The sequence below is a fragment of the Hypanus sabinus genome, chromosome 19 (genome assembly GCF_030144855.1).
Source record: "Hypanus sabinus isolate sHypSab1 chromosome 19, sHypSab1.hap1, whole genome shotgun sequence".
Lineage (NCBI taxonomy): Eukaryota > Metazoa > Chordata > Chondrichthyes > Myliobatiformes > Dasyatidae > Hypanus > Hypanus sabinus.
Genome location: NC_082724.1, coordinates 79,622,703 through 79,694,791, shown reverse-complemented (window position 1 = coordinate 79,694,791; position 72,089 = coordinate 79,622,703).

The window sequence follows — 72,089 nt, the reverse complement described above, 5'->3', positions numbered from 1 at the left end:
ATTAACCTTTAGGGTATCCTACACAAGGACTCCCAAGTCCCTTTACATCTCTGCATTTTGAATTCTCTCCCCATCTAAATAATAGTATGCCTGTTTATTTCGTCCACCACTTGTGCGAATGGATCCTCGATTTCCTCACTTGCAGACCCCAGTCAGTTCGGATTGGCAAAAACACAGTCTCCAACAACACAGGTGCACCACAGGGCCTTGCACTTAGCCACCCGCTCTACTCTCTTTCCACCTGTGAGTCTAAGATTAGCTCCAACACCATATTCAAGTTTGATGATGACACCATTGTTGTGGACTGAATCAAAGGTGGTGATGAATCAGTGTACATGAGGGAGGTTGAAAATTCGACTGAGTGGTGTCGTAACAACAACCTTTTACTCAATGTCCACAAGACCAAAGAGGTGACTGTAGACTTCAGGAGAGGGAAACCAGAGGCCCATGAGCCAGTCCTGACTGGAGGATTGGAGGTGTAGAAGGTTAGTAAATTTAAACATCTGGGTGTCACTATGTCAGAAGACTGGTCCTGGGCCAATGGAACTGCAAAGAAAGCAATGCAGTGACACGACTTCTTTTCTTGCTGTTGCCATCAGGTGGAAGGTAAAAGTGCTTCAGGATTCATACTCCCAGGTTCAAGAACAGTTACTACTCCTCAAATATCAGGCTCTTAAACAAAAGAGGATAATTACTCTCATCTATTGAGATGTTCCCACAACCAATGATCTCACTTTAAGGACTCTTTATCTTGCTATTTCATGCTTTTGTTATTTATTGCTTTTTATTCATAGTTGTACTTTAACAGTTCGATGCCTTCTATGCTCTTGCTCTTTCATTGATCCTGTTTACAGTTACTGTTCTATAGATTTGCTGAGTATGCCCACAGGAAAAAGAATCTCAGGGGCTTATGTGGTGACATGTATGCACTCTGATAATAAATTTTACTTTGGACTTTGAGTAGTAATTCACATACTTCAACAGTGGTATGCAAAAGAGCATCTCAGAACGCACAACACATCAAACCTTGATGTGCATGTGCTATGCCGGTAGAAGACCATGAACATAAACTCAGTGGCCACTTTATTGGGTATAAGAGCTTGCAGGTGTCGCTCCTCCAACCTGAGTATGGCCTCATCACGGCAGTAGAGGAAGCTGTAGATTGGCATTTCGGAATGGGAATGGGAAGTGGAATTAGAATGGGTGGTCACCGGGTGATGACCACCGCTTCTGCTCTTCCAAACTGAGTATGGTCTCATCGCCACATGGCCTTCTGTCCTCTCCTATTAGATCCCCCTTCTCCAGCCCTGTATCTCTCTCCCCATCAACTTCCCAGCTCTTTACTTCACTCCACACACCCCCACCCCATCCTCCAGGTCCCAGCATTTTGTGTGTGTTGTTTGAATTTCCAGCATCTGCAGAGTTTCTCCTTTTGGTGTAACGAAGGACAAAGGATTGTGTAAGTATTGGGTACAAATGCAGACAGAGCAAAGAGTTACATTGTACCGCAGAGGCAAAATTCAAAAAGACGGAGAATGCAGGACTGAAGGTGCTGTACTTAAACGAGGGTAGCATTCGGAATAAGGCAGAAGAACTCATGGTGCAGTTAGAGTTTGGTGGGCATCACTGAGTCGTGGCTGACAGAAAGTCATAGTGAGGAGTTTAATGTCAAAGCATATACTTTGTATTGAAAGGACAGCTAGGAAGGTATAGGTGATGGTGTGACTCTGTTGGTAAGAGAAAGAATTATATCTTTAGAAAGAGGTGACATCGGGTCAAAGAATGTTGAATTTTTGTGGGTTGAGTTAAGAAACTGCAAGGGTGGGGAAAACCATTATGGATATCATATATAGGCCTCCAAATAGCAGCCAAGCTGTGGAGTTGAGATTGCAAAGGGAGCTGGAAAGGGCATGTAATAAGGGAAATGTTACAATTGTAATGGGGGATTCAATATGGAAGGAGAATGGGAAAAATAGGTTGGTATCGAATCACAAGAGAGGGAATTTGTTGAATATCTACAAGATAGCTTTTTAGAGCAGTTTGTGCTTGAGCCTACTTGAGGAAAGGGTATCTTAGATTTTGTGCAGTGTAATAAGCCAGATCTTATCAGGGAGCTTAATGTAAAGGAACACTTAGGAGACATTGATTGTAATATGATTGAATTCATACTGCAATTTGAGAGGGAGAAGCGTATGTCACATATATCAGTATCACAATGGAGTAAAAGGAATTACAGAGGAGTTTGACTGGGTGGATTGGAGGAGGATACTGGCGGGGATGACTGCAGAGCAGAGATGGCTGAAGTTTCTGGCGATCGATCACAAGGAGCAGGATAGGTGTGTTCCACAGAGGAAGAAGTGCTCATATGGCAGGTGTAGGCAACTGTGGCTGACAACGGAATATACGGATTTCATAAAAGCCAAGGAAAGGGCATATAAGGTAGCAAAAGTGAGTGGGAATTTGGATGATTGGGAAGTTTTTAAAATCCAACAAAAAACAATTGAAAAACTATAAGAAGGGAAAAGACGAAATAAGAGGGCAAACTAGCCAATAATATAAAGCAGGATACTAAAAGCTTTTTCAGTTATATAAAGAATAAAAGGGAGGTGAGAGTTGATATTGGAAAATGATGCTAGTGAGGTAGTAATGGGGGACAAAGAAATGGCAGGTGAACTTAATAGGTACTTTGTATCAGTTTTCAATGTGGAAGGCACTAGCAGTGTGCCAGAGGTCCATGAGAGTCAGGGAGCGGGTGTGTGGGCCATTGCTATTACAAAGGAAAAAGCAAACTCAAAGGTCTTCAGGTCAATAGGTCACCTGGACCATTTGTACATCCTAGAGTCCTGAGAGAGGTTGCTGAAGAGATAACAAATGCATCGGTCATGATCTTTCAAGAACCACTTGATTCTGACAAAGTCCCAGAGTACTAGAAAATCGCAAATGCCCCTCAGCTTTTTAAGAGGGGAGGAAGGCAAAAGAAAGGAAATTATAGGCCAGTTAGTCTAATATCAGTGGCTGGGAAAGTGTTGGAGTCTATTTTTAAGGATGACGTTTTGGAATACTTGGAGACTAATAATAAAATAAGTAAAAGTCTGCATGGTTTCTGTGAGGGAAATCTTGCCTGACTAATCCATTAGAGCTCTTCGAGGAATTAACAAGTCGGGTGGACAAAGGAGAAAGTGGATGTCATTTACATGGATTTTCAAAAGGCATTTGATAAAGAGCCACACATGAGGCTGCTTAACAAGATAAAATCTTATGGCATTACAGGAAAGATACTGGCATGGATAGAGGAATGGCCGACAGGCAGGAGGCAGCGAGTGGGAATAAAGTGAACCTCTTCTGGTGGGCTGCCAGTGACCAGTGGTGTGCCTCAGGAGTCACTATTAGGACAGTTACTTTTCATATTATATGTCAATGATTTGGATAATGGAATTTACGGCTTTGTGGTCAAGTTTGCAGATGGTACGAAAGTAGGTGGAGGGGTAGGTAGTACTGAAGAATCAATGTGATATTTTAGCAGGGCTTAGACAAATTGTTAGAATGGGAAAAAAGTGGCAGATGGTACACAATAATAGGAAATGTATGATAATGCATTTTGGTAAAAGGTACAATGGTGCAGACTATCATCTAAATGGGGAGAAGGTCCAAACATCAGAGCTGCAGAGGGACTCAGGAATCCTCGTGCAAGACTCCCAGAAGGTTAATTTACAGGTTGAGTCTATGGTAAAGAAGGCAAATGCAATGTTGGCATTTACTTCTAGGGAATAGAATATAAAAGCAAGGAGATAATGCTGAGGCTTTATAAGACACTAGTCAGGCTGCACTTAGAGTACTGACAACAGTTTTGGGCCCCATATCTCAGAAAGGATGTCTTGTCATTGGAGAAAGTTCAGAGGAGGATCACAAGGATGGTTCAGGGAATGAAGGGGTTAACCTATAAACAGCATTTGGCAGTTTTGGGTCTGTACTCACTGAAATTCAGAAGAATGTGAGTAGATCTCATTGAAACCTATTGAATGTGGAAAGGACTAGATAGGGTGGATGTGGAGAGGATGTTTCCTGTGGCGGGGTATCCAGAGCTAGAGGACACATCCCCAAAATTGAGGGGCGACCTTTTAGAAGGAGGATTTTGTTTTTAGCCAGAGACAAGTGAATCTGTGGAATGCTCTGCCACAGACTGTGTTGGAGGCCAAGTCCATGGGTATGTTTAAGTCCAAAGTTGATCATTTCCTGATCGGTCAGGGCTTCAAAAGACATGGCAAGCAGGTGTATGGGGTTGAGTGAGATCCAGGATCAGCCATGATGGAATGGTGGAGCAGACTTGATGGGCTGAATGGCCTAATTCTGCTCCTATGTTTTATGATCTTATGGGGAGAGAGCAAGAAGCTAGAATTAAGGGAGAGTAGCTATCTCTGAGGGCAGTAGAGGTGGGCAGAAGAGCATCTCTGAATGCAACATGTCAAACCTTGAAGCATACAGTCTACAGCATCAGGAGACTATGAACATACACTCAGTAGACATTTTGTTAGGTACTGGAGGTGTCTAATCAAGTGGCCAGCATCTTTTCTGCCTTATCATACTTGACCAACCTATTCCCTCTATGGTGTTAAATGTATTTCTGTAGCAGAAACTCTCTTTGTTCCTTGTTACTTTGAGGCCTGACTATTCCAATGTATACTTGTCTGGCATTCCATTTTTTCCACATTTCATAATCTTGAGTTGTCTATATCTGTGTATAGTTTGTGTATGAGCTCTTGGTTTGGTTGTTCGTGTGCGGGAGATTTGTGGAAATGATGTTTGGTAATTACTCACAGGATGGTGTTGTCGGTAGCCCCTGTCTGTCATATTGGGAAGTGAGGGGCGTGGGTCGATGGATCTCCAGTGTCAATGACAATGAGCTTTCATTCCAGGTTTGAAGACTTGATCTTTATAACCTCTTTTCCTCAGTGCCCAAAGGGCAATCACCAGCAGGCATCCCAAAGCTTTGGAGAAGAACATTGTTTCCACAATATCCTCATAGTCCATTTCAGTATAGGCAAACGAATGCCAGTGTCTACTTCCAGGTCATCATCAAAGTTCTAGTGATAGTGATAGTTCATTAGCCAATGCTCGAACTGTGGTCTCCATCATAGAAAGTGTTACAGTACAGACATCGTACAGTACAGCTAAACCATAAGGTGCAAGATCATAACGAGGTAGATTGTGAGACCAAGATCCATCTTATTCTACTTGGAGAACTATCATTCAATAGTCTTAAAAGAATGGGATGGAAACTACCCTTGAGCTTGGCAATGCGCACTTTTATGGTTTGTGTCTCCTGCCTGATGGGCGAGAGGAGAAGAAGGAAAGTTCAGGGATGGTAGGGGTCTTTGATTATGCTGGCTGTTTTACAGAGGCAGCAAAGAGTTGGGACAAGAGCCCATGGAGCTGTGTCCACACTCTCTGTACAGAAAGAACATGATTCCTGCAGGCATTGTTTTTCACCTGCTTCTGATCTTTCTATGTTCACCTCCTTCCCATCATTCATTCAGTAGAACTTCCCCCAGCAGATAGACATGTATCACTTCTATTGTGTAATATCCCTTTAAGAGCTGTCAGCAATGGCTGCACTTGCTAGACATCGAGAACTGTGAAAACTTACACAGGGAAACACCACGCAGAAGGTCTGCAACAGATGCAATCTCACTCAGGCTCACTCTCTACTCAGCCTTGGACCACCTGCTCAACAGCAATACCTACATCAGGCCGCTATTTATTGACTATAGCTCAAAGTTCAGCACCATCATCCTGCAGTACTAATCGACAAGCTTCAAACCCAGGCCTCTGTACTTCCCTCTCCATCCGTGACTTTCTTATTAGGAGACCACGTTCAGTGCAGATCGGAAGTAACTTCTCCTTGCTCACAATCAACACAGGTGCACTTCAAGGACGTATGCTTAATCTGTTGCTCTACACACTTGACAGTGTGGCTAACCATAGCTCACATAACATCTATAAACTCATTAATGAGAATATCTAAACAGCCAATCATGTGGCAACTCAATGCATGCAGGCATAGTAAAAAGGTTCAGTTGTTGTTCAGACCAAACTTCAGAATGGGTAAGAAATGTGATCTAAGTAACTTTGTCTGCAGAATGTTTGTTGGTGTCAGACAGGGTGGTTTAAGTATCTCAAAAACTGCCAATCTCATGTTTTTTTTCCCATTCACAACAGTCTCTGGAGTTTACAGAGAATGGTGCAAAAATCACAGAAATACCCAGTGAGCGGCAGTTCTGTGGGTGAAAATGTCTTGCCAATGAAAGAGAAGAATGGCCAGACTGGGTCAAAGAGACAAGAAAGTGACAGTAACTCAAATCATCATGTATTGTAACAGTGGTATGCAAAACAGCATCTCTGAACAGAGAGCACATCAAACCTTGGAGTGGATGGGCTACAGCAGCAGAAGACCACACTGGGGTCCACTCCTGTACTTAATGAAGTGGCCACTGAGTGTAAATAGGTATAGCAGGGTCCTGGGGCTCTGTGGATAAATTGCTCAAAGAGCTAGCACAAGAACAATGAGGTGAATTTCCAGAGACACAAGGGGTTTCTGGAAATCTTGAGCAGCACACACAGAGTACTGGAGGAACTTAGAAGGTCAAGCAGTATCCATAGAAGGAAATGAACAGTTGATGTTCTGGGCCAAAAGCCTTCCTCTACATTTTTTATTCTGATTTCTGTCCTCTTCCTTTCCATTCCTAATAAAGTGCCTCAGCCAAAAACATTTCCCTCCTAAGATGTTAACCTGCTCAGTTCCTCTGACATTGTGTGTTTGGGACTGAATCTCTCCTTTCGATTCTGTGGTGAAGCTTATGGTCTTTGATGATGGTGCATCGGGGGCTATAGATATGAAAAAACCCCTTTCTCACAGCTGTATTTTGCATTTCCAACCATCAACATCATAGACAGAGCTTGTTGTTCCCCAAAGGGTTAATGTTTAAATATTCACCATGAAGTCATTCTTTAACCAAAAGCACATTTCTTGTTTTATAGCCATTGGTTGGGCAGATTGGAATGGTGCTTGTAAGCATTCAGCTGGAATTGGTTGTGGGAAGAAAAATTGCAGTTTGTGAGGAGTTGAGAGCTTCTTGCATCTTTATATCCCTGTGCTTGTCAGAACTGAGCATCAAGAATAAGATGAATGAAATATATTAAGGTTCTTCCATGAAGTAACCATTGTGTTTTAATGATACTCTGGCAGATAAAAGTAAATCTATTGTAGGTTAGTAACTGGTTCCTGGGTAAATTGTGCAAAGTCAGAGAAAAAAAATGTTAGCAGTTAGTAAGTCAGACAGCATCTATGGAGGGAATACACTGATGAAGCTTTAGGCCACAACTCTTCAAGTTCCAGATCAAATTCAACTCATTGTCATTTGGCCATATACATGTGTATTGCCAAATAAAAAAAATATTCCTCTGGACCAAGATGCACAACACAGTATATGTAACTCACATACAACACATAAAGTAAATTAACAAATAATAAGGTGTATTACAGCAAAGTAAAAAAGTAAACAGAGTAACACTTCTGGCATTTCAGATGTGATGAGACTTCAGTAGTGTTATGGCTGGGAAGAAGAAGCTGTTTCCCGTCCTAACAGTCGCTTGTCCTGCTATGGTACATCCTACCTGATGGTAAGGGGTCGAACAGATTGTGGGATGGATGGGAGGGAAGATTCTGATTTCTACCCCTTCCTTTTCAGTCCTGATGAAGAGCAACAACCCAAAATGTCAATTGCTTATTCTCCTCCATGGATGCTGACTGACCTGCTGAGTTCCTCCAGCATTTTGTATGTTTCTCAAGATTTCCAGCATCTGCAGACTCTCTTGTGTTTATCCTGGCACTTCTTGGTTTAGTGCTTTTCACAAACTCCCACAACATCTGCTCATTCAATGCTCATCGAACATGTCAAAAAAAAACGAGGCAAATACAGGAACTGTTAAATAACACTCAGTCGGCAACGGAAAAGGAAGGTGAGCGTGCCTTTATATAGTGCCTTTCACAGTCTCATGTAATCCCAAAGTGTTTGGCAGACAATTAAACACTTATGAGTTGTGAGATATTGCATTGTATGAAATTTGTGCACAGCAAGTTCCATCAATGGAAATAAGACAATGACCACATGAATTATTTTTAAAACAAGTTAACTGGAAAATAAGCTTTATCCTGAGATAACCTCCTGATTTTTCTTTCACATACATTGTCAAATCTTTTATAGCTACCTGAAAGGGCTTGGGGAGTTCCTGCTCAGTTTAACACTTTATCAGAAAGATCCTGCTTATGGACTATCTGTTCCATTCCCTTCAGGGAGGAGGTTACATAGCATCTATGCTAAGACCATCAGACTCAAAGATGGTATTTATTCCAAGCAGTAAGGCTCACTAACATCTTCACTCACTAACTCCACCACTACTTTATTATTTCCTGTCAGTCACCCTATATACAGCCTAGTATCACCTTATGGACATACAATCATTCTATGTAATGTATATTCTCTATCTTGTGCATTCATATTTATTATGTGTTATTATTATTATTATTATTGTGTTCTTTATCTTTTGTGTTTTTTGTGCTGCCTCACACTTGTGTACAGAAAATAACATTAAATTTTGAAAGACCAGCTCCTCTGATGTGCAGCATTACAGATGCATCAGTACAGGGGGCTTGAGCTTTAAATTCCAATCTTCTGGAGCAGTGTTTGTTTTGCTAGGGGCAGGTCTGCAGCATGTCTTCATACATTTGGTATCAGGGTGAATGCAAATACAAAATGTGTTTTGTACAGTTTCTGACGTTTTCCATTAAATTACCAAGAGGAGGAATTGCTCAGCACCTTCCTTTTCTAGCCCTTGTTGTAATGCCTTATACTTTTTATGGAGTAACATACCCAAGCCAGTGTAATATGACCACCTTTGGGACATTTTTTTGGGTGGTCCTTAGAAGTGGGTGGTCTTTTTCTTAGAGGGTTAAGTCATTTAGTCTATTGGCTGAGATAAAAAGGTCAGTTAATGGGCCTCTCTGCACAGGTGGAAAGTGAGACTTGCCTCCTTGCTTTGTCTCACATCAGCAATCAGAACTTCCCGTGAAAAGGTTTTAGCAAAATAAATGCAACAAAAGGCTCCCCGTGTCATGCTATTGTGGATATCCAACCACTTCATCAGTGGTTTCATTAGCCTCAGAATTTTTAGGTTGCAATACAAAATTATGTCAGCATTAATGGGCACACTTCACCATTATATCCATTGGAATCTACTACTTTATAAAGGTCAGACGAATGCATTACAAAGTTTTGAAAATCAATTTCTCCTTCTGGTATATCCACCCCACCCCCCCATTTTATTTCCCACTCTGGCCTCGTACCTCTTCTCCTTACCTGGCCTATTACTTCCACCTGGTTCCCCTCCTTCTTCCCTTTCTCCCAGGGTCCACTCACCTCTCCTATCAAATTCCTTCTTCTCCAACCCTTTATCTTTCCCACCCACATGGCTTCAGCTATCACCTTCTAGGAAGTAAACCATCTCACCCCTCCATCTATTTATTCTGGCATTTTCCCCCTTCCTTTCCAGTCTTGTTGAAGGGTCTCAATATGAAATATCAACTGTTTATTCATTTCCATAGACCTGCTGAGATCCTTCAGGATTTTGTGTGTATTGCTCTGGGTTTCCAGCATCTGCAGAATCTCTTGTATTTATTGTGGAATTATAGAGTGATACAACACAGAACTAGGCTCTACAATCCAATGAATCCATGTTGACCACCAAGCATCTATTTATGCAAATCCCACATTAACAGAATCAGAATCAGAATTAGAATCAGGTTTATTATCACTGATATATATCATGAAATCTGTTGTTTTGTGGCAACATTAAAGTGCAATACATACAAAATGCTATAAATGATTATAAGAAATGTATATTGAAAATTAAATTGAATAAGTGATACAAAAAGATGCTGGGTCAATGGTGCACTAATGGTGCCAATGCTTTGGAAGGGTTGTACAGTGGGTCTGTCAGAATACCGTCAGGGAAATGGGGAGAAGGCAAAAAATTTTTTAAATCCATAGCAGTTCACAGCACAGAATGAGGGCATTTGAACCAACATTCTGTGCTGCTCTTGCGGGATTTAGTTACCTACTTACTTAAGTCCATCACCCATTCTGGGGCATAAGGGGTCAACAGCAGCTCACCAGAGTCCTCTGTCTTGGGCCGGTAGTTCAAGTTTTTCCAGGTGTAGAACATTTTTTTGGATCCTTCCTTTCCCAGGGATGGGATCTCTGGAGTTTCTGCTGGCATTTCTATAGCTCTGGGTTTTTACAGAATGGGGTTGCTGCCCTATGCCCAACACTCCTCCTTTTACAACTGGGAATTGGATCATCCATGGCGGAGTTGCAGGCTACAGTGCTTACTCCATACTTTCCAAAACATAAGAGGCTATTTGGCCCTTTGAGTTGAATCTCAACTGATGCTATTTCTCACTTCTCTGAGAAGAAGCATATCATAATGCAAAGATATAAAATTATAATAAATTAGAATTAGATAGCCCAAACCAGTCCTTTATCTACATGGGCAGGAGTAGACTATATGATCAGGGTGGATGTCAAAATGATCAGAAACCAAATCAGGACCAGATTCAGGTTTAATATCATAATGTACTGTATGTTGTGAAATTTGTTGTTTTACAATAGCAGAACAGTGCAATACATAAAAACACTGTAATTTCATGTTCAAATTCAGTTTGTTGTTAATCAGCTGTACACATGTATACCATCAAATGGAACAACATTCCTCCAGACCAGGGTGCACAACACAGTACAAGTAACTCATACACAAAACACAGAGAAGTAATATTACGAATAATAAGGTACATAGATAATAAAAGTTAAAAAGTAAACAGCATAATGTAATTGGTATTTCTAATGTGATGAGATCTGGGAGGTGGCAGGGAGTTCAGTGGTCTTACAGCCTGGGGGAAGAAGCTGTTCCCATCTTAACAGTTATTTTACAAATGCTACTGTACCTCCTGCCTGATGGTAGGGGATGGCAAATAAGAAATATATATTATAAAAATAAGTAAGTGATGCAAAAACTAGATGTGATGTACCAACTACAGAAGGGGCAGTGTTGGATCTCCTGTTAGGGAATGAGATATGTCAGGTGACGGAGGTATGTGTAGGGGAGCACTTCGGGTCCAGTGATCACAATGCTATTAGTTGCAATATAATTATGGAGAAGGATAGGACTGGACCCAGGGTTGAGATTTTAGATTGGAGAAAAACTAACTTTGAGGAGATGCAAAAGGTTTTAGAAGGGGTGGATTGGGACAATTTGTTTTATGGGAAGGATGTAATAGAGAAATGGAGCTCATTTAAAGGTGAAATTTTGAGTGTACAGAATGTTTATGTTCCTGTTAGGTTGAAAGGAAAGGTTAAAAGTTTGAGAGAGCCATGGTTTTCAAGGGATATTGGAAACTTGGTTCAGGAAAAGAGAGGTATCCACAATAAATACAGGCAGCATGGAATAAATGAGGTGCTCGAGGAATATAAAGAATGTAAAAAGAATCTTAAGAAAGAAATTAGAAAAGCTAAAAGAAGACATGAGGTTGCTTTGGCAAGTAAGGTGAAAATAAATCCAAAGGGTTTCTACAGTTATATTAATAGCAAAAGGATAGTGAGGGATAAAATTGGTCCCTTAGAGAATCAGAGTGGACAGCTATGCGTGGAACCAAAAGAGATGGGGGAGATTTTGAACAATTTCTTTTCTTCGGTATTCACTAAGGAGAAGGATATTGAATTCTGTAAGGTAAGGGGAACAAGTAGAGAAGTTATGGAAACTATGATGATTAAAGAGGAGGAAGTACTGGCGCTTTTAAGGAATGTAAAAGTCGATAAATCTCCAGATCCTGACAGGATATTCCGTAGGACCTTGAGGGAGGTTAGTGTAGAAATAGCAGGGACTCTGACAGAAATATTTCAAATGTTATTAGAAATGAGGATGGTGCTGGAGGATTGATGTATTGCTCATGTGGTTCCATTGTTTAAAAAGGGTTCTAAGAGTAAACCTAACAATCATCGGCCTGTAAGTTTGACGTCAGTGGTGGGTAAATTAATGGAAAGTATTCTTAGAGATGGTATATATAAATATCTGGATAGACAGGGTCTGATTAGGAACAGTCAACATGGATTTGTGCGAGGAAGGTCATGTTTGACAAATCTTATTGAATTTTTTGAAGAGGTTACTAGGAAAGTTGATGAGGGTAAAGCAGTGGATGTTGTCTATATAGACTTCAGTAAGGCCTTTGACAAGGTTCCGCATGGAAGGTTAGTTAGGAAGGTTCAATCATTAGGTATTAATATTGAAGTAGTAAAAGGGATTCAACAGTGGTTGGATGGGAGATGCCAGAGAGTAGTAGTGGATAACTGTTTGTCAGGTTGGAGGCCGGTGACTAGTGGTGTGCCTCAGGATCTGTACTGGGTCCAATGTTGTTTGTCATATACATTAATGATCTGGATGATGGGGTAGTAAATTGGATTAGTAAGTATGCAGATGATACTAAGGTAGGAGGTGTTGTAGTTGTTCAAAGCTTGCAGAGAGATTTAGGCCAGCTAGAAGAGTGGGCTGAACAATGGCAGATGGAGTTTAATGCTGATAAGTGTGAGGTGCTACATTTTGGTAGGAATAATCCAAATAGGACATACATGGTAAATGGTAGGGCATTGAAGAATGCAGTAGAACAGAGTGATCTAGGAGTAATGTTGCATAGTTCTCTGAAGGTGGAATCTCATGTGGATAGGGTGGTGAAGAAAGCTTTTGGTATGCTGGCCTTTATAAATCAGAGCATTGAGTATAGGAGTTGGGATGTAATGTTAAAATTGTACAAGGCATTGGTAAGGCCGAATTTGGAGTATTGTGTACAGTTCTGGTCACCGAATTATATGAAAGATGTCAATAGACAATAGACAATAGACAATAGGTGCAGAAGTAGACCATTCGGCCCCTCAAGTCTGCACCGCCATTCTGAGATCATGGCTGATCATTCACTATCAATACCCAGTCCCTGCTTTGTCCCCATATCCCTTGATTCCCCTATCCATCAGATATCTATCTAGCTCCTTCTTGAAAGCATCCAGAGAATTGGCCTCCACCGTCTTCCGAGGCAGTGCATTCCACACCTCCACAACTCTCTGGGAGAAGAAGCTCTTCCTCAACTCTGTTTTAAATAACTGACCTCTTATTCTCAATCCATGCCCTCTGGTACTGGACTCTCCCAACATCTGGAACATATTTCCTGCCTCAATCCTATCAAATCCTTTAATTATCTTAAACGTTTCAATCAGATCCCCTCTCAATCTCCTCAATTCCAGAGTGTACAAGCCCAATCTCTTCAATCTCTCTGCGTAAGACAGCCCTGCCATCCCAGGAATCAACCTAGTGAATCTACGCTGCACTTCCTCAATTGCCAGAATGTCCTTCCTTAAACCTGGAGACCAAAACTGTACACAATATTCCAGGTGTGGTCTCACCAGGGCCCTGTACAAGTGCAAAAGGACATCCTTGCTCTTGTATTCAATTCCCCTTGTAACAAAGGCCAACATTCCATTTGCCCTCTTCACTGCCTGTTGCACTTGCTCATTCACCTTCATTGACTGGTGAACTAGGACTCAACAAAATAGAGAGAGCACAGAGGAGATTTACTAGAATGTTACCTGGGTTTCAGCACCTAAGTTACAGAGAAAGGTTGAACAAGTTAGGTCTTTATTCTTTGGAGCATAGAAGGTCGAGGGGAGACGATAGAGGTATTTAAAATTATGAAGGGGATAGATCGAGTTGATGTGGATAGGCTTTTTCCATTGAGAGTAGGGGAGATTCAAACAAGAGGATATGAGTTGAGAGTTAGGGGGCAAAAGTTTAGGGGTAACACGAGGGGGAATTTCTTTACTCAGAGAGTGGTAGCTGTGTGGAAAGAGCTTCCAGTAGAAGTGGTAGAGGCAGGTTCGGTATTGTCATTTAAAGTAAAATTGGATAGGTATATGGACAGGAAATGAATGGAGGGTTATGGGCTGAGTGCGGGTCGGTGGGACTAGGTGAGAGTAAGTGTTCGGCACAGACTAGAAGGGCCAAGATAGCCTGTTTCCGTGCTGTAATTGTTATATTGTTATACAGTTATAGACGAGTGCAAAATAATGAACTAGTGTTCAAGGGCTGGTTCATTGACTGTTCAAAAATCTGATGACAGAGAGGAAGAAGCTTTTCCTAAAACATCCATTACTTTCCTCAAGTGAGGGAACTGCTCATAGGCTCTTTGCCCCACTCCCACCAGGGAGAAGCCTACGTAGCATCCAGGTCAGGACTACCAGATTCAAAAACAGTTATGTTTTCCCCAGGCAGCAAGGCTGAAAACACCTCCACCCACTAACTCCACCATATCTTATTATTTCCTGTCTGTCACCTTGCATACAGTCTAGAGACATTTTATGGACGTACTGTCAATCTATGTATATAAGCTATCTTATGTCTTTATATTTATTGTGTGCTTTTAAATATTGTTGTATTTTTTATCTTTTGTGCTTTTTTGTGCTGCATCGGATCTGGAGTAACAATTATTTTGTTCTCCTTACACTTGTGTACAGGAAATGGCATTAAACAATCTTGAACCTTGATGATCATCCTTCAGAACAGGGCATAGAAAAACTATCACGTACAGAAACGTTGTCACATTCCCTTTCCTTAAATGAGGAATGCAGAAGCCAACCATCTTATCATAAACTGGCTGAGACTAAACCTGATAAAGCAATTAAAGCTGAGAATGTTGATAACTAGATCCATCAAATCAGCTCGTATGATCATGGGAACTTTTCAACAACAGATAATTACTAGTGTTTTGATATGTTATGTTTTAATATGCTTCTCTCGAGGCACCGGTTCAAACAAATATTAGGAAGGCTTCATTTCAAAATTAACATGTACAGAGATAAATATAGCCAGGCCCAGGGTATTTATGTGACTCGTGCTGAAGTGTGCTTAGTCTAATTGTAACTGTATGCTGGTTGGATACCATCCCAGTATGAATTCTCCCATAATTCATCTGTAACATGAGCTTGAATGGTGGGGGGAGCAGAGGAGTTAGAAATAGGTAATCTCAACAGAGAGAATATAAAGAATACAAAGTGACAGATTTTATGTGATTTTGCCGACTGGCTGGTCCACTCAAATCCAAAGCAGCTGTGCGGCCTGTTGTGAGCCAACTCATCTTATATTGCTTGATATGCCTCCAACGCTCTTTGCACCCTCCAATATGACAGTGGACATTTGATCACTGTGTCTTCAGACAGAGGTTGTAAACTCATCTACAAAATCTTCATTTGCCTGGCGCCATAAGATCATCATCCCCGTTGTAACAATGGAGATCACGTTCCGTGTTATGAGTTTCCTGTTTTACTTAGTAATACAATGTGGAATCAGCCCTCCCAGAACTTTGAAACACACTACCCAGTAACCCCCGATTTAACCCTAACCTATTCATGGGACAATTTACAATGACCAGTTGTAACTGGTAACTAACTAGTACATCTTTAGACTGTGGGAGGAAACCAGAGAACCCAGAGAATACCCACCTATTCCACAGAGAGGATATACCCTACAGATGACATCAGAGTTGAACTCTGAACTCTGACACCCTGAGTTGTGCTAAGTACTACAATACCGTGGAGCCCATGACTTGAGTAAAATGTGTAAAAAAGTGACTCTTCCTTTGTTTTTTTCCTTCACTCTCCCTACCCCCATCACCTCCCCACACAGACCACTTTCCACAAGCATTCTTAGTATCTTTCTCTCATTCAAGTACTGAATGGGGATAAGGCTGTTTTCAGGCTTTGTCATCCAAAGAGCAAGGCCGATCACTTGTGTGCAACACTGTCATTTTATTTCTGGCCTAACATTTTCCAGTAATGAAGCTGCATAATCACTGCTAATGTTCCAGCTCATTTCCATCAATACCCTGCCCATATGAAATGGAACTACTTAATTCCTGAAAAGTAACCAAATATAAGAAAATGTCCAAGAAGAGATAAGAAGATTTGGTCAATTAGGCTTAGCTGTCCAGCTTTGCATCTCGTCAATCCCAAAATCCAATAGAATTGCAAAGTTCCCTCGTGTTTTATGTTCATCTAACATAATGGATCATTCCAAGCATTCCTCTCCTTTGAGCAAAGATGATTTTTTTTTTTTGCTTGGAGCTATTTTGAATTTACTTGAAGATGGGAACATACTAAGAGAAACTTGTCCAGTCAGTTTTGTCTCCAGTGTGTGAGATGGGGGAATGTTCTAATGAGCTTCTCTAAATCCTGACAAAGGGTCTTGGCCCGAAACGTCGACAATGCTTCTCCCTATAGATGCTGCCTGTCCTGACGAAGGGTCTCGGCCCAAAACGTTGACAGTGCTCCTTATAGATGCTGCCTGGCCTGCTGTGTTCCACCAGCATTTTGTGTGTTTCTCTAAATCCTTCCCATTCTGGAATTTTATAAACACAAGAAATTCTGGTTTAAGGAGGATGTTGTGCAGGGTGGCTTGAGGTTGTTATAGCTGGGAGTGGTAATGGAGACAAGCTCCTACTACCTATTAAATGCTCCTAGTGATGTGCACCTTACTTCCATGCCCTCACTCTGGGAAGTCTGATCACCTGGCTGTACTCCTACTTCCTGAGTACAGGCAGAGACTGAGGACTGCAGCACCTGCAGTGAGAACCAAGAAGATGTGGACAAGGGAAGCACAGGAGGGCCTACAGGACTGCTTTGAATCAGTGACTGGACTGTATTCAGGGATTCATCTTCAAATCTGGATGAGTATGCTGCAGTTGTTACCAACTTCATTAAAACCTGTGTGGATGAGTGTGTGCCTACAAACCAAACCAAAAGCCGTGGATGAACCAAGAGGTACGTCATCTGCTGTGGCCTTCAACTCTGGCAGCCCAGGCCTGTACCAGAAAACCAGGTATGATTTGTGGAGGGCTATTTCAAGGGTGGAGAGACAATTCCGAAAGAGGTTGGAGGCAACATCGGATGTACAGCGACTCTGGCAGTGTTTGCAAGACAATACTTCCTACAAAGCGAAACCCAGCAGTAAGAATGGCAACGATGCTTCACTACCAGATGAATTCAATGCTTTTTGTGCCGCTTTGAAAGGGTTAATATAACTACAGCTGTGAAAATCCCTGCTGTACCTGATAACCCTATGATTGCTGTCTCAGAGGCCGATGTTAGACTGTGTTTAAAGAGAGTGAACCCTCGCAAGGCAGAAGGTCCCGATGCAGTACCTGGTAAGACTCTGAAAACCTGTGCCAACCAACTGGTGGGAGTACTCAAGGACATTTTCAACCTCTCACTGCTACGGGCAGAAGTTCCCACTTGCTTCAAAAAGGCAACAATTATACCAGTGCCTAAGAAGAATAACATGAGCTGCCTTGATGACTATTGCCCGGTAGCACTCACACCGACAGTGATGAAATGCTTTGAGAGGTTGGTCATGACTAGACTGAACTCCTGCCTCAGCAAGAACCTGCACCCATTGCAATTTGCCTATCGCCACAATAGGTCAACAGCAGATGCAATATCAATGGCTCTCCACACGGCTTTAGACCACCTGGACAACACAAACACCTATGTCAGGATGCTTTCATCAACTATGGCTCAGCATTTAATACTGTCATTCCCACAATCCTGATTGAGAAGTTGCAGAACATAGGCCTCTGTACCCTCCTCTGAAATTGGACCCTCAACTTCCTAATTGGAAGACCACAATCTGTGTGAATTGGTGATAACACCTCCTCCTTGCTGACAATCAACACTGGTGCACCTCAGGGGTGTGCGCTTAGCCCACTGCTCTACTCTCTCTAGCCATGGCATGTGGCTAGGCATAGCTCAAACACCATCTATAAATTTGCTAATGATACAACCATTGTTGGTAGAATCTCAGGTGGTGATGAGAGGGTGTACAGGAGTGAGATATGCCAACTAGTGGAATGGTGCCACAGCAACAACCTGGCGCTCAATGTCAGTAAGACGAAAGAGTTGATTGTGGACTTCAGGAAGAGTAAGATGAGGGAACAGATACCAATCCTTTAGAGGGATCAGAAGTGGAGAGAGTGGGCAGTTTCAAATTCCTGGGTGTCAAGATCTCTGAAGATCTAACCTGGTCCCAACATATTGATGCAGTTATAAAGAAGACAAGACAACAACTATACTCCATTAGGAGTTTGAAGAGATTTGGTATGTCAACAAATACACTCAAAAACTTCTATAGATGTACCATGGAGAGCATTCTGACAGGCTGCATCACTGTTTGGTATGGGGGGGGGGGGGGGGTGGGTGGGCTACCGCACAGGATTGAAAGAAGCTGCAGAGGGTTGTAAATTTAGTCAACTCCATCTTGGGTACTAATCTACAAAGTATCCAGGACATCTTCAAGGAGCGGTGTCTCAGAAAGGCAGCATCCATTATTAAGAACCTCCAGCACCCAGGGCATGTCCTTTTCTCACTGTTACCATCAGGTAGGAGGTACAGAAGCCTGAAGGCACACACTCAGTGATTCTGGAACAGCTTCTTCCCCTCTGCCATCTGATTGCTAAATGGACATTGAACCCCTGGACACTACCTCACTTTCTGAATATATATTATTTCTGATTTTTGCATGATTTTGAATCCATTCAATATACATATACTGTTATTTATTTATCTATCTATCTATCTATCTATCTATCTATCTATCTATCTATCTATCTATCTATCTATCTATCTATTTATTTATTTATTTATGTGGCTATCTATTTATTTATTTATTTATTTATTTATTTATTTATTATTTTCATTTTGTTTTTTCTTCTTCTATATTATGTATTGCATTGAACTGCTCCTGCTAAGTTCACAAATTTCACATCACATGCCAGTGATAATAAACCCTTTTCTGAGTCTGATTCTGAAATAGCCTCTGACAACCAAGTCCAGCTTCTGGTATTCTTGTGTGGCTTAGCTGCTAAGCCCTGCTGAACCATTTCAATTGACAGGAGAAAAGGCGAAGGCGGGTCACTGGCACCTTAAAACCAGTTGCTTTGGGCAGATGGGGCTCATCAGCCGTGGTTGACAGCTCATCTCAGAGAAGGAAAACTGATCTGAAAAACCTCCACTGCCTTACGGCTATTGGATTCAACGATGGCTGGATGGGAGATGCCAGAGAGTAGAGGTGGATAACTGTTTGTCAGGTTGGAGGCCAGTGACTAGTGGTGTGCCTCAGGGATCTGTACTGGGTCCAATGTTGTTTGTCATGTACATTAATGATCTGGATGATGGGCTGGTAAATTGGATTAGTAAGTATGCAAATGATACTAAGATAGGTGGCGTTTTGGATAATGAAGTAGGTTTTCAAAGCTTGCAGAGAGATTTAGGCCAGTTAGAAGAGTGGTCTAAAAGATGGCAGATGGAGTTTAATGCTGATAAGTGTAGAAATAGAAATTATTGGGTAGAAATACTTTACTTTATTGTCACCAAACAATTGATACTAGTGTACAGGGAGGTGAATCTGTGGGATTCATTTCCACAGACGGCTGTGAAGGCCATGTCATTGAGTATACTTGAAGGAGAGACGATAAGTTTTTGATTAGTAGAGGTGTCAATGATTACAAGGAGAGGTAGGAGAATGTGGTTGAGAGAGTAATAAATCAGTCATGATGGAATGATATTGCAGACTCAATTGGCTGAATGGCATAATTCTGCTTATGGTCTAAATGCAGGAATAATTGGTACACAAATATAACAGATCAGGTAAGTGTAGATTCTTCTAGTGAAAGTGGTAGGGGGATAAGCATCAGCCAGGAGGAACTCTGAAAGCAACAGTGAGATCTTTTATTTCTGCCTGAACGAGCAGTGGGACCTCTTGTGCAGTCACACTTCAGTCAACAAGTGCCTTCCTTATAAGAAGAGGTATCTATGAATATCAATCCCTCCTGAATGACAAGCATGCCGCTGACCAATGGTAAACGTCTGTCCTTACCTTGTTACCCTGCGGGCAATCTGAATGGAATTGAAGGCCCACATTCAAAATGTTTAAAACCATTTGGCTTGTGGGCGGGTTCAATTTTCTTTTGAGAGGATGTAACGCTTCCCCCGGTGCTCTCTTGATGACAAATCACTGTAACAATGCATCATTTATGATTGTTTGAAAATGACAAGAGATTTAAAAAGAAGCTGAATCTCATTACTGATGTCTCCAAACATTGCTGAGGGGCTGACAAAGAAAGGTTAGTCCTCCTCTACAAACATTGCCAGAGAGAAAATGGGTTTCAGGTGATCTGCCTCCATCTTGCTGGATGTGTTCCTCATGTTTGGCAAGTACAAGTGTCATTTCCTCTTTTACCACCATCTGTTTTTCTCTCTTCTGCAAGTAATTTGTATCATAACACTATATCATGTACACTGCACCTCCAAACATGGCACCTCTAATATACACTCGTCACTATGTGATGTAATTGGCCTCTCACTGTGAAACTCTGTGATATTTCCTGTACTCCTTATTATCAACCACTTCCCTCAACCTCTGTTATTACACTGTTGTAACTAGGAGCAGCAGGCAAATCAAACTACAAAGCATCCCTTGCAATTATTATCCTGTAACCAGCTTAGTTATCACAGTGCAACATTTTCTTGATTTTTATTTTTATTTAGAGATGCATTGTGAAAAAGGCCCTTCTGGCCCATCAACCCACCTGATTAACCCTAGATTAATCATGAGACAATTTACCTACAATGACCAATTAATCTACTAACTGGTCCATCTTTGGACTGTGGGAGGAAACCAGAGCACCCAGAGGAAAAAAAAACATAATCCACGAGGAGAGAGTACAAACTCCTTACAGAGGGCATTGCCATTGAACAGAACACCACAAGCATTCATAGTATCACGCTAATCGCTATGCTGCCGTGGCGACTCGCTGGGTCAGAGATTGTGGGAATTGAAAGACCTCTGATGGTGCTGCATTGTCGGAGAATCAGTTATTACAGTGAGCTGTTGAACCTGCTCTCTCCCATTTGAACATCTTGGAGAGCAGGAACTTCATGCCCCCCACCTCCCATTGTCCTGGCCTATAGCTGTCACTCAACAGCATAATGCTGTTTTAAATGGGGAAATCAGCAGCTCTGTTGCCACAGCATTTTCAATGTTCAACTGGTTAGCCATTTCAGGACAATATGCTGCCTGACTTGCAGTGTATTTGGTATTGATCTTATTCTGACTTCACTCCTCCCTTTCCAGTCCTGAAGAAGAGTCTCGGCCCGAAACATCGACTGTTTAGTCAATTCCATAAATGCTGACTGACCTGCTGAGTTCCTCCAGCATTTAGTGTAGGTTGCTCTGGATCTCCAGCATCTGTAGATTTTCTCATGTTTTGTTTCTTATCATCACATGTACCCAGATACAGTGAGAAACTTGTCTTGTATACTGTTTATCCAGATCAGATCATTGCATAGTGCACTGAGCTAGAATAACCAGCTCTTTCAGTTTTATCTTAGGTTTCCAGAATCTGCCATTTGTTCCTTTAGACCCTAAAGTACTTCCTCAGTGGTGAAGTGCTTCGTGATGTCATGAAATGTTTATTTCATTCATCCCTTTTTTAAAGCCAACATTCCTGACCGTAATAGATGTGTGTTCCACACACCCTGTTTTAAAACTTCAACTAGATCCATCTTGTGGATAACGTGGATTAGGAGAAAAAGTTATTGGCTAGACTATTAACTAACCAGGGGAAAAATTCAGAAATAAGAGGTGCAGAAGTTAACTTGCAGATTGAGTCGAAGGTAACTTCAATGTTCGCATTCATTTCGAGAGGAATAAAGCCTAAAAATAAGGATGAAGCTTTATAAGTCATTGGTCAGACTGTGCTTGGACTATTGTGAGCAGTTTTGGGCCCCTCATCTAAAGACGGATTTGCTAGCATTGGAGAGGGTCGAGAAGAGGCTCATGTGAATGACCCTGGGAATCAAAAGGGTTAACATATGAGGATTGTTTGATGGTCTGGACATTAAGAAGAATAATAGAGGATTAATTGAAACTACCAAATATTGAAAGGCCTAGATAGAATAGATGTGGAGAGTCTGGGACCTGAGGGCACATCCTCAGAATCCAAGAACATCCCTTTAGAACAGAAATGAAGAAGAATTTCTTTAACCAGAGGGTAGTGAATCTGTGGAATTCATTGTCACAAACAGCTGTGGAGGTCAAGTCTTCGGATATATGTTAAGAAGAGGTTAATAGTTTCTTCATTAGTAAGGGTGTGAAAAGTTATGGGAAAAAGGCTGGAGAATAATGATTCAGCCATAATGGGACAGCAGAGCAGAATCGATGAGTTGAAAGGCCTCGCTCTGCTACCATGCTCTTATGGTTTTCCTTATGAGGGGCAAGCAAATGCTTTGTCAAAAGGTTGGGGGTTTAGGAAAAATTTTGAAAGGAGAAGAGGGAAGTGTGGGTTTTCTCTGGGATGTCGGAGGTTGCAAAATGACATGGCTCAAAGGCAAGAAGGGCCTTTTCTGTGCTGTATCTCTAAATAAATAAAAGTAAAAATAAAGATGAAGAAGCTTAGAGAGAGAATTCCAAAGAGTGAGACAAGAATAAGCTATTTTGGGGCCCTTACCTAAGGAAATTTTGAATCGGGAGCAAGTTACAGCTTGTGATTCAGCTGGGAGCTCAGAGAATTCGACCGTGTAGATAGGATTTAAGCCTACCTGGTCAATACCTGTGGAGGAGGGGGAACTGCGCAGGCGTGAGTGACGTCAGCGTCGAGCGCGCACTTTTCAGAGCGGGCAGCGGAGTCCGTGGAAGCAGAGTCCTGGGCTTTGGCTAAGTGGGCTTCGGCGTAAGGGGACTTCGGTAAGCCTGTGTGATTGCTCGCTGAGGGGAAGGAGGTAAGGTCGCTAGGTGCTTTTTAGACTTATTCTATTAATCCAGTTCAGGTATGGGGGAGACAGTCAGAGCAGTGGTGTGCTCCGTATGCAGTATGTGGGAGGTCAGGGTCAACACAGTTGTCCCTGATGACCACACCTGCAAAAGGTGCGTCCAGCTGCAGCTCCTATCAGCCCGAGTTAGGGAGTTGGAGCAGGAGCTGGATGAACTACGGATCATTCGGGAGGCAGAGGCAGAGATAGATAGGAGTTATCAGGAGGTAGTCACACCAAAAAACCAAGAAGTAGGCAGATGGGTGACGGTCCAGAGAGGCAGGGGGAGCAGGCAGAGAGAGCAGAGCACCCCTGGCCATTCCCATTAACAATAAGTATACCGTACTGGATACTGTTGATGGGGATGACCTACCAGGAATGAGTTGTAGTGATCCTGCCTCTGGCACAGAGGTTGAACCCTCAACTAGAAAGGGGAGGAGGGAAGAGAAGAGAGTGATAGTTTTAGGGGACTCTATAGTTAGGGGGGCAGATAGGAGATTTTGTGGGGCAGATCGGGAGTCTCGGATGGTATGTTGCCTCCCTGGTGCCAGGGTCCGGGTCATCTCAGATCGGGTGCAGGCTATTCTTGAGAATGAGGGCATGAACCCAGATGTAGTGGTCCATGTAGGGACCAACGATGTAGGTAAGGTGAGTGAGGGGGTCCTGCTTAGAGAGTTCAGGGAGTTAGGAGTGAAGCTGAAAGGCAGGACCTCCAGGGTGACAATCTCGGGATTGCTACCTGTGCCACGTGCGAGTGAAGCGAAGAATAGAATGATTATGCACATTAATACGAGGCTGAGAGCATGGTGCAGGAAGGAAGGGTTCAGGTTTTTGGATAATTGGTCTTTGTTCCAGGGACATTGGGATCTGTTTCGAAGGGAATGGTCTACATCTGAACCGGAGGGGTACTAACATTCTTGCAGGAGTATTTGCCAGTGCTGCTCAGGGGGGGTTTAAACTAGATGTGCAGGGGGCAGAGATCCCGATCCAGAGGGTTGGTCAGAAGGTGCATGGGGTTAAATGTGTACAAGGTTTGGGTGATCTTGAGAAGGTCATCAAAATTCAGGGTGCAATTTGCCCGATGGAAGTTCAAGGAGCTGGGTTAGGTACAGTAGACAGTGTTTTAAGCAAAGAGAGGAGGAATGGGCTAAGAATTCTATACTTGAATGCGCGTAGTGTCAGAAATAAGACAGATGAGCTTGAAGCTCAGGTGAAAATGGGGAACTACGATATTGTTGGGATAATGGAGACATGGCTGCAAGGGGATCAGGCCTGGGAATTGAGTGTACCAGGGTATACGTGCTATCGTAGAGACAGAAATATGGGAAGAGGGGGTGGGGTGGCCCTGTTGGTGAGGAATGAGGTTCAGTCCTTAGCAAGAGGTGACTTGGGAACAGGGGAAGTAGAGTCTGTGTGGATTGAGCTGAGGAACAGTAAGGGTAAAAAGACCCTAATGGGTGTTGTGTACAGGCCCCCAAACAGTAGCGTGGATATTGGGTACAAGTTGATTAGGGAGTTAACATTGGCATGTGCTAAAGGTAATGCAGTCGTTATGGGAGATTTCAACATGCAGATGGACTGGGAGAATCAGGTAGGTGCTGGATCCCAGGATAGGGAGTTTGTGGAGTGTCTAAGGGATGTATTTTTGGAACAGCTTGTGCTTGAGCCAACCAGGATCGAGGCTATTTTGGACTTGGTGATGTGTAATGAACAGGAATTGATAAGTGATCTTGAAGTAAAGGAGCCATTAGGAAGTAGTGATCATAACATGATAAATTTTTATCTACAATTTGAGAGGGATAAGGGCAGATCAGAGGTGTCAGTGTTGCAATTAAATAAAGGAGACTACGGAGCCATGAGGGAAGAGCTGGCCAAAGTTAAATGGGCAGATGCCTTGGCAGGAAAGACAGTGGATCAGCAGTGGCAGATATTCTTGGGCATAATACAAAAGATGCAAAAGCAGTTCATTCCAATGAGAAGGAAGGATTCAAAGAGGGGGAAGGGGCCACAGTGGTTGACAAAGGAAGTCAGAGATTGTATAGCATTAAAGAAAAAGAAGTATGACAGGGCTAAGATGAGTGGGAATACAGATGATTGGGAAAGTTTTAAGGAACAGCAGATCTTAACTAAAAAAGCAATACGGAGAGAAAAAATCAGGTATGAGCTCAGTCTAGCCAGGAATATAAAAGGGGATAGCAAAAGCTTTTTTAGTTATGTGAAGAGAAAGAAGATAGTTAAGAACAATGTTGGCCCCTTGAAGAATGAATTGGGAGAAATTGTTATGGGAAACAGGGAAATGGCAACAGAATTTAATGAGTACTTTAGATCTGTCTTCACCAGGGAGGACACAAGCAATCTCCCAGATGTATGGATGGGCCAGGGTCATAAGATATCAGAGGAATTGAGACAGATTGATATTAGGAAAGAAACTGTGATGAGTAGACTGGTAGGACTGAAAGCTAATAAATCCCTGGGTCCAGATGGTCTGCATCCGAGGGTTCTAAAAGAGGTGGCTCAGGAAATTGTGGATGCATTGGTAATCATTTTCCAATGTTCCTTAGATTCAGGATCAGTTCCTGAAGATTGGAGAGTGGCTAATGTTATCCCACTTTTCAAGAAGGGAGGGAAGGAGAAAATGGAGAACTATCGCACTGTTAGCCTAAAGTCAGTCGTGGGGAAGATGCTTGAGTCCATTATTAAGGATGAAATAGTGGCACATCTAGATGGCAGAAATAGGATTAGGCCGAGCCAGCATGGATTTACCAAGGGCAAATCATGCTTGACTAATCTGTTGGAGTTTTTTGAGGGTGTAACAAGGATGTTAGATAAGGGTAAGCCAGTAGATGTTGTGTACCTAGATTTTCAGAAGGCATTCGATAAGGTGCCACATAGGAGATTGGTGAGCTCCTGGCATTGGGGGCAGGGTTTCAACATGGATAGAAAACTGGTTGGCAGATAGAAAGCAAAGGGTAGCAGTGAATAGGTGTTTCTCAGACTGGCTGGAGGTGACTAGTGGGGTACCACAGGGCTCTGTATTGGGACCACAGCTCTTTACGATTTATGTCAATGATTTAGATGTGGGCATTGAAAACTATATTAGCAAGTTTGCTGACGATACTAAACTGGGTGTCAGTGTGACATGCGAAGAGGACGTTAGGAGAATACAGGGAGACTTGGATAGGCTGAGTGAGTGGGCAGATACTTGGCAGATGTCATTCCATGTGAATAAATGTGAAGTTATCCACTTTGGAAGCAGGAACAAGAGGGCAGAGTATTGTCTGAACGGTGTCGAGTTAGGTAAGGGAGAAATGCAAAGAGACCTAGGAGTCCTAGTTCACCAGTCAATGAAGGTGAATGAGCAAGTGCAACAGGCAGTGAAGAGGGCAAATGGAATGTTGGCCTTTGTTACAAGGGGAATTGAATACAAGAGCAAGGATGTTCTTTTGCATTTGTACAGGGCCCTGGTGAGACCACACCTGGAATATTGTGTACAGTTTTGGTCTCCAGGTTTAAGGAAGGACATTCTGGCAATTGAGGAAGTGCAGCGTAGATTCACTAGGTTGATTCCTGGGATGGCAGGGCTGTCTTACGCAGAGAGATTGGAGAGATTGGGCTTGTACACGCTGGAATTGAGGAAATTGAGAGGGGATCTGATTGAAACGTTTAAGATAATTAAAGGATTTGATAGGATTGAGGCAGGAAATATGTTCCAGATGTTGGGAGAGTCCAGTACCAGAGGGCATGGATTGAGAATAAGAGGTCAGTTATTTAAAACAGAGTTGAGGAAGAGCTTCTTCTCCCAGAGAGTTGTGGTGGTGTGGAATGCACTGCCTCGGAAGACGGTGGAGGCCAATTCTCTGGATGCCTTCAAGAAGGAGCTGGATAGATATCTGATGGATAGGGGAATCAAGGGATATGGGACAAGGCAGGGACTGGGTATTGATAGTGAATGATCAGCCATGATCTCAGAATGGCGGTGCAGACTCGAGGGGCCGAATGGCCTACTTCTGCACCTATTGTCTATTGAAATATAGGCTGGCCTCGGAGAAGGTCCATAGGATTGAAGGGATTGGCATATGAGAAACATTTGATGTCTCTAGGCCTCCACTTATTGGAGCTCAGAAGGATGAGAGAGGATCTCATTGAAACCTACTGCATACTGAAAGGCCTGAATAGAGTGGGAATGGAGAAGATGATTCCATTAGTAGGAGATGCTAAGATCCAGGGGTGCAGCTGAGACTGAAGGAACATCTCTTTAAAACTGAGATGAGGAAGAATTTCTACAGCCAGAACATGGCGAATCTGTGGAATTCTTTGCCACAGAGGGCTATGAAGGACAAGTCAATGGGCATATGTAAGGCAGAGGTTGATACATTCTTGATTGGTAAGGTGCTAAGAGGCACAGGGAGAAGGTAGGAGAATGGGATTAAGAAAAATCAGCTATCACAAAATGATAGGGCAGACTTGATGGGCCAAATGGTCTGATTCTGCTTCTACACCTTCTGGTGGTTTGATGTTATGAAGAACTAGGAGATTTTAAAGAAGGTTGCCAGTAATTAAGCTGCCATTGGTAGTCTCCAGCAAAGTTTCATTGCTCTTTGTCTTCCCATCAACATATGATGCTGGCAGATCTGTGTCACACAGAAAATGCTCCCCTGAAAGGAACATTAAAGAACAGTAGATGTCCCTGGCAGCTGGAACTCCCCCCCCCCCCCCACCCCATTGTGCACAGAGCTCTGATGTCTCGTTGTACTGGCACTGTCGAAGCTGCAAGGCGGTTGACATTTCCTAACATTCGTACCAAAGCAAGCATGGTGAAAGCACAGACCCGGTGCTGTCTGTTTAACAGCATTAGGTCGTTTGTTTCTAATGCTTATTTTGGAGGCATTGCTGACTGGAAGTAGGAAAAGGAGGAAGTAATCTGCAAATACTGCACAAAGGAAAATAAAAACATAAATGAGCAAAATAAATATTGAGCTCATGAGATGAAGAGTACTTGAAAGTGCGTCCATAAGTTGTGGAAATGGACGAGGTGAGTGGAGGTGAGTGAAATTGAGTGAAGTTGCCCCTCTGGTATAAGAGCCTGATGGTCGAGGGGTAATAACTATTCCTGAACCTGGTGGTGTGGGTCCTGAGGCTCCTGTACCGTCTTCCTGATGGCAGCAGTGAGAAGAGAACATGACCTGGATGGTGGGGTCCTTGACGCTTTCCTGAGGCAGGACGATATGTAGATGTTCTCAATGGTGGGGAGGCCCTTTTTTATGATGGACTGGGCCATATCCACTACCTTCTGTAGGCTTTTCCGTTCAAGGGCATTGATGTTTCCATACCAAGCTGTGATGCAACAAGTCAGCATACTCTCCACAACATATTGCGTATTCAGAGATGCTTGTCTGTTCATGAGGTTATCTGAGTTACTGTGCCTCCTCAACAGCTTGAACCAGCCTGGCCATTCTCCTCTGACCTCTCTCATTAACAAGGCATTTCCGCTCACTGGATGTTTTTGTTTGTTTTTTGCATCATTCTCTGTAAACTCTAGAGGCTGTTATATGTGAAAATCCCAGGGGATCAGCAGTTTCTGAGATACTCAAACAAACCTGTCAGGCACCAACAATCATTCCACAGTCAAATCACTGAGATCACACTTCTTGCCAATTCTGATGTTTGGTCTGAACCTCATGACCATGTCTGCATGCTTTTATGCATTGAGTTGCTGCCACATGAATGGCTGATTAGATATTTGCTTAATCAAGCAGATGAAGAGGTGTACCTAATAATGTGGCCACTGAGTGTGTGTGTGTGAGAGAGAGAGAGAGAGAGAGTGTGTGTGTGTGTGTGTGAGTGTGTGTGTGAGTGTGTGTGTGTGGGTGTGTGTGTGTGTGTATGTGAGTGTGTGTGTGTGTGTGTGTGTGTATGTGTGTGTGTGTATGTGAGTGTGTGTGTGTGTGTGTGTGTGTATGTGAGTGTGTGTGTGTGTGTGTGTGTGTGTGTGTATGTGAGTGTGTGTGTGTGTGTGTGTGTGTGTGTGTGTGTGTGTGTGTGTTTGTATGCATACATGCTTATATTGGTGTGTGTATGTATGCATGGGTTGGAATGTAAATAGGAGGCCAAAGAATGTTCAATGTCAACAGAAAGGACTGGAGGGTTAAGTGCGAGCACTGCCAATGAACTGGCACCACCTTGTCTCCACCCTGGCTCTCTTCTTGGATGGTACATCTCATCTGTTAATTTATATCTTGTCTCTAAGAATGGTATTGCATCCACTGTACTTATCTGTGCTGAATCCATTCTCCCTCTGCACCATACAGTATCCATTTGAGTGGTTTTTGTCAAAATCCAGTCATTTAAAAAAAGCCTCAAAATGACATCTAGTCACAGCTGATTTAAGGCAATTACAGATGGCTGCTGGCAATGCCTGCCCCTCTCTTTATTCTGGAGGCCATTTCCCCCCACAGTTAATGAGATCTGTCCCACTTCATCAGTTGCTGCTGTTGGGTGTATTCTGCATTTGGTTATCCGGGGCAGAAATGACTGTGTTCATTAAACTGGGATGACAGAGTACACTCCCCTCTTTCCTTTGTTGCTGAACACTTCATTGACAGCAGTCAGAATGTGTGCATTGCATTCAAAGTAAGCTGACAACATTGCTGAGCGGATCTGCCCGAGTGTAGGCAGCTATGAGAGTCAGCTGCTACTCTTTCTGCTGAGGGAGAGAATGATAATTAAACAGCAGCCAATGGTAGCTGGGGAACTGGGAATCAATGTGCAGAGTCAGTGGGAAGAGGTTAGAGCTTGTGTCCCTTCATTCAATCACATTTCCCAGTCCAGTCAGACGACCACAGTCTACATTACTCCCACTCAGTATACACTCAGTAGCCACTTTATGAGGTACAGGAATGGAGCCTGGAGGAGTCTTCTGCTGCTGTAGCCCATCCACTTCAAGGTTTGATGTGATATGCACACCAGTGTTGTAACACATGGTTATCTGAGCTGCTGTCACCTGCCTGTCAGCTTGAACCAATCTGGGCATTCTCCCCTGACCTCTCTCATTAACAAGATATTTTTCACTCATTGGATGATTTTTGTTTTTCACACCATTCTCTCTAAACTCCAGAGACTGTTGTGCGTGAAAATCCCAGGAGATCAGCAGCTTCTGAAATACTCAGACCACCGCATCTGGCACCAAGTCACATAGATCACACTTCTCTGAACTGCGACACCATGTCTCCATGCTTTGATGCATTGAGTTGTTGCCACATCATTGATTGTTTAGATATTTGCATTAACACAGAGGTGTACGGGTGTACCACTGACTGTATATTTATTTTATGTTTTCAGTAACGTCAGACCATGGGGTCCCATTCTTTTCACATCTAAAACAGCAAGCAAGACATTTTGTTGATTGAGAATCCCAGAATAATATATAGAACCAAAACTGATCTTCAGTCACTGAGCCTATCGACCATCAGCTCCTCATTTATATTAATCCTATTTTTTATTTTTGTGAACTCATCATTTGTCCTCAACTTCTAATACTTCACCTATGTACAAGAGTCAATAGGTGAAGCCAACTAACTTACCAACCTTCACATGTCTGGGATGTACAAGGAAGCTGGAGCACCTGGTGCCAATCCAGTTGGCCACAAGGAGGAGAGCATGTAGTAATGGAGAAGTATGGTGGTTGGTATGGTACCATTACAGCACCAGAGACCCAGGTTCAATGTTGTCCTCGTCCGTAAAGAGATTGGACATTCTCCTGTGACTGCCTCTGGTTTCCTCTCACATTCCAAAGATGTCCAGGTGAGTAGGTTAATTGGTCACGTGGTTGTAATTGGGCAGCATGGGCTTTATTTGTCATGCATACAGTATATTGAAACACACAGTAACATGCATCAAGTCAAATCAGCCCACTGGTGTCATACACTTGGCACCATCAGAGCATGTCCACAGCTCACTCACCCTCAAATGTTGGGATGTGGGAGTTAACAGGAGGAAATCCATGTGGTCACAGGATAAAAGTAGGAATCAAACCCTGATCGGTGATTGCTGGCTCTGTGCTAAACACGGTGTTATCATACTGCCTGTAATATCATTGTTCACCATATTCTGGGTGATTTTTTCATAGGATGTGATGTGGGGCTTTACTAGCAAAACTAATATCTACTACTGATTACCAACTATGCCAACAGGTTGCTATAGAATTGCCATCCAGAGTTGCCCCAACCATGTAGTGAAGGTTCTCCCACAATGCCATTTGGTGGTGAATTCCATGATTTAGACATGGCTTGTGGCCCAGGGATTTGAGGTGATGGCATATTGGAGGAAGTTTGAGTAACTGGTTGAATGGTGCCACAATAAGAACCTCTGAACCAACATCAGATATGTTAGAGGCAGAGGAATGAAGGGTGAGGGTGGGGTGGCATTGCTAGTCAGGGAAAATGTTACAGCAATGCTCAGGCAGGACAGATTAGAGGGCTTGTCTACCGAGACCATATGGGTGGAGCTGAAAAACAGGAGAAGTATGATCACATTAATGGGGTTGTATTATAGACCACCCAATAGTCAGTGAGAATTGGAGGAGCAAATCTGCAGAGAGATAGCAGACAACTGCAGGAAACGTAAAGTTGTGATAGTAGGGGATTTTAATTTTCCACATATTGATTGGGACTCCCATACTGTTAAAGGTCTAATCGGGTTACAGTTTGTAAAATGCGTTCAGGAAAGTTTCCTAAATCAATATATAGAGGTACCGACTAGAGAGGATGCAATATTAGATCTTCTATTAGGAAACGAGTTAGGACAGGTGATGGAAGTGTGTGTAGGGGAACACTTTGGTTCCAGTGATCATAACACCATTAGTTTCAACTTGATCATGGATAAAGACAGATCTGGTCCTTGGGTTGAGGTTCTAAACTGGAAAAAGACCAAATTTGAAGAAATGAGAAAGGATCTAAAAAACGTGGATTGGGACTGGTTGTTCTCTGGCAAGGATGTGATTGGTAAGTGAGAAGACTTCAAAGGAGAAATTATGAAAGTGCAGAGTTTGTATGTTCCTGTCAGGATTAAAGGCAAAGTCAATAAGAATAAGGATCCTTGGTTCTCTAGGGATACTGGAACTCTGATAAAGAAGAAGAGAGAGATGTATGACATGTATAGGCAACAGGGAGGAAATAAGATGCTTGAGGAGTATAAAAAGAGTAAGAAAATACTTAAGAAAGAAATCAGGAGGGCTAAAAGAAGACATGAGGTTGCTTTGGCAGTCAAGGTGAAGGATAATCCAAAGAGCTTCTACAAGTATATTAAGAGCAAAAGGATGGTAAGGGATGAAATTGGTCCTCTTGAAGATCAGAGTGGTCGGCTATGTATGGAACCAAAAGAAATGGGGGAGATCTTAAATGGGTTTTTGCATCTGTATTTACTAAAGAAACTGGCATGGAGTCAATGGGAATGAGGCAAACAAGTAGTGAGGTCATGGAACCTATACAAATTAAAGAGGAAGAGGTGCTTGCTGTCTTGAGGCAAATCAGAGTAGATAAATCCCCAGGACCTGACAGGGTATTCCCTTGGACCTTGAAGGAGACCAGTGTTGAAATTGCAGGGGCCCTGGCAGATGTATTTAAAATGTCGGTATCCACGGGTGAGGTGCCGGAGGATTGGAGGATAGTTCATGTTGTTCCGTTATTTAAAAAAGGCTCTAAAAGTAATCCGGGAGATTATAGGCTGGTAAGTTTGACGTCAGTAGCAGGTAAATTATTGGAAGGAGTACTAAGAGATAGGATCTACAAGTATTTAGATAGACAGGGACATCAGGGAGAGTCAACATGGCTTTGTGCTTGGTAGGTCATGTTTAACAAATCTATTAGAGTTTTTCGAGGAGGTTACAAGGAAAGTGGATGAAGGGAAGACAGTGGATGTTGTCTACATGGACTTCAGTAAGGCCTTTGACAAGGTCCTGCATGGGAGGTTAGTTAGGAAGATTCAGTTGCTAGGTATACATGGTGAGGTAGTAAATTGGATTAGACATTGGCTCAATGGGAGAAGTCAGAGAGTGGTAGTGGAGGTTTGCTTCTCTGAGTGGAGGCCTGTGACTAGTGGTGTGCCACAAGGATCAGTGCTGGCTCCATTGTTATTTGTCATCTATATCAATGATTTGGATGATAATGTGGTAAATTGGATCAGCAAATTTGCTGATGATACAAAGACTGGAGGTGTAGTGGACAGTGAGGAAGGTTTTCAAAGCTTGCAGAGGGATTAAGACCAGCTGGAAAAATGGGCTGATAAATGGCAGATGGAGTTTAATACAGACAAGTATGAGGCATTGCACTTTGGAAGGACAAACCAAGATAGAACATACAAGGTAAATGGTAGGGGACTGAGGAGTTTAATAGAACAGAGGGATCTGGGAATACAGATACAAAATTCCCTAAAAGTGGCGTCACAGGTAGATAGGGTTGTAAAGAGAGCTTTTGGTTCATTGGCCTTTATAAATCAAAGTATTGAGTATAAGAGTTGGAATGTAATGGTGAGGTTGTATAAGACATTGGTGAGGCTGAATTTGGAGTATTGTGTGCAGTTTTGGTCACCAAACTACAGGAAGGATATTAATAAGGTTGAAAGAGTGCAGAGAAGGTTTACAGGGATGTTCCCGGGACTTGAGAAACTGAGTGACAGAGAATGGTTGAATAGGTTAAGACTTTATTCTAAGGACGGGGGGGGGGGGGGGAGGCAAAAGAGGTGGGGATCAGAGATAGTGTCATGGCTGCAGAAAAGGAGGGTTTTCTTTTTGCTTTCACTCTCAGTTTGAGCTGCCCAGTTTTTTTTTTCTTTGTTGTGTGTGTTTTGGGGTTTTTCTCTGTACATGTCAATTATAAATGTTCCTTTTTTTTCTATGGATAAGAGGAGAATCAATTACCTTTCTTTTTATTATCTACTATTAGATAAATATTATGTTTAATCTTGATAATGTATATTTTTCCTTTTATTCAAACTGTTATTCATATAAATATTTGTGATAATTCTCCTCTTGTTTATATATATACTTTTTTATTTAACTAATAAAAAGATTGTTAAAGAAATTGTGACAGTGGAAAAGTGTGTATAGAACTGGAGGCGATAGCAGAGGTACTTAATGAGTACTTTGTTTCAGTATTCACTACAGAAAAGGATCTTGGCGATTGTAGGGATGACTTAAAGCAGACTGAAAAGCTTGAGTACATGGATATTAAGAAAGAGGATGTGCTGGAACTTTTGGAAAGCATCAAGTTGGATAAGTCTCCTGGACAGGACAAGATGTACCCCACGCTACTGTGGGAGGTGAGGGAGGAGATTGCTGAGCCTCTGGCAATGATCTTTGCATCATCAATAGGGATGGGAGAGGTTCCAGAGGATTGGAGGGTTGCGAATGTTGTTCCATTATTCAAGAACAGGAGTAGAGATAGAACAGGAAATTATAAACCAGTGAGTCTTACTTCAGTGGTTGGTAAGTTGATGGAGAAGATCCTGAGAGGCAGGATTTATGAACATTTGGAGAGGCATAATATGATTAGGAATAGTCAGCATGGCTTTGTGAAAGGCAGGTCATGCCTTATGAACATGTGAGGATGTGACTAAATACATTGATGAAGGTAAAGCAGTAGATGTAGTGTATATGGATTTCAGCAAGGCATTTGATAACGTACCCCATGCGAGGCTTATTGAGAAAGTAAGGAGGCATGGGATCCAAGAGGACATTGCTTTGTGGATCCAGAACTGGTTTGCCCACAGAAGGCAAAGAGTGGTTGTAGATGGGTCATATTCTGCATGGAGGTTGGTGTGCCTCAGGGATCTGTCCTGGGACCCCTTCACTTCAGGATAAATGACCTGGATGTGGAAGTGGAGGGATGGGTTAGTAAATTTGTTGATGACAATAAGGTTGGAGGTGTTGTGGTTAGTTTGGAGGGCTGTCAGAGGTTACAGCAGGACATTGATAGGATGCAAAACAGGGCTGAGAAGTGGCAGATGGAGTTCAACCCAGGTAAGTGTGAGGTGGTTCATTTTGGTGGGTCAAATATGATGGCAGAATATAGTATTAATGGTAAGACTCTTGTCAGTGTGGAGGATCGGAGGGATCTTGGGGTCAAAGTCCATAGAACTCTCAAAGCTGCTGCACAGGATGACTCTGTGGTTTAGAAAACATACGGTGCATTGGCCTTCATCAACGTTGAGACTGTGTTTAAAAGCCGAGAGGTAATGTTACAGCTGTACAGGACCCTGGTCAGAACCCACTTGGAGTACTGTGCTCAGTTCTGGTCACCTCACTACAGGAAGGATGTGGAAGCCATAGAAAGGGTGCAGAGGAGATTTACAAGGATGTTGCCTGGAATGGGGAGCATGCCTTATGAGAATAGGTTGAGTGAACTTGGCTTTTTCACCTTGGAGTGATGGAGGATGAGAGGTGACCTGATAGAGGTGTACAAGATGATGAGAGGCATTGATCCTGTGGATAGTCAGAGGCTTTTTCCCAGGACTGAAATGGCTAACACGAGAGGGCACAGTTTTAAGATGCTTGGTAATAGGTACAGAGGATGTTGTGGTAAGTTTTTTACGCAGAGAGTGGTGAGTGCATGGAATGGGCTGCCAGCGATAGTGGTGGAGGTGGATATGATAGGGTCTTTTAAGAGACTCCTGGATAGGTTCATGGAGCTCAGAAAAATAGGGAGCTATGGGTAGCCCTAGGTAATTTTTACAGTAAGTACATGTTTGGCAGTTTTGTGGGCCAAAGGGTCTGTGTTGTGCTCTAGTTTTTCTATGTTTCTAGAAAGTGGTGGATAGAGACCAGTCCATCACAGGTTTAGACTTCCCCACAGGAAAGAAGCATCCACTTTCAAAGAGAAAATGGCTTTTTCTGGTCATGCCTTCTTCTTGCTACTACCATTGTGCAGGAGGCCCACAACACTAGATTCACAGTTATTACCCTACAACCATCTGTCTCCTTAAACTGCGTGGATAACTACATTTGCCACTACCCTGAACTGGTTCTACGATCTACACATTCACTTTCAAGGACCCCTTACAGCTCATATTCTCAGTATTGTTTTTAGTTGTACAGTTTTTCTTTTCTTACGTAAAATTATATTGTATATATTTCTTTTTTCCCTTAAATGCTTGCATGAAAATGAATCTCAAGGTAATGTATGGCAACATACTGTATGCGTACTTTGATAATAAATTGACTTTGAATTTAGATTCTCAGTGGAGGCCCTGGATCTGACTACTCCTGCAAAGTGCTACACTACCAAACAGACTATCCGCTGAAGACCACTTCACGAGTTAAAAGTCTACTTGCAGTATAGCTTCCAGGCATCGGTGCTAACTTGGCTGTTTTCAATTCCAAACTCTGTCTCCTTGCCCTAATTAAGCAAAAACAGCTTCAATATTTTTTCTCATTGATTTAAAATGTACAAGAGGTTATAAATAGCCTACATTGCGACTCAGCAGCACAGGATGAGCCCTGCCAAATGTGATGACTTGCTATGGGCCTCTATTGAAGAGGCATAGCCTAGCTTTGCATTTATTCTATGGCACTGAAACTTCCCACCCTTCACAATGCTTTTGAATGTCAGAGAGAAGGCAGAGTTGGTTATAAGGTTCTCTTTACAGCTTAGGGGATCAACAAATCTTGACATGAAATTAACCCTTTTATTGTGAACTGCAAAACTTGAACATAAAAATGTTTTCAGTAGGTTGAGGACTGGTTTAGATCTCTTTTGAGCCACCTTCTCCATCAATAAGATCAAGATTGTTCTACGTCATTTCCAGTAGACAAGTGTAAAGGAGAATGAAATAATTGTTACTCTGGATCCAAAGCAGCAAAGCAAAAACACAGCTCTCGGTACAGATGTATCTGTTAAAAAAAGGTGCCTGACAGGAAGTGATAAAGTAGTGGTTAATAAATGGGTGGAGGTGTTGATCAGTCTTCCTGCTTACGGAAAGTAACTGTTTTTGAGTCTGGTAGTCCTGGTGTGAATGCTACGTAGCCTCCACCCTGTTAGGAGTGGCTAGCATGAGAGGGCATAGTTTTGAGGTGTTTGGAAGTAGGTACAGAGGAGATATCAGGGTAAATTTTTTACTGAGAGAGTGGTGTGCATGGAATGGGCTGCCGGCAATGGTGATGGACTTTTAAGAGGCTCCTAGATAGGTACATGGAGCTTAGAAAAATAGAGGGCTATGGGTATCCCTGCGTAATTTCTCAGGTAAGGACCTGTTCGGCACAGCTTTGTGAGCTGAAGGGCCTGATCTGTGTTGTAGGTTTTCTGTTTCTGTGTTACTGGCCCTTTTCCAGCACTGACTTGGTATGGAATCAGAGGGGATAACTTCACTCACACCATCACTGAACTGTTCCCACAATCTATGGACTCTCTTTGAAGGACTCTTCATCTCATGTTCTTGATCCTTTTTGCTTATATATTTATTATTATTTTCTTCTGTGCAGTATTGGCTGTTTGCCCATCTTGTTGGGGACAGTCTTTGATTAACTCTATTGTGTTTCATGGATTCACTGTGTATGGCTACAAGAAAATGAACCTCAGGGTTTTATATGGTGACATATATGCACTTTGGTAATAAATTTAGTTTGAATTTTGAACTTTGAACCTTTCTGTATAAACGTCCTTGATGGCAGGTAGGCTGGTGATGTGCTGCGGAGTTTTTTCTACCCCCTGTAGAGCCCTCCTGTCTGCCACTGTGCAGTTTCTGTACCGAGCAGTGATGTTACTCCTTGCTGCATATCTGTAGAAGGACATAAGTATAGATGTGCATCGTTCCACTCTCTTCCTAAAGGACAAGCATTGGTGAACTTTCCTGATTGGTTATGATGTGTTCCAGGAACACAAAAGATTGTGCACTCCCAGGGGTTTGAAACTGCTCACAGTTTCCACTCTGCTGCCCACGTGGTGCGAGTCGATAACCATCTCCTTTGCTCTGTTGACATTGAGGCACAGGGTATTTGCCTGGCACCAGGCCTTAGCTATTTCACCTTCTCTCTGTCTGTCAGTCAGCTCATTATGGCTGGTGATAAACCCCACCACAGTTGTGTCATTGAGTGAAGTTGACAATGTGGCTCCTCGAGTGCTTGGCCGTGCAGTCATGTGCGAGCAGAGTGTACTGCAATGGGCTCAGCACACAGTCAGTGTTGAGGATGACAGGGAGGCTGTGCATTTTGAATAAATGATGAAGCTGATTCTGATTTCTCAACACTGTTCCCATACCTATGGTGGGTGGGGCAGCAAACAAGTATTGTGTCTCCCCAAAGATTATTTGAAAAAGGTATCAGTTGGACAAAGCATTCAAAATATTTGCAGTGTGCACATGATCTCCTCCAAAAAACAATATATTTGATTTCAAAGCCCCTTCCATGTCCCTGATGATCTTAGCCTTGGTAGTTTATCAGGAGATACAGGCATGGCTAGCAAGTATAGAAAAATCCAAAAGCTTACAATCCTTGAAGTAAATAACTTTCTTCTCATCTTAATCCTAAATTATCTTTGATATTTTGTTTATTACACAGAAAGAGGATATTTGGGCCTTCAAATTTCTGTTAGCTCAGAGAAATCCTATCAACGTGCCCAGCTGGAGATGTGCCCCTCCCCCCAGTCACCTCTCACTCCACCCCCACTGATTATCCAAGCACCCATTAGCATAGTGGACAGATGATATATTAACCACATCTTTGGGATGAGGGAGAAAACCAGAGCACCCGAGTAAACCCACACAGAGAGCAGAGGTCAGAAATGAACTCAGGTCACAGGTCACTGAGCCACCTCATTTCTGTGAATTAGGTTCACAAGCCAGGGAGAGCAGCTTTCCAAGCATAACACCGAAAATCCCTTGGAGAACTTAGTACATATCAGTGAGATTAGTAGTCATCCTTCTGAACACCGGTGAAAATAGATTCATCTTACTCAATTAAAGATGAAATAGGTTTGGGAATTTAAAACCCAGGCCCCATCAGGTGTAAATCCTCAGTTAACATGGCCTTCATATCCTAGGAGCATTTGGCAGAGTGGTATAAGGATAAGATATTTATTAGTGAGGGAGGTGAATGCTGAGAAGGTCGCTTTCTTTTCTGGACAGAAAGGCACTTGCAGCAAACACAGAACATCGTAATACTCAAATTGTTCAATTTCAACTTGCGTGGAATTGAATTTGGGAAAGAGGTGGATCAAATCGCACAGGTTGTAGTAGGGATTGAGGGGGAGCTTCAGAGTTAGAATCAGTTTTATTATCACTAACATTGTTATGAAATTTGTTATTTGTTTCAGCAGTGTACTGTAAGACAGCAATTAGTTTAAATTACAAAAAATAGATAAGTAGTGCAAAAGATCAGTAATAAGTAGTATTTATGGGTCCATGGTCCGTTCAGAAATTTGATGGCAGTGAGGGAGAAGCAGTTTCTAAAGTATTGAGTGGGTCTTCAGGCTCCTGTACCTCCTCCCTGGTCAATTTACTGAATTGTGGGCATTTGGACAAAGCAATAGGAAATCTCACTTTGAGAGCCATGATCTATCTTCCCATAATTAGACTTTGGGTCCCAGATAAGTAAAGGTATCCAGCATTCACTCACAACCAACATGGCGTGGCATGGTAGACCTAGATTCTGGCACTGTCTCAGTGGAGTTTATTCGTTCTCCCTGCCACTGTATGGGCTGTCTCTCACATGCTGACTGGGTTGGTAGGTTATTTGGCCAATGTAATATTACTGATGATAAAATTGTTGAGTATATGGGGAATGATAGGTTATAAGGAAAATTAGTGGGGCAATATGACTGGTCTTTGATCCAGCATAGAACCGATGGGCCAAGTGGCTTCCTCCTATAGAAATGAGACCTCTGGCCAAAAATGAAGATGAATAGAAGGTTGAGGGAAAGGCTTTTACTGAGAGCACTGGGGAATCAAAAGTAATGACAGACTTCAAGTAAATTGTCGTTTACAACAGAAATAAACTAATGTTTCTCATAATGTATTCTCTGCTCATTACAAAAGGGCAAATAAAAAGTACTTTGCTGGAATCGCTGAAATCTGATCCAGCAATGAGTTCAGGCTTGGAAAACTCTCACATGTTTTGGATTAGGTAGTATTTGTAATTTGGAAAATAATGTAAGCACAGGATACCTGTAGTCAGGACCAGTGGATTAGTTCCACAGCAGGATTGAGTTACCTCAATATTGAGGTGAATTTGCGGTAACATTTGATTCATACTGTGGTGGTCTTAATAACCTGCCTCCTTGGTGACAGTGGTTAGGAGTGGTCCCATGCCTCTCGTTTCCCCTTCCTCAAGGCTCTCTTGTTCAAATTGTGCCAATCTCACACATTGAGAGCTTGCTTGTTTGGCAGTAAATTCACAACACTTTGCTTTGCCAAGTTACAGAGAAGCAAAGGTGCAGGCATTGCCAAATGGCACACTTTATCCATCCCCAGGATTGTTGTGAGGGAACTAGGGAAAGGAAAATCATTTTAGGCCTTAACAAAGGGAAGAAAACACAGATAAATTGTCAAGGGATGGTTTAGGTGCCTCTTCAGTAATGCTTCAGTGTGAAAGGAACAAGAGCATAGAGGTTACTGTGATGCCAGTGATTGGTATTCATTTCCTGCTGCTGTCTGTAAGGAGGTGTACATCCTCCTCATGACTGTGTGCGTTTTCTCCGGCTACTCCAATTTCCAGAAATTCACGGTTTAGTGTTGGTAAATTATGGGCATGACACATTGGCACTGGAAACATGGTGATACCTGTGGGCTGCCCCCAGCACATCCTCAGACTGTATTGGTCATAAACGCATTTCAATGTATGTTTTGATGTAACCAGTAAACCTGATTTTTAACTTTTATAAAAGTCAAGTCAAATTGACTTTATTGCCACATGCAGATGTACAGTAAGGTACAAGTGTAATGAAATTATATTCATATACCATAGGACCCTGGTCAGACCCCACTCGGAGTACTGTGCTCAGTTCTGGTCGCCTCACTACAGGAAGGATGTGAAAGCCATAGAAAGGGTGCAGAGGAGATTTACAAGGATGTCGCCTGGGTTGGGGAACATCCCTTATGAGAGTAGGTTGAGTGAACTTGGCCTTTTCTCCTTGGAGCAACAGAGGATGAGAGGTGACCTGATAGAGAAGTACAAGATGATGAGAGGCATTGATCGTGTGGATAGTCAGAGGCTTTTTCCCAGGGCTGAAATGGTTGCCACAAGAGGACATAGGCTTAAGGTGCTGGGAAGAAGGTACAGAGGAGATGTCAGGGTAAGTTTTTTATGCAGAGAGTGGTGAGTGCGTGGAATGGGCTGCCAGCAATGGTGGTGGAGGTGGATATGATAGGGTCTTTCTTTTGGATAGGTACATGGAGCTTAGAAAAACAGAGGGCTATAGGTAAACCTAGTAATTTCTAAGGTAGGGACATGTTTGGCACAACTTTGTGGGCCGAAGGGCCTGTATTGTGCTATAGGTTTTCTATGTTTCTATCACCTTCACAACTTTAGGACTTCTCAAAATGTTTTACAACCAATGAAAATCTTTTGAAATGCAGCCACTGTTGTAAGTCAGAAAACACATTTGACAATATGTACATAGCAACATCCCACAAGCAGCATGGTACATGATGGATGGGACTCTGGTGACATGACATGATTATTGTTGATTGATCTATGGACCCAGCTGGGCATCAGGCTGATCTGAAATTGGCATTCCAATGGTACAGCACTCCATCAGCCACCATGGATAATGTATTCACCCCATCAGAGTGAGGCAGGAACAGGTCAATAAACATGAGCCATAGGTGAACCCAGAGAAGTAATTGGGGTGAAATTTCTATTGCCCCTCACTTGTACCCAGATTACTGATGGGAAGTGCAGGTTATATGCATCACCACACATTTGTAAGTTGGAAGGGTTCTCAGTCATCCTAAAATTAACCCTGTTTATTACTAACATGATGTGTGACCAAAGGAAATGGGAATGTTTTGCTATTGACTCCATTTTTCCCCAGTCTTTGTTGACCTCATGCTGTCCTCTGGAGATGCCAGCCTTCCTCAGAACCTGCTCCAGTTTTCCTCCACATTCACATTATTTGAGATCCAACCTCATCGGGATCAATCTTTGACACTCAGGTGGAGAACCGACATTCCAAGAGATGCATAGACTGAGTATGGCCTCTGTTAACATGTCTGTTTGAGACCAGGCCCTTGTGGACTGGCTGATTGAACTGTGGTCTGCATATCTAATCCACACTCTGTGTAAGCTTGAAGAACCCTTGGAGGAGCCTGAGATTCAAATAGTGTTGTTTTCTGATGGGTATGAGTCTAACCTTGAACTTCCCAATGAACTTCAGGGCTGCCCAGGAATAGCCTGTTCTGAGAATTCCAACACAGCAATTCCAAACTATAGTCAGTATCCATGCTGAGTTTAGTACTTTAATCTAAATTTGATTAAATCTGAGTAAAATAAGATATTTATAGTGAAATATGTAGCAATGGGACTCTTCCACATAGAGAACTGGGAATAAGTACTGCAGGCATTTCACCCAACCCCCTAATCCATTGCAAACTCTGCTGGAAACAAAAGATCATTTTGATTTCCTTATATGGTTTCACAATTAGTGTGAAAGATTCAGAGCTGGAGGGTGGAAAACCAGTCCAATTTTTTTTCCACTAACACCATGGAGAATGTGAATTTGCCAGTAATTGCCACATAACCACTTGGTCAGATGTAGAAGCAAAGTCAAGAGATTCTGCAAATGAACATCAATTTCTCTAACGTGATTTTTTTTCGTTCTTCTCCACTCTTTTTCCATCCCCTATTCTTGCTCCCTTTTCACCACTTTTATTCTTCTTAGTTGCCTATCACCGCCCTCTGAAGTCTCTGCTCCTTCCCTTTCTTCCAGGTCCACTCTCCACTCCTCTGAGATTCCTTCTTCTTCCATCCGTACCTCCCAGCTTCTCACTTCATCCCCTCCTCCCCCATCCATTCATCTTCCCCCTCAACAGCTTCACCTATCACTGTCAGCTTCCCTCCCTCCACCTGCTTGTTTTGGCTTCTTCACCCTTCCTTTCCAGTCCTGATGAAGGGTCTCTGCCCAAAACTTTGACTGTTTATTCCTCTCCATAGATGCTGCTCGACCTTCTGATTTTCTGCAGCATTTTGTTTGGGTGACTCAGGATTTTCAGCATCTGTGGAATCTCTCATGTTTATGTAATTTGGCACATGTTGGAGATCCTGAGCAAGACGCACACAAAAAGCTGGAGGAACTCAACAGGCATAAACAGTTGATGTTTTGGATCAAGCATTTTCATCAGGATTGCTTCAAGATCAAGGTGCTTTTCTCTGTTCTGATATTCCCCTTCAATCCTGCCCTTTAAATGATGATAGTTTTCTTCAATTTCTTTTCAGTGGCCAGCCTAGGAAATACGGGTCATTCTGCTGATGCTAATTGGCTTTGCCAACAAAGAGTTGATACCTCTTTGGTTGACAATAGACAATAGACAATAGGTGCAGAAGTAGACCATTCAGCCCCTCGAGTCTGCACCGCCATTCTGAGATCATGGCTGATCATTCACTATCAATTCCCAGTCCCTGCCTTGTCCCCATATCCCTTGATTCCCCTATCCATCAGATATCTATCTAGCTCCTTCTTGAAAGCATCCAGAGAATTGGCCTCCACCATCTTCCGAGGCAGTGCATTCCACACCTCCACAACTCTCTGGGAGAAGAAGCTCTTCCTCAACTCTGTTTTAAATAACTGACCTCTTATTCTCAATCCATGCCCTCTGGTACTGGACTCTCCCAACATCTGGAACATATTTCCTGCCTCAATCCTATCAAATCCTTTAATTATCTTAAACGTTTCAATCAGATCCCCTCTCAATCTCCTCAATTCCAGCGTGTACAAGCCCAATCTCTCCAATCTCTCTGCGTAAGACAGCCCTGCCATCCCAGGAATCAACCTAGTGAACCTACGCTGCACTTCCTCAATTTCCAGAATGTCCTTCCTTAAACCTGGAGACAAAAACTGTACACAATATTCCAGGTGTGGTCTCACCAGGGCCCTGTACAAATGCAAAAGGACATCCTTGCTCTTGTACTCAATTCCTCTTGTAACAAAGGCCAACATTCCATTTGCCCTCTTCACTGCCTGTTGCACTTGCTCATTCACCTTCATTGACTCTTAGGTCTCTTTGCATTTCTCCCTTACCTAACTCTACACCGTTCAGACAATACTCTGCCCTCTTGTTCCTGCTTCCAACAGTTGGTTGGTGCCAACTGTTTTATGGAAGGGAAGGAGTGGTATCTAATTAATCTTCTTTATTCTCTCATGCAGTGGGCCTCGTGTCTATGCAGTATGGCAGCCCAGGATGACTGTATTTCAGGCATTACTGAAACAATGGAAATAGCCCTGTAATATTAATCCTTTTACCTCTTATATCTTACCTTGAAATCAGACTAATGGGATTGAAATCTTTTGCTTATAAGTCCCTGATCTTAGGAGCAGAATTAGGCTATTTGGCCCATTGATTCTGCTCTGCCATTCAATCATGGCTGATTTATTATCCCTCTCAATACCATTCTCCTGCCTTCACCCTGTAAACTTTGATGCCCTGATTAATCAAGGACCTTGTGACGTGAAGCATCTGTACCTTTACTTGTGTCAGGGACAGTGGATTCTGGGTTCCAGACCGCCAGCAGAGACGTGGGACTGAAATCTGGGCTGTCACTCCAGAGTATCAGAGAAGCCATCCGCTAAAGAAAGCGTTAAACTAAAGCTCAACTGGATGCTAAAGACATCGCAAACCATCAGTGAGGTGAGTTACTCTTGGTGTCCTGGTCAATATTTATTGCTAAACCAATATCAATACAAGGCTGATCATTGGATTATTATTTCATTGCTATTTGTGGATGTATGCTAACATGGCATTTCCTAGAGTATATCAATGTTTCCACATCAAAAGTGCACAGTTTATAAACATTTTAGCCTTTTCAAGAAAGAAGACTCAAGATTGTTCAATGACATTTTCTGTACACAAGTGTAATGAAATAATTGGTACTCTGGATCTGATCCAGAAGAAAATTATAACACAAATGATAAAGAACAATAAAAATAAAGATACAATAGTATAAAAACACAAAATGCTGGCAGTTGAGATGAGATCAGGAGATGGAGGGTTTCAGCCCGAAACGTCGTCACTACCTCCTCCCATAGCTGCTGTCTGGCCTGCTGAGTTCTTCCTGCATTTTGTGCTTTTATCTATTTCCAGCATCAGCAGATTCACTCATTGCCATACTATAGTATAAATATGTAAGATAGGTGATTAATTGTATGTCTATAAAGTGACGCTGGGCTGTACATAAGGTAACTGATAGGAAACAGTAAAGTCATGGTGGAGTTAGTGGGTGGAGGTGTTGATCAGTCTTACTGCTTGGGGAAAGTTCAAAATAAATTTATTATCAAAGTGCATACAGTACTGTTTACAAATTATTCGGCCCCATCTTGGGTACTAGCCTACAAAGTACCCAGGACATCTTCAAGGAGTGGTGTCTCAGAAAGGCAGCATCCATTATTAAGGACCCCCAGCTCCTGGGGCATGCCCTATTCTCACTGTTACCATCAGGTAGGAGGTACAGAAGCCTGAAGGTACACACTCAGCAATTCAGAAACAGCTTCTTCCTCTCTGCCATCCGATTCCTAAATGGACATTGATCCTGTGAACACTAACTCGCTTTTTCAATATATATTATTTCTGTTTTTGCACAATTTTTAATCTTCAATATACATGCAATTGATTTACTTGTTTATTTTTTCTCTTCTATATTTTGTATTACATTGAACTGCTGATGCTAATTTAATAAGTTCACAACACATGCCAGTAATAATAAACCTGATCCTGATTCTGTGCAAAAGTCTTAGACACACATATATAGGCAGGGTGCCTAAGGCTTTTGCACACTACTGTAGAATTGCACTGTACAGCTGCCACGAAAAAAATCATGACGTATGTGAGTGATGATACACCTGATTCTGATACGGGTCTCTGTTGTGGGCTGAGAGTGGGAAGGCGGCAGGGAGAGGGGAATCATGATTGAGAAAAGGAGGACAGGGAAGAGAAGGAGCAGGAAGCCCCAGAGAGACATTTTGTATTGATCAATACAAAATGTTTAGAATCAAATGACCTTGCTTGGTGTCTCAGGGCTGGGTGTGGGTGCACCCATGCCACCACCCACCTCTGGCCCTCCTTCTCTGCCACCCCTCCCACGGCACTCCATCCTTACTATTCCTAATATCCTTTGCTCCCGCCAGATTTGCAAATTCACGCTCCGCTCCATGTTGACACATACAGTACTGTGCAAAAGTCTTAGCACCCTAACTATATGTGTGTGTGTGTGTGTGTGTGTGTGTGTGTGTGTGTGTGTGTGTGTGTGTGTGTGTGTGTGTGTGTGTGTGTGTGTGTGTGTGTGCCTTGGACTTTAGTACAGTACTGTCTCTCACTGCATACGACCCAGAACAACATTTCCTTGTGGGCATTCAAAGCAGATCAATGAAATACAATAGAATGAATGAAAAACTACACAAAAATAAAGATGGATAAACAACCATTGAGCAAACAAAAACAAACTGTGCAGATGCAAAAATAATAGAGTAGGCAGCTGTTGATCACAGGGGGGATATGGGTTTGCACCTCTGGTGGACCGTGTCCTCTCAGGGTGCTAGCCTGGGGAGGAAGATTTGAAGAACCGGCCACTGTCCATGCAGCGGGCTCCCCCTCTCTACGTCACTGATGTAGTCCAAGGGAAGGGCAAGCACCGATACAGTTTGGCACCAGTGTCATCGCAGAGGTTGCCAGAATGAAGTTGTAAACAACATCAAACTGCCTTAGGGACCCCAGCTCCAGATTTCTTCCTCGGGGTTTACACCGAAGCCTTTCCTATGGGTGGGTATTGCCACAAGGCAGTGGAAGTTTAAAATCTGAGTTTTCCTTCTCCTAGCCGGGCTTCCATCCAAGGCTGACAAGTTCCACCTGCCCGAAACAACTGGTTTTGAGGTGTCAGCCTTTGTCTCTTCTCTTGTCAGTAGAAACAGTTCAATCGGGCCTAGTAGCTAAACTATACATGAAGCCCAAGAGTTGAACTTGGTTGTCAGATGCGATTAGAGTTGTTCGCCATTTGGAACACTTATAGGCAGTGGGAACTTATCCCCACTAACATCCCTGGCTATGACAACCTTAGGAACTAAAATAATAATAATAATAATAATAATAATAATAATAAAGTAATAAATAACATTGAAACCATCAGTTGTAGAGTTCTAGAAAGTGAGTCCATAGGTTATGGAATCAGTTAAATGTTGAGCTGAAAAAGTATTTTATCCCTTCATACACTACTGTAAAAGATATGTGACAAGTGGTGTCTAAATTTGAGACTTTGTCACACCTGCTATGTAATTGTTTCCTTTTCTTCAGATTTTCAAGCCCTTTATCACTTTCACTGTGCTTCCTTATGTTCCCTTTCATCTTGTACCATCCCCTCGCATGCCCTCTTCTTTGATGCTGTCTCAAGACATTCTGGCTGCAAAGTATCTGCCCAGCTGTGCCAGGTACTAGCTATTGCCAGTCACAAACCTCTCTGTCAAGTGATGCTGTGGGCAGGACTGTAACCTTATAAAGATTCTCCGACTACGGAGAGCAGTGATTTGAATAAATGATGCACATTGAGGTGTTTTTGATTATGTCTGACTCTGACCAATGATTTGGCATGTTCAAATTTGTTATATTTTGCATTTAATTAAAAAAATCTACTTATCCTTTTATAAGTATTCAAAAATGCCCAGAAGGCATTATCAAGATTACATTATTAGCCAGCACTATATTGCAAAGATAGTCATACAGAGGGGATCCATTTAGACCAATAAATTGTTCCCTTCCCTTCTCTCTAGGTTAATCCCCAGCTCCCAATACTAATCAAATTGTTCTGTGGGGATCAATCACCAATCCTCCAGGAGACCCATTATACATATGAAAGTAGTTCCAGGGAAGTTGGTTAATGTAGAGCTAAATAAACCCATCAATAGAAAGCTTAAAACATATTTATCTACACTTACAGCACAAATGGCCTATGTTGGCTTTCATGATCTTTAAAAACCTCCGTCACTCATTTTATCAACAAAACCTCCTAGCTCATTTCTCCCATTTGCTATCTTCCCTTTAACTACCTCAATAATTCATTGTGGCACTCCACCTGATAAACACAAGAAATTCTGCAGATGTTGGGAATCCAGAGCAGCTTACACAAAATGCTGGAGGAATTCAGCAGGTCAGGCTATGGAGGGGAATGAACAGTCTAAGTTTTGGACTGAGACCCTTCATCGGGAGTCCTGATGAAGGTTCTTGTCCTGAAACATCAATTATTCATAGATGCCCCCTTTGATGTGATGTGATGCTCCACGTTACAACCACCCTTGGCGTTTCCCCACTGAGGCTCACTGATTTTGAAAGATGCACCACAGCGTGCATCCTACCCAGATACATCACAGTAATGTACAGCAACTGCTCTGCTGCAGGAGAGAGTTGTAGATACTGCTCAGCACATCATAAGTATCATCCTGCCTATACTTCTCACTGCCTCGGTACTCAGGGACCCTCTCCCTCCACCCAATTGGTAGAAGAAACAAAAGCCAGAAGCACGTACGACCAGACTCAGCGACAGTCTCTATTCTGCTATTAGATTAAATGGATCTTTTGTATTTTAAAAAGGACTGCTGACCTCACAATCTACCTTGTCATGACCTTGCACAATAATGTCTACCTACACTGCACTTCCTCAGTAGCCATGACACTATATTCAGCATTTTGTTATACTTTTCCTGGTGTCATCTTGATGTATTGATATGATGTAATGATCTGAATGGTTGCCATGCAACAACAAAGTTTTTCACATGTCTTGGCATTCGTAACAATAATAAACCAACTACCAATTATCATTCCTTAATGCAGGGAACGAAATGGTGGTGGGTCACACACAGTAGAATCCTTTATCTCTCTGATAGTTGCAGTGATGGTTGTCTGCCATATCTGATGATGTCAGGAAACCTATGAGGGAGGGTTTTAAAGTGGAAAAGCCATTGCACTGGGATAGTTCTAAATTCTCGACCTCAAAAGTCCAAGTCCAATTATATGAGAAGTCGTCGTTGATTGCAGTGGATGACTGTGACTTCTGTTCTGTGCCTTGTCATACCCTTCACTCTCCACCGCCATTGTATCTCTCTGTAGCTCTCCTCCACCTAGTCCACCAGAGCTGACTTCGCAAGCTAGGACAAGCATGTCCTTGTCTTCCTGAGATATGAGGCCTTGCAGCCACCATTGCCTGGTTAGGCCTGCCTGTCTAAGTTCTGTGTCAGGGTATGGCCACTGCCACATGCAAACTTCTGTCTGGAGCTACAGGTGAGAACTGTCTGGTGGGGATCAAAAGTGTGTGAGTTGCTTCAGAATGGATATGACAAGCTCTTTCACCAAACATCCCACACCTCCCTGGATACCCAATACACCCCAGTTAGTTGTAGTAGTGAATAAGAGTCATAGAAAAGTACAGCACGAAACAGGCCCTTCAGCCCATCTAGTTCATGCTACCTATTCCCATCGAAATGCACCCAGACCAGAGCCTTCCTTACTCCTCCCATCCATGTACTTATTGAAACTTCTCTTAAATGTTGCAATTGATCCCACATCCTCCACCTGTGCTGGTAGCTTGTTCCACACTCTCACTATAGTGCGCTCCCCTTATCTCTATGTGTCGTGTCACTCAACCTCAGTGGAAAAAAGCCTGCTTGCGTTTATCCTATGATTCCCATCACAATTCTGTACACCTCTATCAAATCTTTCCTCATTTGTCTACATCCTAGGGAATAAAGTCATAACCTATTCAATCTTTCCCTCACAGAACATGATGTTTTACAATCCCATCATAATTTGTTGAGCAAATTAATTCAATAAATTCATTTCTACTGTGGGTTGGTACCTAAGGTAAGGACTTTGCAGTTGAATGTCACAGAGAACCCACTAAGTCTTCAAATTGTATTTATTTATTTAGTTCAGAAATAGGGTGAAATAGGCCCCTCCAGCATTATTCTGCAGTCTTCTCTTACACTGGTCAGCAAGGGGGGAAAAGGAAGGAGTTTCTCCACTTTGTCATCAAATTTTATTTATTTGTTTTATTTAGCGATATAGTGCAGAACAGGCCCTCCAGTCCAATGACCCACACCATCCAGCACCTCATTTAACACTAGCTTAATAACAGGACAATCCATAATGACAACTTAACCCACTAACTGGTACATTTTTGGTCTGTGGGAGGAAAACCTATATATTCCATGGGGAAGACCGATGGACTCCTCACAGATGATGTCAGAATTGAACTCTGAACTATGATGCCATGAAAATAAAAAGAATAGATTACAAAACTCTTTGTAAAATAACACCATTCAGACTATCATAAGATAAATCAGCCAAGAGTGGGCCTATATTTCTATTTCCATTTCCAGTGACTCCACACAAAGCAATCAGCGAAATGTCAGGTCTGAAAGGAACACTGTGAGTGATGCATAGATCAAACATGCACAATTTCGTAGGAATTTCTGGCAAAGTTACTAAACAATGCTGAACAAGAGAAACATTCAAGGAACAAGATGGACATTTATTTCTGTTGATCTTTGCAAGAGCTTTGTCTAATAATCTAGCTTGCATGACATCACTGGAGTGGAGAAAGAGCTGATGAAGGAACAATGCAGCGGGGTTTGGGATGTAGGATTTACTCATGGACCCTTGGGCTTCAGCTCTATCAATCAATAAGGAATTTGTGAGGAGATTTAATCAAGGCATGTATAATAACACTGGACAACAATCTTTTTGAAAAGTATTGCTTCCTCAGAATTTTTTTTTGTTTATGATAGACTACTTGAAGATGAACACAAATATAATTTCAGAATACTTGTATCATGTAGGAATTTGGAGAAACAACAAATTAACTTTTATTGAATATAATGTGTTCAATTGCATAATGATGCTGATGCTTTGCAATAGTTTAACTAAGTTAAGATATTTTGTAGTGATTTTCATTTGTACTCAGTGTCTGAGACTTCTTGCTTAAGTGTCCAACAATAATTCACCAGCATTGATGGATTCCAGTTGCCCTGGTATCTTTTCTCCATGATCGCAATGTCCTGGTGAAACCTTTCACCGTGCTCATCACTAACAGCACCAAGATTTGCAGGGAAGAAGTCTAAATGGGAATGCAGAAAATGAATCTTTAGTGACATGTTGCATTTCATGGTTTTATATGCTTGAAGCATGCTTTCAACCGGCTGCATGTAGTTTGGTGCTCTGTAGATGCCAAGAACATTTCCAACAACTTCCTTGAGTGCCTTCCATGTGATTTTCTCCGGTCCCACTGGGAATTCTTCAAACTGCCTGTCATTGATGACCTGTTTGATTTGTGGACCAACAAAAATGCTTTCCTTAATCTTGGCATCAGTTATTCTGGGAAGCATCTGTCTCAAATATCAAAATCCTTCATAGAAATTTTTATGTCTGGTGATACTGTGTGGAATAGGCTCATCCAGCCCTTTGAGCTGCACCACCCAATAACCCGTGATTTAACCCTAACTTAATCACAAGACAATTTACAATTACTAACCCCTATGTCTTTGAATTGTGGGAGGAAACCAGAGCATCTTCATTCCACGGAGAGGATGTACAGACTTCACACGTGCTCTGATGCCTGGCTGTAATAAGGTCACACTTACTGCAGCATCCCAACAGTGTTTCTTAGCAGCCATTTGCCATTGTTTTCATCTCAGAGACCTCGTCGTGCATTGGTCTCTTTAATAAACTGTGCCTCAGGTGGGGATGCACACTGTCTCTGATGCTTCTGTTCCTAACATTGCTCACTTTGCTTGCAAACCTTCAGCAAACACTGAGTTAACAGAAAGAGAGAGAGAGGGAGGGGGAGAGAAAACAATTATTCACATTCAATCTGGAAATAGAGCAACGAAAGCTGCCTTCGGTGTTGGGTAGCAGACATGCGCTGCAGGTGTCCTCACTGACCTCCAACCAAGCGCATCCTTCTGAATCCTTCCTGTAGGAAATGCTGCTCTCCTGGGCTTGGAGGGAGAGGCCTGTCAAAAGCACCTTTTTTCCCCTCTCTCTAATTAATGAATCTTAGACAAAGAGGAAAGAAGAACCAGCACCTGGAACATGTCTTGAGGGAGGCAGCTGACATGCAGAGCAATTACCTGCAGAGAGTTCTTCCCCTTGTAATGGCCATGGAGCATACCTTCCTGTCAGTCATCAGGCCTGGTAAGGTGATTATCTGCTCAGCAAGCCCTGGCCCTATAAACTGCATAAGGGGCAAAATGTTGTTCCTTGCTCATTTCAATCAGCAAAACCTTCTGGTCAATGAAGGTCTTGTGTTCAAGGATTCCTTTCAAATAGGCCTCTGCTGCGTTGTGGGAGTTTAGAGAACGAAGTTAAATGGGCCTTGATGCAGCTGCTCTTCCAATTAGAGTCCCCTCTGCCCTCTTCACTCTTGGTGTTTGGGTCCCTTGTACCACTTCAGGTGGTACTTCATACGTCACACACACTCAGTTTGCTCTCAACACCCCTTCAAGCCTTCTAAAGAGGAATGTTCATTGAGTCCAGGTTCCAGTCCCACGTACACTCAGTCATCAAACCCAGTCCCACCACCAGCTGACACCGGCAGGCATGTGAGTCCTGCCCAAGTGGATGGTGTGAGACCGGAGAATCTGGATTGGAATATTTCTCCACTTGGAAAGCATGAGGAATAATCCTGACACATTTCTGCAACGATGACATCAGAGCCCAAGGATGACATCACCCTAGTGCACGAAGGCAACGGCAGCAAGTCACTGGGACGTCCTTACAGTTCATGAGCTGTTACCACCACTTCCATTTGATTTGATTCTGGTCTAAAGTCATCACTGAAACAGGTTTCAACGGCATTTCATTTGGAATTGAGTGGCAGTAGGTATTCCTCACCTCTCCTGTCAGCTACCAGAGTGTACACTTGGCTAAAAAAACACGTGTGTGTGCGTGTCTGTGTGCGTATGTGTGTGTGTGTGTGTGTGTGTGTGTGTGTGTGTGTGCGTGCGTGTGAGTGTGCGTATGTCTGTGTGCATGTGTGTGTGTGTGCATGCACACGTGCCTGTGTGAGTGTACGCGCATGTCTGTGTGTGTGTGTGTGTGTGTGTGTGTGTGCGTGTGTGTGTGTGTGCGTATGTCTGTGTGCATGTGTGTGTGTGTGCATGCGCACGTCTCTGTGTGAGTGTACGCACATGTCTGTGTGTGTGTGCGTGGATGTGTGCGAGTGGGTGTGTATGCGTGTGTGTGTGTGTGTGAATATGCTTTATCCCTATTCAGACACTTATCGAGCAAATTTTTGACCTTTAGAGAAATCTTGATGTGCATTCTCTTGGCTTCCAGTTACCTAAAATCGAACACATTGTATGCTGACTATTTCTTTCTCTTCCAGTTCATGTTCACTTTCTGCCTACATTACTTTCTCTTTTTTCCCAACAAATTCTAATCCCCTGATAACCAGGTACGGCAACTGTCTACTCCAAAGCCTGGTAGAGTATTGCATGTACAGAATGAGGTTTCACACACGACCAGACACTGTATCGTAAATATTGAATTATGTCTCACACACGACCAGACACTGAATCCTATCTAATGACTGAGAACTCGCACATGATCAGACACTGCATCGTATATACTGACTGAGGTCTCACACACGAGCAGACACTGGATCATATATACTGACTGAGGTCTCACACATGACCAGACACTGTACTGTATATACAGACTGAGATCTCACACACAACCAGACGCTGTATTGTATGTACTGACTGAGGTCTCACACACGAGCAGACACTGGATCATATATACTGACTGAGGTCTCACACATGACCAGACACTGTACTATATACAGACTGAGATCTCACACACAACCAGACGCTGTATTGTATGTACTGACTGAGGTCTCACACACGACTAGACACTGTATCGTATATACTGAGAGAGGTCTCACACACGACCAGACATTGTAACGTATATACTGAGTGAGGTCTCACACACGACCAGAAACTGTATCGTATATACTGACTGAGGTCTCACACACGACCAGACAGAGTATCGTATATACTGAGTGAGGTCTCACACACGACCAGACAGAGTACCGTATATACTGAGTGAGGTCTCACACACGACCAGACAGAGTATCATATATACTGAATGAGGTCTCACACACGACCAGACAGAGTACCGTATATACTGAGTGAGGTCTCACACACGACCAGACAGAGTACCGTATATACTGAGTGAGGTCTCACACACGACCAGACAGAGTACCGTATATACTGAGTGAGGTCTCACACACGACCAGACAGAGGATCGTATATAATGACTGAGGTCTCACACACGACCAGACAGAGTACCGTATATACTGAGTGAGGTCTCACACACGACCAGACAGAGTACCGTATATACTGAGTGAGGTCTCACACACGACCAGACAGAGTATCGTATATACTGAGTGAGGTCTCACACATGACCAGACAGAGTACCGTATATACTGAGTGAGGGCTCACACATGACCAGAAACTGTATCGTATATACTGACTGAGGTCTCACACACGACCAGACAGAGTATCGTATATTCTGAGTGAGATGTCACACACGACCAGACAGAGTATCGTATATACTGAGTGAGGTCTCACACACGACCAGACAGAGTATCGTATATACTGAGTGAGAAGTCACACACGACCAGACAGAGTACCGTATATACTGACTGAGGTCTCACACACGACCTGACAGAGTATCGTATACACTGAGTGAGGTCTCACACACGACCAGACAGAGTATCGTATATACTGAGTGAGGTCTCACACACAACCAGACAGAGTATCGTATATACTGACTGAGGTCTCACACACAACCTGACAGAGTATCGTATACACTGAGTGAGGTCTCACACACGACCAGACAGAGTATCGTATATACTGACTGAGGTCTCACACACAACCTGACAGAGTATCGTATACACTGAGTGAGGTCTCACACACGACCAGACAGAGTATCGTATATACTGAGTGAGGTCTCACACACGACCAGACAGAATATCGTATATACTGACTGAGGTCTCACACACGACCAGACAGAGTATCGTATACACTGAGTGAGTTCTCACACACGACCAGACAGAGTATCGTATATACTGACTGAGCTCTCACACACGACCAGACAGAGTACCGTATATACTGAGTGAGATGACACACTCGACCAGACAGAGAATCGTATATACTGAGTGAGGTCTCACACACGACCAGACAGAGTATCGTATATACTGAGTGAGGTCTCACACACGACCAGACAGAGTACCGTATATACTGAGTGAGGTCTCACACACGACCAGACAGAGTATCGTATATACTGAGTGCGGTCTCACACACGACCAGACAGAGTATCGTATATACTGAGTGAGAAGTCACACACGACCAGACAGAGTACCGTATATACTGACTGAGGTCTCACACACGACCTGACAGAGTATCGTTTATATTGAGTGAGGTCTCACACACGACCAGACAGAGTATTGTATATACTGAGTGAGGTCTCACACACGACCAGACAGAGTACCGTATATACTGAGTAAGGTCTCACACACGACCAGACAGAGTATCGTATATACTGAGTGAGGTCTCACACACGACCAGACAGAGTATCGTATATATTGAGTGAGGTCTCACACACGACCAGACAGAGTATCATATATACTGAGTGAGGTCTCACACACGACCAGACAGATTATCGTATGTACTGACTGAAGTCTCACACACGACCAGACATACTATCGTATATACTGACTGAGGTCTCACACACGACCAGACAGAGTATCGTATACACTGACTGAGGTCTCACACACGACCAGACACTGTATTGTATATACTGAGTGAGGTCACACACACGACCAGACACTGTATCGTATATACTGACTGAGGTCTCACACACGACCAGACAGGGTATCGTATATACTGAGTGAGGTCTCACACACGACCAGACAGAGTATCTTATATACTGAGTGAGATGTCACACACGACCAGACAGAGTATCGTACATACTGAGTGAGGTCTCACACACGACCAGACACTGTATCGTATATACTGACTGAGGTCTCACACACGACCAGACAGAGTACCGTATATACTGACTGAGGTCTCACACACGACCAGACAGAGTATCGTATATACTGAGTGAGGTCTCACACACGACCAGACAGAATATCGTATATACTGACTGAGTTCTCACACATGACCAGACAGAGTATCGTATATACTGACTGAGCTCTCACACACGACCAGACAGAGTACCGTATATACTGAGTGAGGTCTCACACACGACCAGACAGACTACCGTATATACTGAGTGAGATGACACACTTGACCAGACAGAGTATCGTATATACTGAGTGAGGTCTCACACACGATCAGACAGAGTATCGTATATACTGACTGGGGTCTCACACTCGACCAGACACTGTACAGTATATACTGAGTGAGATGACACACACGACCAGACAGAGTATCTTATATACTGAGTGAGGTCTCACACACGACCAGACAGAGTACCGTATATACTGACTGAGGTCTCACACACGACCTGACAGAGTATCGTATACACTGAGTGAGGTCTCACACACGACCAGACTGAGTATCGTATATACTGAGTGAGGTCTAACACACGACCAGACAGAGTACCGTATATACTGAGTAAGGTCTCACACACGACCAGACAGAGTATCGTATATACTGAGTGAGGTCTCACACACGAGCAGACAGAGTATCGTATATACTGAGTGAGATGTCACACACGACCAGACAGAGATTCGTATATACTGAGTGAGGTCTCATACACGACCAGACAGAATATCGTATATACTGAGTGAGGTCTCACACACGACCAGACAGTACCGTATATACTGAGTGAGGTCTCACACACGACCAGACAGAGTATCGTATATACTGAGTGAGATGTCACACACGACCAGACAGAGATTCGTATATACTGAGTGAGGTCTCATACACGACCAGACACTGTATCGTATATACTGACTGAGGTCTCACACACGACCAGACAGAGTACCGTATATACTGACTGAGGTCTCACACACGACCAGACAGAGTATCGTATATACTGAGTGAGGTCTCACACACGACCAGACAGAATATCGTATATACTGACTGAGGTCTCACACATGACCAGACAGAGTATCGTATACACTGAGTGAGTTCTCACACACGACCAGACAGAGTATCGTATATACTGACTGAGCTCTCACACACGACCAGACAGAGTACCGTATATACTGAGTGAGTTCTCACACACGACCAGACAGAGTACCGTATATACTGAGTGAGATGACACACTCGACCAGACAGAGTATCGTATATACTGAGTGAGGTCTCACACACGACCAGACAGAGTACCGTATATACTGAGTGAGGTCTCACACACGACCAGACAGAGTATCGTATATACTGAGTGAGGTCTCACACACGACCAGACAGAGTATCGTATATACTGAGTGAGGTCTCACACACGACCAGACAGAGTATCGTATATACTGAGTGAAGGTCTCACACACGACCAGACAGAGTATCGTATATACTGAGTGAGATGTCACACACGACCAGACAGAGTATCGTATATACTGAGTGAGGTCTCACACACGACCAGACAGAGTATCGTATATACTGAGTAAGGTCTCACACACGACCAGACAGAGTATCGTATATACTGAGTGAGGTCTCACACACGACCAGACAGAGTATCGTATATATTGAGTGAGGTCTCACACACGACCAGACACAGTATCGTATATACTGAGTGAGGTCTCACACACGACCAGACAGATTATCGTACATACTGAGTGAGGTCTCACACAAGACCAGACAGAGTATCGTACATACCGAGTGAGGTCTCACACACGACCAGACAGAGTATCGTACATACTGACTGAGGTCTCACACTCGACCGGACACTGTACCGTATATACTGAGTGAGGACTCACACACGACCAGACAGAGTATCGTATATACTGACTGAGGTCTCACACAAGATGAGACAGAGTATCGTATATACTGACTGAGGTCTCACACACGACCAGACACTGTATCGTATATACTGAGAGAGGTCTCACACACGACCAGACACTGTAACGTATTTACTGAGTGAGGTCTCACACACGACCAGACAGAGTATCGTATATACTGACTGAGGTCTCACAGACGACCAGACAGAGTATCGTATATACTGACTGAGGTCTCACACACGACCAGACAGCGTATCGTATATACTGAGTGAGGTCTCATACACGACCAGACAGAGTATCGTATATACTGACTGAGGTCTCACACACGATGAGACAGAGTATCGTATATACTGACTGAGGTCACACACACGACCAGACACTGTATCGTATATACTGAGAGAGGTCTCACACACGACCAGACACTGTAACGTATTTACTGAGTGAGGTCTCACACACGACCAGACAGACTATCGTATATACTGACTGAGGTCTCACACACGACCAGACACTATATCGTATATACTGAGTGAGGTCTCACACACGACCAGACAGAGTATCGTATATACTGAGTGAGTTCTCTCACACGACCAGACAGAGTATCGTATACACTGAGTGAGGTCTCACACACGACCAGACAGAGTATCGTATACAGAGTGAGGTCTCACACACGACCAGACAGAGTATCATATATACTGAGTGCGGTCTCACACACGACCAGACAGATTATCGTATGTACTGACTGAGGTCTCACACACGACCAGACAGAGTATCGTATACACTGACTGAGGTCTCACACACGACCAGACACTGTATTGTATATACTGAGTGAGGTCACACACACGACCAGACACTGTATCGTATATACTGACTGAGGTCTCACACACGACCAGACAGAGTATCGTATATACTGAGTGAGGTCTCACACACGACCAGACAGAGTATTGTACATACTGACTGAGGTCTCACACTCGACCAGACACTGTACCGTATATACTGAGTGAGGACTCACACACGACTAGACAGAGTATCGTATATACTGAGTGAGGTCTCACACACGACCAGACACTGTATCGTATATACTGACTGAGGTCATACACAAGACAAGACACTGTATTGTATATACTGAGTGAGGTCTCACACACACGACCAGACACTGTATCGTATATACTGACTGAGGTCTCACACACGACCAGACAGAGTACCGTATATACTGACTGAGGTCTCACACACGACCAGACAGAGTATCGTATATACTGAGTGAGGTCTCACACACGACCAGACAGAATATCGTATAAAATGACTGAGGTCTCACACACGACCAGACAGAGTATCGTATATACTGAGTGAGGTCTCACACACGACCAGACAGAGTATCGTATACACAGAGTGAGTTCTCACACACGACCAGACAGAGTATCGTATATACTGACTGAGGTCTCACACACGACCAGACAGAGTACCGTATATACTGAGTGAGATGACACACTCGACCAGACAGAGTATCGTATATACTGAGTGAGGTCTCACACACGGTCAGACAGAGTATCGTATATACTGACTGGGGTCTCACACTCGGCCAGACACTGTACCGTATATACTGAGTGAGGTCTCACACACTACCAGACAGAGTATCGTGTATACTGAGTGAGGTCTCACACACGACCAGACAGTGTATCGTATATACTGAGTGAGGTCTCACACACGACCAGACAGAGTATCGTACATACTGACTGAGGTCTCACACTCGACCAGACAGAGTATCGTATATACTGAGTGAGGTCTCACACACGACCAGACAGAGTATCGTATATACTGAGTGAAGGTCTCACACACGACCAGACAGAGTATCGTATATACTGAGTGAGATGACACACACGACCAGACAGAGTATCGTATATACTGAGTGAGGTCTCACACACGACCAGACAGAGTATCGTATATACTGAGTGAGGTCTCACACACGACCAGACAGAGTATCGTATATACTGAGTGAGGTCTCACACACGACCAGACAGATTATCGTATATACAGAGTGAAGTCTCACACACGACCAGACAGAGTATCGTATATACTGAGTGAGTCCTCACACACGACCAGACAGTGTATTGTATCTACTGAGTGAGGTCTAACACACGACCAGACAGAGTACCGTATATACTGAGTGAGGTCTCACACACGTTCAGACAGAGTATCGTATATACTGAGTGAAGTCTCACACACGACCAGACAGATTATCGTATATACTGAGTGAAGTCTCACACACGACCAGACAGAGTATCGTATATACTGAGTGAGGTCTCACACACGACCAGACAGAGTATCGTATATACTGAGTGAGGTCTCACACACGAACAGTCAGAGTACCGTATATACTGAGTGAGGTCTCACACACGACCAGACAGAGAATCGTATATACTGAGTGAGGTCTCACACATGACCAGACAGAGTATCGTATATACTGAGTGAAGTCTCACACACGACCAGACAGAGTATCGTATATACTGAGTGAGGTCTTACACACAACCAGACAGAATATCGTATCTACTGACTGAGGTCTCACACACGACCAGACAGAGTATCGTATATACTGACTGAGGTCTCACACACGACCAGACAGAGTATCGTATATACTGAGTGAGGTCTCACACACGACCAGACAGAGTATTGTACATACCGAGTGAGGTCTCACACACGACCAGACAGAGTATCGTACATACTGACTGAGGTCTCACACTCGACCAGACACTGTACCGTATATACTGAGTGAGGACTCACACACGACCAGACAGAGTATCGTATATACTGAGTGAGGTCTCACACACGACCAGACAGAGTATCGTATATACTGACTGAGGTCTCACACACGACAAGACACTATATTGTATATACTGAGTGAGGTCTCACACACGACCAGATACTGTATCGTATATACTGACTGAGGTCTAACACACGACCAGACAGAGTACCATATATACTGACTGAGGTCTCACACACGACCAGACAGAGTATCGTATATACTGAGTGAGGTCTCACACACGATCAGACAGAGTATCGTATATACTGACTGAGGTCTCACACACGACCTGACAGAGTATCGTATATACTGACTGAGGTCTCACACAGGACCAGACAGAGTATCGTATATACTGAGTGAGCTCTCACACACGACCAGACAGAGTATCGTATATACTGAGTGAGGTCTCACACACGACCAGACAGAGTATCGTATATATTGAATGCGGTCTCACACACGAACAGACAGAGTATCGTATATACTGTGTGAGGTCTCACACTCGACCAGACAGAGTACCGTATATACTGACTGAGGTCTCACACACGACCAGACAGAGTATCGTATATACTGACGGAGGTCTCACACACGAACAGACAGAGTATCGTACATACTGACTGAGGTCTCACACTCGACCAGACACTGTACCGTATATACTGAGTGAGGACTCACACACGACCAGACAGAGTATCGTATATACTGACTGAGGTCTCACACACGACCAGACAGAGTACCATATATATGACTTAGGTCTCACACACGACCAGACAGAGTATCGTATATACTGAGTGATGTCTCACACACGACCAGACAGAGTATCGTATATACTGACTGAGGTCTCACACACGACCTGACAGAGTATCGTACATACTGACTGAGGTCTCACACAGGACCAGACAGAGTATCGTATATACTGAGTGAAGACTCACACACGACCAGACAGAGTATCGTATATACTGAGTGAGGTCTCACACACGACCAGACAGAGTATCGTATATATTGAATGCGGTCTCACACACGAACAGACAGAGTATCGTATATACTGTATGAGGTCTCACACACGATGAGACAGAGTATCGTATATACTGACTGAGGTCTCACACACGACCAGACACTGTATCGTATATACTGAGAGAGGTCTCACACACGACCAGACACTGTAACGTATTTACTGAGTGAGGTCTCACACACGACCAGACAGACTATCGTATATACTGACTGAGGTCTCACACACGACCAGACACTATATCGTATATACTGAGTGAGGTCTCACACACGACCAGACAGAGTATCGTATATACTGAGTGAGTTCTCTCACACGACCAGACAGAGTATCGTATACACTGAGTGAGGTCTCACACACGACCAGACAGAGTATCGTATATACTGAGTGAGGTCTCACACACGACCAGACAGATTATCGTATGTACTGACTGAGGTCTCACACACGACCAGACATTCTATCGTATATACTGATTGAGGTCTCACACACGACCAGACAGAGTATCGTATACACTGACTGAGGTCTCACACACGACCAGACACTGTATTGTATATACTGAGTGAGGTCACACACACGACCAGACACTGTATCGTATATACTGACTGAGGTCTCACACACGACCAGACAGAGTATCGTATATACTGAGTGAGGTCTCACACACGACCAGACAGAGTATCTTATATACTGAGTGAGATGTCACACACGACCAGACTGAGTATCGTACATACTGAGTGAGGGCTCACACACGACCAGACAGAGTATCGTACATACTGACTGAGGTCTCACACTCGACCAGACACTGTACCGTATATACTGAGTGAGGACTCACACACGACTAGACAGAGTATCGTATATACTGAGTGAGGTCTCACACACGACCAGACACTGTATCGTATATACTGACTGAGGTCATACACACGACAAGACACTGTATTGTATATACTGAGTGAGGTCTCACACACACGACCAGACACTGTATCGTATATACTGACTGAGGTCTCACACACGACCAGACAGAGTACCGTATATACTGAGTGAGATGACACACACGACCAGACAGAGTATCGTATATACTGAGTGAGGTCTCACACACGACCAGACAGAGTATCGTATATACTGAGTGAGGTCTCACACACGACGAGACAGAGTATCGTATATACTGAGTGAGGTCTCACACACGACCAGACAGATTATCGTATATACAGAGTGAAGTCTCACACACGACCAGACAGAGTATCGTATATACTGAGTGAGTCCTCACACACGACCAGACAGTGTATTGTATCTACTGAGTGAGGTCTAACACACGACCAGACAGAGTACCGTATATACTGAGTGAGGTCTCACACACGTTCAGACAGAGTATCGTATATACTGAGTGAAGTCTCACACACGACCAGACAGAGTATCGTATATACTGAGTGAAGTCTCACACACGACCAGACAGAGTATCGTATATACTGAGTGAGGTCTCACACACGACCAGACAGAGTATCGTATATACTGAGTGAGGTCTCACACACGAACAGTCAGAGTACCGTATATACTGAGTGAGTTCTCACACACGACCAGACAGAGAATCGTATATACTGAGTGAGGTCTCACACATGACCAGACAGAGTATCGTATATACTGAGTGAAGTCTCACACACGACCAGACAGAGTATCGTATATACTGAGTGAGGTCTTACACACAACCAGACAGAATATCGTATCTACTGACTGATGTCTCACACACGACCAGACAGAGTATCGTATATACTGACTGAGGTCTCACACACGACCAGACAGAGTATCGTATATACTGTGTGAGGTCTCACACACGACCAGACAGAGTATCGTACATACCGAGTGAGGTCTCACACACGACCAGACAGAGTATCGTACATACTGACTGAGGTCTCACACTCGACCAGACACTGTACAGTATATACTGAGTGAGGACTCACACACGACCAGACAGAGTATCGTATATACTGAGTGAGGTCTCACACACGACCAGACAGAGTATCGTATATACTGACTGAGGTCTCACACACGACAAGACACTATATTGTATATACTGAGTGAGGTCTCACACACGACCAGATACTGTATCGTATATACTGACTGAGGTCTAACACACGACCAGTCAGAGTACCATATATACTGTGTGAGGTCTCACACACGATCAGACAGAGTATCGTATATACTGACTGAGGTCTCACACACGACCTGACAGAGTATCGTATATACTGACTGAGGTCTCACACAGGACCAGACAGAGTATCGTATATACTGAGTGAGCTCTCACACACGACCAGACAGAGTATCGTATATACTGAGTGAGGTCTCACACACGACCAGACAGAGTATCGTATATATTGAATGCGGTCTCACACACGAACAGACAGAGTATCGTATATACTGTGTGAGGTCTCACACTCGACCAGACAGTGTACCGTATATACTGAGTGAGGTCTCACACACGACATGACAGAGTACCGTATATACTGACTGAGGTCTCACACACGACCAGACAGAGTATCGTATATACTGACGGAGGTCTCACACACGAACAGACAGAGTATCGTACATACTGACTGAGGTCTCACACTCGACCAGACACTGTACCGTATATACTGAGTGAGGACTCACACACGACCAGACAGAGTATCGTATATACTGACTGAGGTCTCACACACGACCAGACAGAGTACCATATATATGACTTAGGTCTCACACACGACCAGACAGAGTATCGTATATACTGAGTGATGTCTCACACACGACCAGACAGAGTATCGTATATACTGACTGAGGTCTCACACACGACCTGACAGAGTATCGTATATACTGACTGAGGTCTCACACAGGACCAGACAGAGTATCGTATATACTGAGTGAAGTCTCACACACGACCAGACAGAGTATCGTATATACTGAGTGAGGTCTCACACACGACCAGACAGAGTATCGTATATATTGAATGCGGTCTCACACACGAACAGACAGAGTATCGTATATACTGTATGAGGTCTCACACTCGACCAGACAGTGTACCGTATATACTGAGTGAGGTCTCACATACGACCTGACAGAGTACCGTACATACTGACTGAGGTCTCACACACGACCAGACAGAGTATCGTATATACTGACTGAGGTCTCACACACGACCAGACACTGTATCGTATATACTGAGAGAGGTCTCACACACGACCAGACACTGTAACGTATTTACTGAGTGAGGTCTCACACACGACCAGAAAGAGTATCGTATATACTGACTGAGGTCTCACACACGACCAGACAGAGTATCGTATATAGTGACTGAGTTCTCACACACGACCAGACAGCGTATCGTACATAGTGAGTGAGGTCTCATACACGACCAGACAGAGTATCGTATATACTGAGTGAGGTCTCACACACGACCAGACAGAGTATCGTATACAGAGTGAGGTCTCACACACGACCAGACAGAGTATCGTATATATTGAGTGAGGTCTCACACACGACCAGACAGAGTATCGTATATATTGAATGCGGTCTCACACACGAACAGACAGAGTATCGTATATACTGTGTGAGGTCTCACACTCGACCAGACAGTGTACCGTATATACTGAGTGAGGTCTCACACACGACATGACAGAGTACCGTATATACTGACTGAGGTCTCACACACGACCAGACAGAGTATCGTATATACTGACGGAGGTCTCACACACGAACAGACAGAGTATCGTACATACTGACTGAGGTCTCACACTCGACCAGACACTGTACCGTATATACTGAGTGAGGACTCACACACGACCAGACAGAGTATCGTATATACTGACTGAGGTCTCACACACGACCAGACAGAGTACCATATATATGACTTAGGTCTCACACACGACCAGACAGAGTATCGTATATACTGAGTGATGTCTCACACACGACCAGACAGAGTATCGTATATACTGACTGAGGTCTCACACACGACCTGACAGAGTATCGTATATACTGACTGAGGTCTCACACAGGACCAGACAGAGTATCGTATATACTGAGTGAAGTCTCACACACGACCAGACAGAGTATCGTATATACTGAGTGAGGTCTCACACACGACCAGACAGAGTATCGTATATATTGAATGCGGTCTCACACACGAACAGACAGAGTATCGTATATACTGTTTGAGGTCTCACACTCGACCAGACAGTGTACCGGATATACTGAGTGAGGTCTCACATACGACCTGACAGAGTACCGTACATACTGACTGAGGTCTCACACACGACCAGACAGAGTATCGTATATACTGACTGAGGTCTCACACACGACCAGACACTGTATCGTATATACTGAGAGAGGTCTCACACACGACCAGACACTGTAACGTATTTACTGAGTGAGGTCTCACACACGACCAGACAGAGTATCGTATATACTGACTGAGGTCTCACACACGACCAGACAGAGTATCGTATATAGTGACTGAGTTCTCACACACGACCAGACAGCGTATCGTACATAGTGAGTGAGGTCTCATGCACGACCAGCCAGAGTATCGTATATACTGAGTGAGGTCTCACACACGACCAGACAGAGTATCGTATACAGAGTGAGGTCTCACACACGACCAGACAGAGTATCGTATATATTGAGTGAGGTCTCACACACGACCAGTCAGAGTATCGTATATACTGAGTGAGGTCTCACACACGACCAGACAGATTATCGTATGTACTGACTGAGGTCTCACACACGACCAGACATACTATCGTATATACTGACTGAGTTCTCACACACGACCAGACATACTATCGTATATACTGACTGAGGTCTCACACACGACCAGACAGAGTATCGTATATACTGACTGAGGTCTCACACACGACCAGACACTGTATCGTATATACTGAGTGAGGTCACACACACGACCAGACACTGTATCGTATATACTGACTGAGGTCTCACACACGACCAGACAGAGTATCGTATATACTGAGTGAGGTCTCACACACGACCAGACAGAGTATCTTATATACTGAGTGAGATGTCACACACGACCAGACAGAGTATCGTACATACTGAGTGAGGTCTCACACACGACCAGACAGAGTATCGTACATACTGACTGAGGTCTCACACTCGACCAGACACTGTACCGTATATACTGAGTGAGGACTCACACACGACCAGACAGAGTATCGTATATACTGAGTGAGGTCTCACACACGACCAGACAGAGTATCGTATATACTGACTGAGGTCTCACACACGACAAGACACTGTATTGTATATACTGAGTGAGGTCTCACACACGACCAGACACTGTATCGTATATACTGACTGAGGTCTCACACACGACCAGACAGAGTACCGTATATACTGACTGAGGTCTCACACACGACCAGACAGAGTATCGTATATACTGAGTGAGGTCTCACACACGACCAGACAGAATATCGTATATACTGACTGAGGTCTCACACACGAACAGATAGAGTATCGTATATACTGAGTGAGGTCTCACAGACGACCAGACAGAGTATCGTATACACTGAGTGAGTTCTCAGACACGACCAGACAGAGTATCGTATATACTGACTGAGGTCTCACACACGACCAGACAGAGTACCGTATATACTGAGTGAGGTCTCACACACGACCAGACAGAGTACCGTATATACTGAGTGAGATGACACACTCGACCAGACAGAGTATCGTATATACTGAGTGAGGTCTCACACACGATCAGACAGAGTATCGTATATACTGACTGGGGTCTCACACTCGACCAGACACTGTACCGTATATACTGAGTGAGGTCTCACACACTACCAGACAGACTATCGTATATACTGAGTGAGGTCTCACACACGACCAGACAGAGTATCGTATATACTGAGTGAGGTCTCACACACGACCAGACAGACTATCGTATATACTGAGTGAGGTCTCACACACGACCAGACAGAGTATCGTATATACTGAGTGAGGTCTCACACACGAGCAGACAGAATATCGTATATACTGAGTGAAGGTCTCACACACGACCAGACAGAGTATCGTACATACTGAGTGAGATGACACACACGACCAGACAGAGTATCGTATATACTGAGTGAGGTCTCACACACGACCAGACAGAGTATCGTATATACTGAGTGAGGTCTCACACACGACCAGACAGAGTATCGTATATACTGAGTGAGGTCTCACACACGACCAGACAAATTATCGTATATACTGAGTGAAGTCTCACACACGACCAGACAGAGTATCGTATATACTGAGTGAGGTCTCACACACGACCAGACAGAGTATCGTATATATTGAATGCGGTCTCACACACGAACAGACAGAGTATCGTATATACTGTGTGAGGTCTCACACTCGACCAGACAGTGTACCGTATATACTGAGTGAGGTCTCACACACGACATGACAGAGTACCGTATATACTGACTGAGGTCTCACACACGACCAGACAGAGTATCGTATATACTGACGGAGGTCTCACACACGAACAGACAGAGTATCGTACATACTGACTGAGGTCTCACACTCGACCAGACACTGTACCGTATATACTGAGTGAGGACTCACACACGACCAGACAGAGTATCGTATATACTGACTGAGGTCTCACACACGACCAGACAGAGTACCATATATATGACTTAGGTCTCACACACGACCAGACAGAGTATCGTATATACTGAGTGATGTCTCACACACGACCAGACAGAGTATCGTATATACTGACTGAGGTCTCACACACGACCTGACAGAGTATCGTATATACTGACTGAGGTCTCACACAGGACCAGACAGAGTATCGTATATACTGAGTGAAGTCTCACACACGACCAGACAGAGTATCGTATATACTGAGTGAGGTCTCACACACGACCAGACAGAGTATCGTATATATTGAATGCGGTCTCACACACGAACAGACAGAGTATCGTATATACTGTATGAGGTCTCACACTCGACCAGACAGTGTACCGGATATACTGAGTGAGGTCTCACATACGACCTGACAGAGTACCGTACATACTGACTGAGGTCTCACACACGACCAGACAGAGTATCGTATATACTGACTGAGGTCTCACACACGACCAGACACTGTATCGTATATACTGAGAGAGGTCTCACACACGACCAGACACTGTAACGTATTTACTGAGTGAGGTCTCACACACGACCAGACAGAGTATCGTATATACTGACTGAGGTCTCACACACGACCAGACAGAGTATCGTATATAGTGACTGAGTTCTCACACACGACCAGACAGCGTATCGTACATAGTGAGTGAGGTCTCATACACGACCAGACAGAGTATCGTATATACTGAGTGAGGTCTCACACACGACCAGACAGAGTATCGTATACAGAGTGAGGTCTCACACACGACCAGACAGAGTATCGTATATATTGAGTGAGGTCTCACACACGACCAGACAGAGTATCGTATATACTGAGTGAGGTCTCACACACGACCAGACAGATTATCGTATGTACTGACTGAGGTCTCACACACGACCAGACATACTATCGTATATACTGACTGAGTTCTCACACACGACCAGACATACTATCGTATATACTGACTGAGGTCTCACACACGACCAGACAGAGTATCGTACATACTGACTGAGGTCTCACACTCGACCAGACACTGTACCGTATATACTGAGTCAGGACTCACACACGACCAGACAGAGTATCGTATATACTGAGTGAGGTCTCACACACGACCAGACACTGTATCGTATATACTGACTGAGGTCTCACACACGACAAGACACTGTATTGTATATACTGAGTGAGGTCTCACACACGACCAGACACTGTATCGTATATACTGACTGAGGTCTCACACACGACCAGACAGAGTACCGTATATACTGACTGAGGTCTCACACACGACCAGACAGAGTATCGTATATACTGAGTGAGGTCTCACACACGACCAGACAGAATATCGTATATACTGACTGAGGTCTCACACACGAACAGATAGAGTATCGTATATACTGAGTGAGGTCTCACAGACGACCAGACAGAGTATCGTATACACTGAGTGAGTTCTCAGACACGACCAGACAGAGTATCGTATATACTGACTGAGGTCTCACACACGACCAGACAGAGTACCGTATATACTGAGTGAGGTCTCACACACGACCAGACAGAGTACCGTATATACTGAGTGAGATGACACACTCGACCAGACAGAGTATCGTATATACTGAGTGAGGTCTCACACACGATCAGACAGAGTATCGTATATACTGACTGGGGTCTCACACTCGACCAGACACTGTACCGTATATACTGAGTGAGGTCTCACACACTACCAGACAGACTATCGTATATACTGAGTGAGGTCTCACACACGACCAGACAGAGTATCGTATATACTGAGTGAGGTCTCACACACGACCAGACAGACTATCGTATATACTGAGTGAGGTCTCACACACGACCAGACAGAGTATCGTATATACTGAGTGAGGTCTCACACACGACCAGACAGAATATCGTATATACTGAGTGAAGGTCTCACACACGACCAGACAGAGTATCGTACATACTGAGTGAGATGACACACACGACCAGACAGAGTATCGTATATACTGAGTGAGGTCTCACACACGACCAGACAGAGTATCGTATATACTGAGTGAGGTCTCACACACGACCAGACAGAGTATCGTATATACTGAGTGAGGTCTCACACACGACCAGACAAATTATCGTATATACTGAGTGAAGTCTCACACACGACCAGACAGAGTATCGTATATACTGAGTGAGGTCTCACACACGACCAGACAGAGTATCGTATATACTGAGTGAGGTCTAACACACTACCAGACAGAGTACCGTATATACTGAGTGAGGTCACACACACGACCAGACAGACTATCGTATATACTGAGTGAAGTCTCACAGACGACCAGACAGATTATCGTATATAGTGAGTGAAGTCTCACACACGACCATACAGAGTATCGTATATACTGAGTGAGGTCTCACACACGACCAGACAGAGTATCGTATATACTGAGTGAGGTCTCACACACGAACAGACAGAGTACCGTTTATACTGAGTGAGGTCTCACACACTACCAGACAGAGTATCGTATATACTGAGTGAGGTCTCACACATGACCAGACAGAGTATCGTATATACTGACTGAGGTCTCACACACAACCAGACAGAGTATCGTATATACTGACTGGGGTCTCACACTCGACCAGACACTGTACCGTATATACTGAGTGAGGTCTCACACACTACCAGACAGACTATCGTATATACTGAGTGAGGTCTCACACACGACCAGACAGAGTATCGTATATACTGAGTGAGGTCTCACACACGACCAGACAGACTATCGTATATACTGAGTGAGGTCTCACACACGACAAGACAGAGTATCGTATATACTGAGTGAGGTCTCACACACGACCAGACAGAGTATCGTATATACTGAGTGAAGGTCTCACACACGACCAGACAGAGTATCGTACATACTGAGTGAGATGACACACACGACCAGACAGAGTATCGTATATACTGAGTGAGGTCTCACAGACGACCAGACAGAGTATCGTATACACTGAGTGAGTTCTCAGACACGACCAGACAGAGTATCGTATATACTGACTGAGGTCTCACACACGACCAGACAGAGTACCGTATATACTGAGTGAGGTCTCACACACGACCAGACAGAGTACCGTATATACTGAGTGAGATGACACACTCGACCAGACAGAGTATCGTATATACTGAGTGAGGTCTCACACACGATCAGACAGAGTATCGTATATACTGACTGGGGTCTCACACTCGACCAGACACTGTACCGTATATACTGAGTGAGGTCTCACACACTACCAGACAGACTATCGTATATACTGAGTGAGGTCTCACACACGACCAGACAGAGTATCGTATATACTGAGTGAGGTCTCACACACGACCAGACAGACTATCGTATATACTGAGTGAGGTCTCACACACGACCAGACAGAGTATCGTATATACTGAGTGAGGTCTCACACACGACCAGACAGAATATCGTATATACTGAGTGAAGGTC